Source organism: Zingiber officinale, chromosome 11B (assembly GCF_018446385.1).
Source record: "Zingiber officinale cultivar Zhangliang chromosome 11B, Zo_v1.1, whole genome shotgun sequence".
In the NCBI taxonomy this organism is placed as follows: domain Eukaryota; kingdom Viridiplantae; phylum Streptophyta; class Magnoliopsida; order Zingiberales; family Zingiberaceae; genus Zingiber; species Zingiber officinale.
The window spans coordinates 17,521,159-17,593,247 of record NC_056007.1 but is presented as its reverse complement, the minus strand read 5'-3'; the positions used below and the strand labels follow the sequence as shown (position 1 = coordinate 17,593,247).

At 37.9% G+C, this 72,089-nt stretch overlaps 1 protein-coding gene and 1 long non-coding RNA gene across 3 annotated transcripts; both read right to left on the bottom strand.

Annotated features, from left to right (window-relative positions):
* Positions 1–34,852: 34,852 nt before the first annotated feature.
* On the bottom strand, positions 34,853–44,995 carry LOC122035073. 2 transcript variants are annotated; one of them, XR_006126881.1, is made up of 3 exons: positions 44,730–44,995; positions 42,783–42,899; positions 34,853–35,116 (listed from the first exon to the last, which is right to left on the bottom strand). It is a non-coding gene; the product is annotated as an uncharacterized LOC122035073 (long non-coding RNA). The 2 variants fall into 2 exon arrangements; XR_006126880.1 differs by lacking the exon at positions 34,853–35,116 and having other exon boundaries at positions 42,694–42,899.
* A 7,079-nt stretch (positions 44,996–52,074) lies between these two features.
* On the bottom strand, positions 52,075–55,208 carry LOC122033379 (pentatricopeptide repeat-containing protein At1g05750, chloroplastic-like). The gene has a single exon (XM_042592385.1). The coding sequence runs from the start codon at positions 54,792–54,794 to the stop codon at positions 53,274–53,276; it is 1,521 nt and encodes a 506-aa protein (XP_042448319.1). The 5' UTR covers positions 54,795–55,208; the 3' UTR covers positions 52,075–53,273.
* Between the last annotated feature and the right edge of the window lie 16,881 nt (positions 55,209–72,089).

Sequence of the window (72,089 nt, the reverse complement as noted above, 5' to 3'; positions counted from 1 at the left end):
ATCGGATCAGACTAATTTCATACCACTAGTGGCCAAGGAAGAGATAGCTGAATCTGAGTTTGAATTCGAGATAGCAACAGTCAAGGGGGAGAATCCTATCATGGATCTAAAAGGTAAAATTGTAAATTTAAATTTTAAATTTCACATAACTTGTTTTAAGTGTAGGGAGAGAGGGCACCACAAAAACCAGTGCCCTACTCATACGATTCAGATGGCACAACCGGAGGAGAAGGAGAAATCGATGTCAGGAGCCCGGAAAGGGAAGGGCATATTGAATGCTTCAAGTGCAAATGGATGGGTCACTACAAAAGTCAATGCCCAGAAAGAAGACCCAAGAATCAAGGGGGAGAAATCAAGGTTAGTAAATTTACACATATCGATACTCTAACTAATCCTAGTTGCTCTAGTTTGGATTTCTATCAAAAATTAGATACACATGCTAATAATGCAATGAATTAAGTTGATTTAAATCTAAATAAGAATAACTCAAAATTATTTAATAAAAATAAGAAATTAACTTTTAGAAAGTTAGTAAAATAAAATAATATTTTAAAAGATAAAATTGATAAATTAGAAAATATTTTTAATAACTTAACCAATTCACAAAATCTAGACTTAGGTTATAAGTCTAAGGTAAAACTTAAACTCTATAAACCAAGGTATAATCAAGTGATTTTTAATTATAAAACTAATCAACAAACCATAAATTAATAACTTAAACTTAAAACTCAACTTAAAAAGTTAACTTAAACTTGTAACCTAAAATTAACCAATAATTGCTTGACTTGGTTGATCCATACATAATTACCATGACCATGCATATGCTAATAAATGTCATTCATGATTACTAATTGCTTAGAATGGATAGATAAGGACTTAGACTTGATCGACACTTGTTTAGTTAGACCAAGGATTCTCAAAATGAAAATTAAATATTTAATTTTTTTAAAAGGCTTTGTCTAGAAGTGGTTATTGCAACTAATATCAAAGAAGGTCTAGTACCTCGCCACAGTTTGGAAGCCACTTATTGAAATGAATGTTTAATTGACTAACTGTCAAATCTTAGTCTAACTCAAATATAAATTAATCCTTAAATTTGAATTTAAATTAAAGATTAAATTAACCATCTCATAAAACTCATAAGATTCTCTGATTGAAAATCTAGAAAGGGTGAGATGGATTTAGGTTTAAATTGAGAATTAGTCTAACCCAATTCAAACCGTTCAAATTCAAAATTAATTTTAAAATCTTAATTAATTTTAAAAATGTTAATTAATTTCAAAAATTTAATGAATTTCGAAACTTTAATTAATTTCAAAATGTTAATTAATTTAAAATTTTTAATTAATTTTGAAACTTTAATTAATTTTAAAATCGTAATTAATATTCAAATTTTAAATTAATTCAGACTAAAATATCTTTCAAATTTTGTTTTTAAGACTAAAATTTAAGTTTAATCTTAACTATTTTCAAAATCCAAGCTTAAATATTTTCAAAATTCAATCTTAAATATTCTAAAATTTAAAATTCAGAGATAATGTTCTGAAACTCAAAATCAACTTTAAAATTAAATTAACTTCATCTCACATAAATTCATAAGCTTAACATGTTTGACAACTTAGAAAGGGTGAGATAGAAAATCAGGAAAATAAATGATTATGTTAAATATGTCCTTAATTTTTTTTCTTGGACATGTCCTTGATTTTTTTTTTGTTTGGACTCTAGGATTTTTACACTTAAATAAGTTACCTAAATTTTTTGAGGGGGGGCATTAATCAAGGGGGAGAAAAAGGGAGTTAACTTATTTTCAAATGTCAAAGTATTTTTCAAAAGGAAGTTAAGTTTTTCTTTGATTTAACTATTTTTGAAAGTTTAACTATTTTTAAAAAATAACCTTAAATTTTTTTAAACAAGTTTAAATAGTTTTTGGAAATTTTTTTTTTGAAAAGGTTTATTTTAAGTTTTTATGAAATCTTTTCAAAAAGCTTAAATAAGTTTTCTGTGGAATCTTTCACTTAACTAAGTTTGTTTGAATTTTTTTTAAAAAGATAAGTACTTGACAAAGTGTCTTTCAAATCTAAGAATTTAGCTAAGCTTTTAAGGAAAAAGCTAATTTTTTTTTCAAAGCCTTTAATTATAATTTCAAAGATACTAAATCTTTAAAATGATATCTTTCAAAAATGAAATATTTTCAAAAGTTAAGTTCTTCTTCAAGACTTTTACAAAAATGTTATGTACTTTCAAAACATAATTTTTTTGAAATTATTTTTAACTCTCCTCTTTTAAAAAGTTTGTCAGTACAAAATTCTACTATCTCAAAGTCAAAGTCTGTCTCAAAGAATTTAAAAAACTATAAATTTGAAATTAAGTGTTTTCCTCTTTAAATTGTTTTTGATATATGTCAAAGAGAGAGAGAATATTCAAAAATTAAGGAAGAGAGAAAGTTAAAGGATTAAGGGAGAGCTAAGTTAATTCTTTTCTTTATGAAGGAATTTCTTAAAGAATATTCAAAAGTTAAGGAGGAGAGAAAGTTAAGGGATTAAGGGGGAGCTAAGTTAATTCTTTTCTTTATGAATGAATCTCTTAACTTTTGCTATATGTACCATTTTGGCTATGTGATGCTATATGTTTTACTTAACTTTTGAATCAAGTTGTCATAATCAAAAAGGAGGAACATTATTAGTGCAGAGAGCATCAGACAATCGAACTTGAGTTTTGATTATGACAAAAGATTCAAAAGTTCAGATTTCTTGTAATCTAACAAGTGTGATTAAACTTGCGGGAAAGTCCTAAGTGTACTTAGGAAAAAGTCCTAGTGGATTCTAGGTAGGTGAAAATCCTAAGGGAAGGTAACCTTAGGTCCTAGGGGGAGGTAACCCTAAGTTATGGAAAGTCCTAGCTGCGGTTAGACAACGAAGTCTTGGTCTGAAGGACTAGATAGAGTCTTGGTAGGTCGAGGACATTAGGCAAAATCCTAGAGTCGAGGACTCTAGGTGAAAATCCTGGGGGTCACGGACACCAAGTGAAAGACTGAATAAGTAGGGGATCGAACGTCCAGCGAAAAAGTCTTGAAGTTTCGAATGCTAAGAAAAAGTCATGAAGTCTCATATGCTAAGCAAAAGTCCAAATCGTATAGAGGACCGGTTTGAAAAAAGGTAAACTCTCCTTAGAGGAGCAAGTGACGATTGTTGACCTCCGTAAGTGTACAGATATGTCGTAAGTAATAATAAAAGATATCGAATCCATAGGGACTGGAATAAGCACTAAAGATGTCTCAACGTGAGTTAGCTAAACAACAAATCAATTGATTTACAGAATCTAAGTGTAACTATGAAAAGTAAACAAAGAAATGAAAGAATAAGAAATAAGAATAAGGGCAATGGTAAAGGTATGTTCTAGGAGTTTTGGTTTCTTTGTAATGTTATTCAATGTAATGATCTACCAAATCTTATTCCTCAATTTCTCATCATTTGTAGAAGGTTGTCGGTTTCCTCTTGCAATAGACAACCAACCTAGGACTGAAATATATCTGAACGTGATCAATTAGAAATGAATCTATGTTGTCCTTACATGGGCTTGTCTATCACGTGCACCCCTTGAAAAATCAACATAGAATTCATTACTTCTCAACCACATCAAGACATAATACATAAACACATACAATCTATCCTACCCTCTTGAAATACCTAATTTCCCCTTCAAGATTACCCCTCAAACGTTCTTACACGGGCATGTTCCTGTCATGAACGTCTCTCGAAAAATCGAATGAGGGATTACCTCTACAAGATCCACAAGATATTCAAACATTCAATCAATCATGGTAATTAAGCCCTAATCACAACAATCCACACAAGAAAGAATAGATACAAACAGAGCAAAATCATATAAATAGGAATTAGGCAAATCCACAAGAGTTTTACATCAAATCATCCATTACAAATACTCCCTCCATCCTAGAATAAGAGATCTAATCCATGGAACAAGGAAAGAATTCCAAAGATAAGGAAAAGACAAGCATCTTGATCCTCAAATCCAAGAAAGAAAGGGAAGAAAAGCTTATCTACGATAAAGAGTCGTCTTCGGATCCAATCCTCCTTCCTCGGAGTCGAAACATTGAAGATCCGCCCTAGATTCGTTGGAAATCCCTCCAAGAAGGTGGAGGAACGCCCAAATCTTGAATTCCTCCCAAAAGGGAGAAGATCCCTTTTCAAATCTTGAAGGAGGCTTTATGTAGAGGTGAGGTTCGGGCACCACACGGCCCCGAGGCACGGCCGTGTGAGGTTCACACGGCCTGCTCCATTTCCCTCTCTTCCTACTTCACACGACCATGACATGCACCTTCCATGACCCCCCTTGCACGACCGTGTGTGATACATGGCCGTGACATGCACCTTCCATGACCCCCCTTGCATGACCGTGTAGATCTATACGACCTGGACTGCTTCTGCCTCTGGAAACCTGGCACGGTCGTGTGGTGTACATGGCCAGAGCCCTCTTGCTCACTGGAAACCCTGCACGGTCGTGTGGTGTACACAGCCAGGGCCTTCTTGGTCTCTGGAAATCTCACATGGTCGTGTGGTGTACTCGACCCGGCTCCATTTGGCTTCAAATCTTGGCACGACTGTGTGAGGTTCACATGGCCATGGCCACTTCCTTTTCTGCTGCAGCTACATGGCCTGGGCAACCCCCCATGGCAGGGCCGTGTGAGGTACAAGAATGATGTCTTCCTCCTTTGCTCCGCTTGCAGATTTGGCGTTGAACATGAAACCTTCACCAAATTTGACTCCTGTGTACAGAAAATGTACAAAAGTAGATCTCCGAACAAAAAGAGTAAATATGTTAAAAGGAAAGCTGGAAGTATGAAAATACGTAGACAAAGCATGTGCAAAGTATGTGAATGTGCGTCAAAACATGCTAAACAAGTGTATACAATCTACGCACATCAAGGATGCATTCCCCGAAGAGGGAATAGTAGGCGTCGGTCTGACCTAAAGTTTCAGGAAAACTCAAAGTTAGGATCAGACAGTCTGAAGGTTATCAAAACTTATCTTTACATGTTATTATTCTAACTTTATTTTGTAGATAACTAACATTTTGCAGGTTAAATTTTGCAACCTTAGTCGATCGACCAAATCTCTAAATCGGTCGATCAAATCCTAGAGATTAGATAAGCTTATGGCTTAGTTTTGACCAAGGATCGGTCAACTTAACGTCGAGTTCAGTCGACCAATTAGTGGATAAGAAGAGGGTTGATCGCGCCAGGTTGATCGGACCAGATAAGCTAAGGAGCAATGGAGGATCGGTTGATCGAACGATAGGATTGATTGACTGAATGAAGACTCATCTGAAGTGGCAGAATCTGGATGGAAAGAAAAACTAATTCAGGCATGATCAGTTGACTGCAGATCTGGGGGATCGATCGACCGATCAAAGTTGAGTCAAACCTGATCCCGTGATGGATCTGGATCAAGCTCTATAAAATACTAAAAAAATAATAATTAAATAATAAGGTTATTTGAGGACATAATCTTATTAGAATTTTTAGAAATTTTTGAGGAATTTTTCGAAGCTCGTATGGCGTATGTTATGGGGATGTATTTGTAGGCTTGGGAAGAACCTGTTTGGAATACCCAAAAGTGAGAGTTTATTGAGGAATTAACCTTAGGTTTAATTAAAGATACCTAAGGTAATTTTTCTTTGATTTTATTTTCCTTATTTCCTTTTTTTCCTCCCGTGCCCTAACCTCACCCGCGCCTTCCTCCCTCACCCGACGCTGTCTCCGCCTCCCCTCTCTCGCGCGCGACGCCAAGCCACCCGACCTCTCCTCCTTCCCTATTCATCGCCGACCTTTCCTGAGCCCCTCACGACTTCTTCTCTCTCGCGAGGCAGAGCCACCGCCGACCCTCTCCCTTCTCCATCGCGACTTTGTTTCCTCTCCACCCGATCCCTCTTCGTCGCCGGCACAACTCCATCCCGCCCTTCACTGGAGCCACCACCAGTCAGTCACCATTTTCCCTTTCCAACCCATGCCATAGCTTCTTATCGTAGCCACGACCATTCACTCTCATGAGCCTCAATCGCCCGATGACTGCCCGACTGCTAACACCACCACCTGAACGTACTGGCGACACTTGATCCGGCCATTGACGGTGTAGAGCCACTATCACCCCCTTCTTCCTCTTGCGATTTTCATAGTTGCATCCTCATTGTCGATTATCCTTTTGGGCCATGAGCTAGAGGCCGCAAGCTCCACATTGTCGTCGACCTCTCCTCCGCTACGTCTCATTGATGGTGTTGATCTGTTGCCTCTCTTCTTGGCCTTGGCGCGACACCACATCAACCACCATTTGAGTGAGAGTCACCGATCGCCATGAGTTGCTGCTGGAGCAATGAACAACCACTAGAGAAGAAGAGGAAACAATGGGTAACGAATCCCTTAACCTAATCTTTGTTGGTCTATAATCTATGTTGATTTAGGGTTGTTTGATTTGGAGGGCAGCACCTACACCTAGCTCCGGTCATCGTTGTGACACCATTGTCTTATCGGATCTGAGGGGGGGGGGAGTTTTACTCCTATTGCTACGGCGATTGGATTTCTTTGTCAAGCGGTGAATCGAATTTGGGTAAGTTGAGAAGGTAAATTTTATATATGAACTAGATTTGATTTTTAGTTGTGAAATGGTTAGAGTGTTCTAATTCTATTTATTTATGGTCTGTTGCTTGAGTGGATTTCGGTTTGAGTGTGATTATCATGTGGATAGATTGTCATTGAGGAGTACATAATTGTTAATAGAATCATTAGGTTGATATCATGACTAGTGGTGAGTAGTTGGCATTGCTCTATGTTTAGTTTAAACATTTGGATTGTGGAATGATTAGTGATATGAGTTGGTTAATTGGGTGATGATGGTGATTGGTTAATTGATTATAGAAATTGATTATGTTGCATTGGATGGATTAATGGATGGATTTGTGTGAGTTTTGGATATATGCATGTATAAAGCCAATCTAATTAGGTTGTGGAATGATTATAGTTAATTAAGGAGACTAAACCTAATTTAAGAGGTTAAACTAGCTTAACTCTGATTTTGGTGGTTAATCGAGGATCATATTCAATTTGTAGTTACCCTAGATAGGTTTAAAGATTTGATTTAGCTATTTAATTTATATATAATTAGCTAAATCTATATGTCATGGATTTGCAGGACTTTAATTTGAGACGAGCGTCTCAATGTGGAGATAGTCAGGATAAACTATATAAAGGCGGGTACCTTTGACTTATCTCTTTAGATATTGTCATTCTGATATGCTTAGTAGGTTATAACTAGTAGTAATGGTTATGTTTATATCTGCTTGGTATGCCACTACTTGATACCCGTAGTTTGCCCTTATTATTATCTATTGTGTATTCATGCTTATGTTCTCTTATTTCTTGCCATGTATACCTAGGTTTATTTCTTTGCATGTGTACCTATGTTTATTTTCTGGCATGTGTACCTAGATTTATTACTTGGCATATGTACCTAGCTTTATTACCTGTCATGTGTACCTAGGTTTATTTCTTTGTATGTGTACCTAGGTTTATTTTCTGGCATATGTACCTAGATCATTGTTATGAACTTGGTTTCCTTTTGGTACACATTAAGGGAAGGTTGGTATTTTCAGGATTTATATGCTTAGTGTCATTCACCATTTTGCATGATTGCATGCTGAGCGATTGCCGGCTCCATTATTGTTGAGCACATCGCCAGTTACATGGATCTATACACACAACCACTCATGAGTTAGTGGTATATCAGGTAGGGTGTGTGGTAGTTTGCTCTGTCAGTGCTTCGCTGGTCCACTCATGGGTAGTGTGACACAGCGTGGTAGCACGACAGGGATCCCTCCTCTGGATTGTCTCAGGGAGATGAGAGCATTGAGCTCCCCCACTTATGATTTGGGGTAGAAGGTTAGGTGTACTCCGATAGCATCCTGTCCACTCGGTCACTCAGAAGTAGTGATAGCAGACTGCACAGTTCTCATAGCTCTACCCATTCGGTCTCACTATCGTGTGTGAGATGGCTGACTAGCGTCAAGGGTGACCATGTCATTTTTGCATCATATGTATGAATTACATTTATTGTTTGTGCTTGTTGCATTATGTATATTGTATTTTGGTAGTTGCATATGATTGACATGCATACAGGATACATGATGCATTTGGTTTAACGACCTTGCATCTATTGGTGTGGTTCCCACCCTTATGTCATGATAGGAGACTCCGGTGAGTACAGTTCTTCTCCCCTTGTCCAGTTTTGCATTTCATGTTATTAGGTAGGAGACTATACTCTATGATTATTACTGGTAGCTATTTCTTACAATGCATGTTAGATTGGTACCCGTTGAGTTGTTGAACTCACCTCGTTGCATTATTCCTATTACAGGTAGATGATTAAGCAATTGCTTGGAGGTATCCTGTCTGTCGGTCCCTCATCACATCAGAAGACGATTTTACTTTGCTTTTGATTTCTTATATATATATTTTTTGATGTTTTAGCATTGTATTGGTGTTTAGCCATGCGACTATTTTCCCATTAATTTTGGTGTTGTATTTGTGTTTAAGTCGTGCCGAGACGCATTGAGTTGTTTTGGTTGTATGGGCTTTTCGTTTATTTTTCGTTGTATTTTTAGTACAACCGAGTGGGTTATTTTATATATAACTGCGTGGTTGTGTTTGTAGTACAGCCATGTGGGATGTTTAATATATATATAACTGCGTGGTTGTGTATATTCCAGCCGTGTGTGCTGATGTATTTGTTTGTGATGTATTCATGTTTCAGATTGTCACTGATACATGGGAGATGTTGCCGGATTTTATTTTGGTAGGGACTCCTTTAGGGCGTGACAGGCTCAACTTGGCTATAAAAGGAGGTCTCGACCCAACACTTTAGAACAACGATTTCTAAGCATCTTCAGCTTCTGCACACTGCTCTGAAAAGATCTCTACGACGCTGTAACTTTACTCCAACGACAACTACACAAAAGATCCATCTTTCCAGGTCATTGGTATTATTTTTGTTAAGTTACTTGTATTCAAAGTGTAGTCATTCTTGTAACTTTCTGAATCTATAGTGGTTTCCTAATGAAAGCGATCAACGATCGCGGGCCTTGGAGTAGGAGTCGTCACAGGCTCCAAACCAAGTAAATCCTACTTGTGTTTGCGATTGTGTTTTCTATTTTCCACTGTGTTTCATTATGTGCTTTACGAAAAATGAAAAATAGTCATGAGTGCTATTCAACCCCACCCGCCTCCTCCTTTAGCACGTCTCAATCCGACACTTCTTGATCATTTAAGAAAAGCTTGATACTTCTCTATACTAGGCATGTTCTCACGATACAATTAAGTGCAGATTTTAGTAGGGATAAGGCCAAGACAACATCTAGAACAAGGTAATATGCCTTTTAATCTTAGTTATTCCTTTAGTTCTTTCCCACCTTTCTTGACCGCTTTGTGGTAGTCTACTTGGATGATGTTTTAGTGTATACCACAACTCTTTAATATTATGCGCAATATATCAAGCAAATCTTCCAAGTGCTTTGTAGGAATGAGTTGTATGTGAAGTGGGAGAAATGCTCATTTGTCCAACAAGAGGTGGAGTTTGTTGTCCATAGATTCTACAGTGGGAACTTCAACAACCAAGGTTACAAAGATAAAATTAATTCCTAATTTAGTAAACTATTATCTATGTTTTATCAAGTGTTATTTCTACTAAAGTTGTAGTCAACACCCTTGACTCGACTAAACTCCTCAAGAAGGATCACTCATGGCAATGGACATAGAATTTGAAGTATTGCTTGAGTATAGCAAGCCATTTGAGGTACACACTTATGACTCAGAGTTTGCTATGGGTGTACTTATGCAATAGGGACATCCTATTACCTATGCAAGGAAAAAGTTAAACCACACTAAGATGCGCTCAACGATGTAGAAGGAAATGATAACAGTCATATATATTGCTTGCAAGCAATGCAACATTACTTGTAATGGGGTTCATACTGTCGGTGCAGGGTATACTAATAATCTGATTTTAATATATGACAAATATGTTAAAGTTAGATGTGTTATTTGTCTAACTACTTTGCCAAGTGTGCAGGAATTGATGAGTCTGGAGGACCAGACATCAGGATGAAATCCAGCTAGGTCTGTGGGACTGAATAGCTGGTGTGAAGTTCAGATAGGTCAACGGGCCAACCTGATATCTGGCAGGAAGTCTAGTAGACAACCAACAGAAGTCTAATTGGGTTTGCAGACCTGACAACTAGTATGAAGACCTAGTGGGTCAAGAGGTTAGTCACACCTACTCTAAGTTGGTAAGTAACGATAAGTCACTGGAGAAGAGTGACTCAGTGATCACTGGAGAAAAGTGACTCAGTGAGGACACGTCCTGGTTGAGGGACAGTAGATGTTGGTCCAATTTAGGACAATTTCGAATCCCTAAACTAAGACCTTGACTTGATCCTGATCTCGAGGAGGCAAATTCTAATTAATACTCAGTATTATTGTGCTAACACTTGTCTTGCAGGTTATTATTTGGTTTATTAGACTACCTCAGGTGAACAGTACCCGAGGTGCCTTCTAAGGGATGGAAGACACCTTCAATTACTGAAGGTGCCTTAGCACTGTTCATAGAAGGCGCCTTTAGTTCTTTGAAGGTGCCTTCCACGAGATAAATTTTGGACCTCGTCTTAGATAAGGCGCAGCGAAGTCAAGATAGAGTTTGTCATATTGAAGGCGCCTTTAATGGCTATGGAAGGTGCCTTCCACACCCTTTATAATGGGGACTCGACCAAGCTTCAATATACAAGACTCATACAATCATCTGCGCTTCCGATTGGACTTCCGAATGCTCTAGCTTCCTGCTACAACACCGCTACGACACTGCCACTCTCATCTACTGCTAAGAAGCCACCTAAACATCGAGCTTGAACCAACCAACTTCAGAAAAAGTGTTTAGTAACTTTAAATTCTGTACTTAATTTTTATAAAATGACAAGTGTAGTGTTTTACACTTGTTTTCACTTTCTCTGTACTCGATTCTCTCTTCCAGTGATTCTAAAAGAGATATTTTAGTGAATTACCCAGCTATAGGTCTGCGAGACCTGGGTCTTAGAGTAGGAATAGTCGAAGGCTCCGAACCAAATAAACCGACCGTGTTTGATTCAGAATTCTTACTTGTATTCTTTTTATTTCTGTGTCTTCCACTGCAGTATACTTTTCAAAATCAAAAAGAATAATTTCTCAAAACCACGTAATTCACCCCCCCCCCTCTCACGTGCGACTCGATCCAATAAGTGGTATCAGAGCAGGTTCTACTCTGAATTGGTGCAACCACCAATTAAGCCAAGGGAAATTGTTTTACTTTTGGATTTTAGTTTTTTTCGCATTCTATTTGAATTGATAAAAGTTTATCTATTCAAATAACTCATTTTCATTCAATTTTTTTTTTTATCAAAATTGGTGCAACACCACTCGAGTTTCTCGATATATTTTTTTTCTCAAACTCTGCTAATCCAAGACCGAGTCTTGGTACCTTCTTCAAGTTTTCTATTTCAAATCTAAATGGCTCAAAACGAAGGATACAACACTGCCCATTGGCCCACATAAAAATGCAAAAGAGTTATGGGACAAACTTATAGAACTACACAAAGGAACCAACGACGCAAAGGTAACAAAAAGAGACTTATTCTTAAATAAATTATTTAACATCAAAATGAAGGAAGGTGAGACTGTCAATCAGCTACACTCGAGGATAAAGGATATTCTTAATGGACTTCATACAATTGGCCACTAGATGGAGAATCGAGATCTTATAAGGTACGCTCTAAACGTATTTCCTCGAAATGCACTATGGGCATCCATCGTGGATGCCTATAAGGTCCCAAGGAATTTATCCAAATTGAAATTAGATGAACTTTTCTGTGAATTAGAGCTACACGAACATACTAACGTCAAACCCAAGAAAGGTATTACAAACATCAAATGAAAAACCAGAACCAAACCAGAACCTGAAGTTGAGTCTGACCAAGACTTAGACAATGAAGAACACCCGATGAACCTGGTAAGAAAGATGTTCACCGGGAGAAAGAAGAACTTCACAAAAAAAAGACCGGCAGAAGATCAATTCCAGCAACAACAAGGCAAATGTCACATGTTTTGGATGCAACAAGAAGGGGCATTACAAGAATGACTGCCCAAATCTCAAGAAATAGAAAGCCCTCAAAGCAATGTGGGATTAATCATCTGCAGATGAATCAGATAGAGATAAACCAGAACACACCAACTACCTCGCACTAATGGCAGATGGACCAGGATCGGAAAGTGAATTGGAAGACAGGTCCGAACCCTTATTGAGCCATAAGTCCACACTCATTTCTGAAGGTTTTGATGAGGTACAATCTACTTTAAGAATTTTTTTTAAAATAATTGCATCTTTACATAAGAAATTGACCTTGTTTGAAGATCAAATAAATGAACTAAATTTAGAAAATAAAATACTTAACGAACAATTAAAATCAATCTCAATGACCGAACTGATTCAAGCTAAAACTCCAACTCAAGTTGTAAAACTTGAAGAGGAGAATTTTAGTTTGAAAGGAGAAGTAGTTGAACTAAAACAACTACTAGAAAAATTCACAACTTGATCAAACTACCTAAATATGATACTTGGATCACAAAGAGCTATATATAACAAGTCTGGACTTGGATATGAGTCTAGCTCAACTAATAAAATATTTATATCTCTAATCACTCAAAATAAAAATCAAACTAAGGCCTGGGTTCCAAAAGCGTGTCCAACCACGCAAGTAGACTAAACCAATACTATGTACCAAAAATTAATATTCACTACATGAATCAAAATAAATCAAACAACTCACTCTCAATCCCAAAAATTAAAATTTTAAAACAAAAGAATAAAATCAAATCAAATAAACCTAAATAAAATAAAAATAAAAATAAAATTAACCTAAACTCAAACTATAACTAAGTCTATTATAACTTAAAACAAATCAACACAAACCTAAAACTTAAAAGGTCAATAATTCAGGGGGAGGCTCCAAATTAACTGGCGCCTCCAAAATAACAGTTTAGCCGATTGGGTAATTAGGATTAGGTCAAAAGGGACAAAAGTTTAATTTGAAAAACAGCACTGGAGAAGTTTTGGATGATAGTAGGTTAAGGAAACTCTATCTATGCATGTCTAGGAAGATATGACTTTGACCTAGTGTATTTAGCTTAGTAGAAGTAACTGAAGCTACCCCTTACCAATTCTAGTTGGTTAGACCAAAGTTTTGTCATTAAGTTCAGTGGATAGGACTATTTGGAAAACCTCAAAGGCGTGGTTACTCTAATGAGGTCCATGTGACTCACCACAACTTAGAATTTTATCCAAATAATGTCTATTTGTTGAACTCAAAGCTAAACTTGAATCTAGCACAAAGTTAAACCAAATCTTGAAATTCAACTAAACTCATCTCATAAAATAATAGGATTCCCTAATTGAAAAAGTAGATCGGGTGAGATGATTAAGAATTCAAAATTAAATCAAAATTTAAAATTAAATTAAGATTCAAAAGTAAATCAAAATTTAAAATTAAATTAAAATAAACTAAAATTAAAAACTTAAATTAAACTAAAATTAAATTTAAATTTAAGACTTAAATTAAACTAAAATTAAATTTAAATTTAAAACTTAAATCAAAACTAAAATTAAAATTAAAACTTAAATTAAAACACAAAAAAAAGTGGCCCATCGAGTCACCTCCGAGTCAATCGGAGGTGCCCTCACAATGGCGGGATATTTCCCGCCCCAACCCATTGAAGGCGCCTTTAGTTGGTTGAAGGCGCCTTCCATAACACCTTGAAGGTGTCTTCGATGAGGCTGGAGGCGCCTTCAATACTAATTTTTCCAATGAACAGAGCAGCGCTCTATTCACAACTTTGGCCGTGAGAAGGCACCTTCTACCGCCAATCTTCACTACTTCTTCATCTTTTCCCCTCCAAAACTTTGATTATGCCTCCTCAGTACACCCTAACTCAACTACATAGCTACTTTTTGTTATTTATTTGTTGTTATATGAATGATATACATATATAAATTATTTTAGGAAACGACGATATGTTAACCCTAGATCTAACAATACCCCATCTAGTGATGCTAGGTTTCCCTCTGAGTGACTTAGGTTATATTTCCTTAAGCATACATATGTTGCATTAAAATCTAGATTCCTGAGTAAGATTTTCTTTACCCAGTATTGCGTACCTATCATAGAGATTATTGGTTACTACCAGTTAAATAGGCTAGTTTACTACAGCCATATAGTAAATCTAGACCTGTGTGCATAGTTTTATAACAATCTAGTTAAGGTTGATGACCTGACCAATTCCACTAGAGTTGGTGGGAAGGGCTTTTAGTTCTCCCCTACTCTATTGTATAGCTTAGGACTTAGGAGATTTGCTTGTCCATTTTTGTGCTACCCTAGTAGGAATTTGCCATTTGGCGAATCCTACTCTCATATTATATTAGATACTATCTACATGTATTTTTTAGGGAGGAGAGTGTAACGACCCAATTTTCTCCATTAGGAGTTCTAAAAGTTCTTAAAAATATTTGAAAATATTTTAGAAATATTCTAGAGATTTTTAGAAATTTTTAGAGTATTTTTACGTAATTTTTGGAGGTCGTTTGGTATTTTTACTAAATGAAGGAAGTTTCGACAAAAAATGTCCAAGCCGAGGCTCGAACCGGCAACCCCTGACCCAAGCAAAACCTAACTAACCAACTGGGCTAGCAGTTGTTACTTAATCAGATAAGGGTCGAAATTGTACTTAAGTCGTAGTTAGGAAATCGAAATTAATTAAAATGAAAAAGGGCGCTACGGGGGAATCGAACCAGCGACGGTTTGATTTGATCAAACGCGGCTGACCAGGTGATCCAACGGGAATTTCATAATAAGAAGGAAGCAAAATAGTCTTAAGCTATAACAGAAGTATTAGGTTATAAAAGAGGAGAACTTAGGGCTTGATTGAGAAACCGCAACCTAAATTCCTTCTCTTCTTCTCTCGCGCGGCGTTCCTGTGCCCAGGCGAAAACGAAGCTGAGCCTAGGGCTTTATCTCCGGCAGCCGGCGAGGACCTTTCCCGTGAGATCTTCACGTTCTCAAGACCCCTTCAGCGAGGAGAAGGTGTAGACGCAAGAGATCGCCGAGATTTGGAGCTCACCCGAACCCTAGAAGCACTAGAAGGTTCCTCCTTCGGCTGTGAGTCAAGGAAACGAAGGTAAGTCGCTTACTCACCTGCGGTAAGAGGGGTTCCGGATCTGGTTCTCTTGAAATGCGATGTATATCGTAAATTTTGATCTTGAGATTTTTGCCGTGTGCTTCAATGAAAGGAAATAGGGTTTGCTTGTTTGTTTGTTTGTTTAGTTTATAGTTTGCTTGCTTCGGATTTTTTCTGTTCTTGGCAGTGAGCATGAGAAACAATGCAGATTTTGGGTTCCAGTAGCAATTCCCTTTGTTTCTGCCGTGTATTAACAGTGGTCCTTTAGGGCTGCTATATTTTCAGTAGAGCAATATATAGAAATTCAAGTTGTGAATCAGTTTTGTAAAGGTTTATGTTTTAAGCTTTCAGCAAGTTTAATTTAGTGTTAACAACAAGTTTAAATTTGAATTGTGCCACAAAAAGGGGCATGATTAGAGGAGCTTACTGTCAGTCATGCTGTGCAGTCTTCATATATTTTTGTTTACAGTGCACGAGTAGTTATTTTCCTGCTGTTTAGACCTTCATATGTTATGAATCTACACGAGCAGATTTTTCTGTTCTTTCCTTGCTTGGAGATGCACAGGAATAGATTTCTAATTTTGTTTCCCTTCTGCTTTTAGATGTGGATGAGCAGAAATAGCATACATATATACATGTAGGAACTTTGTTTTGGTTGTCCTCTTCTTTGCTGCCATGTGTAGGAATAGGCCTTTTAACGAGCATGCAGTAGAGTGGTTTTGTGCTGTTGGCATTTCCATTGCTTAGTTTTGATATAGATCCTTCCTTATTAGTTTTTATGCATGCAGATTTCAAGTTTATGTAGCTCCAATGAGTAGGAACAGCTATGTCAGTTCACGTTGCAGTTTTGGGTTTCCTTTGCATTATAACAAATCTAAACAACTTTCATTTTTGCATGCTTAAAGATTTCAGAATTGTTTTCCTTTGTTTTAAATCCGTAGTAGCATGTTTGAAGAAGTTAGATATGCTTTCTTTTGATTTGTCTCTGATATAGCATGCTTATAGAAGTCAGATTTTCTTTCCTTTGATTTAATTCTGTTGTAGCATGCCTATATTCTTTTTAAGAGTTTAAGAAAAATATAAGAAAGATAAAGAAAAGAAAGAAAAAGGCCAAGGCCTTAAGTAGATCCCAAAGTCAAGACTTTAGGGATTTTGGCACACAAGGTGCTAAAGAAAATGCCGAGACATTATATAGAAATATTAAAAGATAACAAGTATTTTACTTTTATCAGTGGCACTGTGCTGGACTCTCAGTTGTCCTTGGGTTGGGCTCCCATAGTCGTCCCTAGTTTTAGATAACCTAGTAGTAACAGCATGGCTGACGGTCGACGACCCGAGGGTCGCCAAATGGGCCGCCGAATGGGTCGGGTCGTTACAAAAGTAAAAGCACAGTTGCCGGGCCCAAGAGAAGTTGATTATTATTTTGAAGTATTATAAGTATAAGTTTTTGAACAAGTAAAGCAAGTTTTACATAAGTATAAAGTATTAAAGAATAAATTTTAAACAAGTGAATTAAAGAATAAGTTTAGAACAGATGAATTAAGTTTCACTTTGTTTTAAAATCAGCAAGTTGAGTTTTCTTTTATGCTAGCATGTTATTTAGATTAGCTTACTGTTCTTTGCTATTTTCTGAGCATGAGCAGCTTTACATGTTTAGCATTTCAGCATGTCTTGTTCTTTTATTAGTAGATGTGCATGAGTAGTCTTCAGTAAGTAATCAGTTAGATCATGTTATGGATGTATGTACATGCATATCGAGATTTTGTGAGTTAGATAGCGCTTACTAAGCATTTTGCTTATAGTTTGCATTTCCTCTTACTGCAGATAAAGGAAGGCGACAAGGTGGCGCAGATGATGTGTGATGCCAGGACTATGGAAGTCTTGGGATAAGAAAGGAGTCCCTTTAGTCTTCTTTCCTTAATTTTAGTTTCCGAATTTTAGTTATTGTAACCATTTGAGTTGTATTTTAAGTTCATGTCATTTGAGATTATTCTGTTTAGATTGCATGTAAGATGAGTTCAGTTTAATAAGTAGATATTTGTGTGTTTGATACTTATTTAACTGCGTGGGTGTTTGATAAATGTTCCAGCCGCCTGTGGCTAATGTTGTAACGCCCGCCCTCCCTGCTAACCCTAAGGGACGGGGCTACGATACTCTACGTACATACTACAGCGGAAGACTTAAAAACATTTTCTTAGTTTAAATAAAACCGAACTACACTAATATGGTTTCCATAACATGATAACAAGATAAATAAAAACATAACATCAAGTCACCCATATAGTACTACAATTTACGAAACCAAAGCGTAATTCTTAAAAGGTTCTTTAAGCAGGTTCTTATTTGGTTGCCTAGCCACCACCACACACATCTCCTTGCCTCTCCTGCTGCTCCTTTAGCTCATCCATCTTTTTCCTTTATCTGTGGTACAAGGAAAGTAAGCTATGAGCACTCATGGCTCAGTAAGTTCCTTTCCTACTCACTAAAACCAAAAATCATCACATAATCAAAGAATGTCTCAACATAACATAATCTCAACTAGTCATGGCATAACATATCATACTCTTTAAGCATATCATGCAACATAGCAACATCATAACTAGTCATGTCATATTATCTCTTAAAGCATAGCATGAAACATAACATAATCATATCTAATCATGGCATATCATAGTATCATCTTAAGGTAGCGAAGCATATCAAGTTCTTAAAGCATAGCATGAAACATAACCTAAGCATATCTAATCATAGTATCATCATAAGGTGACATGGCATATCAAGCTCTTAAGGCATAGCATGAAACATAACATAATCATATCTAATCATGGCATATCATAAATCATAGCATCATCACAACATGATCATAAATTATATGCAATATGATTTTGAAAACATGTATCCGAAAAAACATGTGTATGTCTCATGATCTTTAAAACCATTTCTTCTTACATACATATACTTGAACATAATATCAATATATTTCAGGGCCCCGGCTTAGTACCACATACATACATAATGCGCGCATCCTAAGTAGATCCAAGGTAGCTAGTCTTGAACCTACTAGGAAACTAGGCCCGTAGCTCGACCTAGGGGCACGTATGGAGCCCACCCTTTACTAGGCCCGTAATTCGACCTAGGGGCGCATAAGGAGCCCACCCTTTTGGTACAAGCCATTCAAAGTAAAATACATGTCATACTTATACATATCATACATCATACAAGCATGCATCACTTAGGCATACATCATATAAAAGTATACATCACTTAGGCATACATCATGTCATAAAAGTATGCATCACTTAGGCATACATCATGTCATAAAAAGTATGCATCACTTAGGCATACATCATGTCATAAAAGCATGCATATTTTAGGCACATAGCATATCATCAAAGCATGCACATTTCTATCCACATAGCATATCATAAAAGCTTGCATATTCTAAGCATATAGTATATCATCAAGCATGCATATTCTAAGCACATAACATATCATCAAAGCATTCATATTTCTAAACACATATCATATCATAAAAACATGCATATTCTAAGCATATAGCATATCATCAAGCATGCATATTCTAAGCACATAACACATCATCAAAGCATGCATATTTCTAAACACATATCATATCATAAGAAAAATATAAATCACAAGCATACATATTTAAGCATAAGGGTGTATCATGTGATTATACTATCATAAGAAACATGGTAACATAGTTAACTTGAGTTCTAAGCTTCCTAAACCCTTGGGTTCCTATCATGGCCGAACCCCCTTAGGTCTCAATTTAGGTAAAAACAACCTCCAAGCATGTGAAACCTAAATTATCATTACATGAATTTCATAGGAAGCATTATAAGTATGATTTACTTGGTTTCTAAGTTCTCCAAGTCCTTAAACTCATGTGGCTAAACCCTATCAGTATATAAACAAGGTCCCAAATGTCATGAAAGCATGGAAACCTTAAATCATATTTATAGCATTTTTTTTCAAGTAACATAGTAAGCATATTGAGCTACTTCCTAAATCCTTCAAGCCCTTAACATATGTCATAGTCAAACTTTTAACAAGTGTCCATTAGGGCTAAAAACAAACATACAAGCATGTGAACTTGAACTAACATCATGTATAAATTCATAACAAAATATTATACAACATGTATGGCCGAAACTTACCCTAGCCTCAATTAGGTCATTAAACAACATATAGCATGGGAACTTTGTCTTTCTACTTATCATATTCCATGTAAAGTGACATAAGCATATTTAATTCTTGTTATAGGGTTTCTAGGGCATCTATTCCTTCATGGCCGAAACATACAATGGTCCATTTAGGTCATCGAAAAAATTATACAAGCATGTGACACAATCAACACATTATCCTATTTTCATAAGAAGCACTTTTAACACATTTGGTTTCATTTCTAAGGCCTCTAGGTCTTTTAAACCCTACTTGGCCGAAACTCAACAGTATATAAACTTGCTTCAAATAGCCTAAAAGCATAAGAAATCATACAAGTTTCATAGCATGTATAAAGACAAGCATAATAAACATACATGTGAATTGTGTCTTAGGCTTCCTAGGTTTCTTTCCCTTTTTCTTTTATTTTTCCTCATGGCCGAAACCTACCATTCTTTAAACTAGGTTTTAAGTGGCCTAAAGCATGAAAAACCTAAGTAAGTTTCATGGCAAAAATTACTAAGAACATCATATACAAAGTTGGTTCATAAACAAGCTAGGACCCTTGTGATCTTACATGTCATATATCATGTAACTAATTTTCCTATACTCAATTTAAACATAAGAACATTAAACAACTTTCATATCATAATATCACAGAGGTCTTGAGCATATTAGAATTTTGTTTAAGCTTTTCTAAACTATCCATCTTATCATGGCCGAAAATCTAAAATAAGAGTTCATGAATTTCTAGCAATGTTCAACATGCAATTCTTTAAGAAAACTCTATATTCTATCATACAAACATGGTTACTTAAATTTAAAGGTCTTCCTAACCCTAAGCCATTTTCTTGGCCGAAACATATAAATGGATTTCTTTTGGTTCCAAGTAACTTTTAAGCAAGAAAACCAATAAAAGATCCTTAATAGTTCATGGAGAGAATCTTGCATTAGTTTGGTTACACAATATTTTCCCTAACCTCTTTAAAATATTTTTGGCCGAAATTCTAGGGTTAGGTACTCCTCTGATCAAGCATCATTTAGGTATAAAAACATGAAGAAAATCCTTCCTACATAGCATAGAAAAATATCATGAAATAAAGACTTGTTTAAACCTTCCTAGATTTGAAAACCCTTTCTTTGGCCGAATTTTCCTTAAATTCTTTCCTAGGTTTTCTAATCCTTATAAAATCCGAAAATCACATAAAAAAGCCTTGTACCACAGGTGAGGGGAAGCTTACATCCTTTTCGCTTGTGGATCTAAGGTATGGTGATGGAAGAAGTAGCCTCTTCTTCTAATTCCTTTCCCTTGATTCCCTTGCTAAGTCCTCCTTGTATCTTAGGCTTTCTTAAGGGAAAAACCTTGGCTTTGGGGCCGAAGATGGAGGAGAGGGGACTGATGGTTTCGGTGAGGGAGAGGAAGAATGAGAGAAAATGAGAGAAAAATAAACTTCTCTTTTCTTGCTCCCTTTTATGTTAAGGGGGAAGAGGTAGCAAGATTGATTTTTGCTTTCCTTCTCCCTTAACCCATTTTCTATTTTTCTTGTATTTATTTTATTTTCTAATTTATTCTCACCATTCATGATGAAATAAGGGGGATTGAATCCTCTTAATTCCCTCTTTAAATTTTCGGGAAAAGTAAAGAGGAAGAGGGAGAGAAAGGGAGGAAGGCAAGTTGCCTTTCTCTTGCTCTTTTCTTGTCTTCTTTTGGCTAGCTTTTACTCTCACTCTTATCATGAATTTCCCTCCTTTGATATCAACATCTTCTCTCTATCCCAATTGGTTTCTACTAATTAATTCTATAAATAATATAAGAGGTCCAAGGTTCAATCCTTGACCTTCACTTCTTTTTATTTCATTTTATTTTCTTTTTGCTTCAACTCACTTCCTATTATTTTTCTAAGGCAAAATCCCACATTCATATATTTATCTTACAAGCTTAGTGGGTATTACAGTACCCCATACCTCATAAAAAGTTCATTCTCGATCTTTAAAATAGTTACATCAGGTGGCACTGAACTTTCGGCTGAGTGCATCTGCCACTTTGTTCACCTTCCCTGGGTGATAAAGAATCTCGCAGTCGTAATCTTTAACTAACTCGAGTCATCGACGTTGCCTCATATTTAGGTCTTTTTGCATGAAGAAATATTTCAGACTCTGATGGTCGGTATAAATCTTACACTGAGCTCCATATAAATAATGTCTCCATATTTTGAGAGCGAAGACCACGGCTGCTAGTTCTAAGTCGTGAATGGGATAATTCTTCTCATGTTCTTTAAGTTGTCTTGAAGCGTAGGCAATAACTTTGCCATCTTGCATGAGTACAGCTCCAAGTCCTGTGATGGAAGCATCGCTGTACATATCGAAGCCTTTGTTGGTTTCCGGAAGAGTAAGAATCGGAGCACTGGTCAGCCTTTTTAATTCCGCAAAACTCTCCTCGCAAGCTTCTGTCCATTCATACTTTGTATTTTTCTTGGTGAGGGCTGTCATAGGGGTTGCGATTTTGGAGAAATTCTCTACAAATTTCCTGTAATAACCTGCTAGTCCGAGAAAACTCCTGACTTCGCTGGCATTCTTTGGTCGATTCTAGCTATTCACAGCTTCGATTTTACTTGGATCCACCATAACTCCATCTTTGGAGATGACATGACCTAGAAATATTACCCGGTCAAGCCAAAACTCGCATTTGAAGAATTTTGCATATAGTTGTTTCTCTTGAAGGATCTGTAGTACAGTATTCAGGTGTTCGGCATGTTCTTCTGGAGTTCTCGAGTAGATAAGTATATCATCAATGAAGACGATTACAAATTTATCAAGATATGCTGTAAATACTCGATTCATTAGGTCCATAAATACTGCAGGAGCGTTGGTTACTCCGAAAGGCATAACTATGAACTCATAGTGTCCATATCGGGTTCGAAATGCCGTTTTTGGTATATCATCTGGTTTCACCTTCACTTGATGATAACCGGATCGTAGATCTATCTTTGAGAAAACAGTCGCACCCTTCAGTTGATCGAACAGGTCATCGATCCGCGGGAGTGGGTACCGATTCTTGATCGTCACATTATTCAGCGCTCGGTAGTCTATACACATTCGCATAGACCCATCCTTCTTCTTTACGAATAGTACTGGAGCTCCCCATGGAGAGTGACTAGGACGAATAAGTCCCTTGTCGAGTAATTCAGATAACTGTTCCTGAAGTTCCTTTAATTCAGCCGGAGCCATACGATAAGGTGCTTTTGAAATCGGCTGAGTAATCAATTCGATTCCGAATTCTATCTCTCTGTCAGGGGCCAACCCTGGTAGTTCATCAGGAAATACTTTTGGATAGTTGCATACTACTCTGACGTCTTCTAACTTCGGGTCTTTGACTTGATTGGTATCAACCACGTGTGCTAGAAATCCCATACATCCTTTATCTAACATCTTTTGTGCTTTAATAGATGACAATAACTTCTCCGTTCCTTTTGATTCCCCGTAAAATTCAAACTCTGGTTCATTTTCGGGTCGGAAAATCACTTTTCTTTTGCGGCACTCGATTGAAGCGCCGTACTTGCTAAGGAAATCCATGCCCAAAATTATGTCATAATCCTGCATATCAAGTACTATCAGATTGCAGTAGAGTTCTCTGTTTGCGATCCGAATGAGTACTGCTTGCAGCATGTGGTCCGATGGCATAATCTCCCCGGATGGTAAGGTTGTTAAGAATGTGTCCTCTAGAGTTCGGAGTGGTAAATCTAGCTTCTTCATAAAAGGTGTTGAGACGAACGAGTGTGTTGCCCCGGTATCAAATAATACTACAGCATACTGATTGTAAATAAGTAGCTGACCTGTGACAACAGTAGAGGCGTTCGCCACGTCTTCCTGGGTAAGTGAGTAGATTCTGGCATTGGTCATAGTGGGAGGGGCCTCCAATCTTCCTTGGCTGATTGAAGTCCCTTCTATGGCAGCTTGCATCTGGTGGAGCTGTGCGGGGGCACTCCTGTTCTGGAAGTTCTGCGAAGGTGGTGCCTGAGGCTGAGTAGGGAAATCTCTTATCAAATGACCTTCCTTTCCACAATTGTAGCACTTTCTGGTGCTCAGAAGACATACTCCAGAATGCATCTTCCCACATGTAGCACACTGAGGGTACTTGGTCTGCTTATTGGCCGGACCACCTTTTGGTTTATTCCACTGTTTCCTCTTTCCCCCTAAGTTTCCTTTCTAGTCGGTTCTGGTATTATGCGATTTTTGTCCTCCGGTCAGTGCTTGGTTGTTGCCCTTGTTCATTGCTTCCTGATAGTGCTCGGTAATCAGGGCACTGCTGACTAGCTCCTCTGCAGTCTGCGGTCTATTAACTCCGCCGGCTACGTTCAGAGCTATCTCGGGTCGGAGCATCTTTTTCAGTTTGGACCAGTTCTGGGCACAGTCGGGCTAGGCGGTTGAACCTCTTAATGGCTTCATTAACTGACAGATCACCTTGCCGGAACTCAGTAAACTCGTCATAGTGCTTGTTGGTCACTCGCATATGGAAGAATTCCTCTAAGAACTCTGTCTCAAAATCTGTCCACTGCATTTGGTTTATTTGTCTTTTCGCCTTTACTCTGTCCCACCACATCCGGGCATCTCCGGTAAGACAGAACGACGCGCATTTGACCTTCTCGTGTTCAGGCCAATCCAATAATTCCATTATGTTCTCCACGGTTTTGAGCCAGGCTTGCGCATCCCATGGTTCACAGTTTCCCGAGAATGCTTCCGGCTTAAGCCTTTGCCACTGAATCAGATAGGCCTCTTGCGGCTGTAGGCACAACAGGTAGTGGATTCACCGGTGGGGTGACTGGGTTGCCTTGCTGACCCATAAAGGTAGTGATCAGCTGCTGTTGCTCTGCGATCTGATGCTGGAGGTCTGCGACTACCTGTGTCAGATCTGGTGGAGTCACTGTTCCTCCGGTTCGGGCATTGCGTGTCCTAACCATGTTTATCTAAATAAGGACAAACAGACTAGTATAAGTGGTTATCATTTTTAGCCAATCTAACCTATTGTTTTGTTTCTATCTATTTGTTCTGGTATTATTCCTAACCTACCAATATGTAATCCTAATCTAATTTATAACTAAAAGTATAGGATAAAACATCAAACATAAGCAAGTAGAATATGAAACTAAAGCATAAACAACATAAGGAAAAATAAGGAATATAATGACAAACAATGTAACATAAGGAAATAAAGCATAAGCAATGTAGTAAAGAAAATGAAGCATAGGCAATATAACAAGAAAGAAAAAAAATAAAGCATAAGTCATATAATCATGAAAATTAAGCATAAACATGTAACAAGAAAATTAAACATAAGCATATAACAAGTAAATTTAGCAAAAACTTTCTTACTTGGAGCGGCAGGTAGGAGGCTTGATGTGTGTGTAGTGAGCTGGCAATAACTTGGCTCTGATACCAACCTGTAACGCCCGCCCTCCCTGCTAACCCTAAAGGACGGGGCTACGATACTCTACGTACATACTACAGTGGAAGACTTAAAAACATTTTCTTAGTTTAAATAAAACCGAACTACACTAATATGGTTTCCATAACATGATAACAAGATAAATAAAAACATAACATCAAGTCACCCATATAGTACTACAATTTACGAAACCAAAGCGTAATTCTTAAAAGGTTCTTTAAGCAAGTTCTTATTTGGTTGTCTAGCCACCGCCACACACATCTCCTTGCCTCTCCTGCTGCTCCTTTAGCTCATCCAGCTTTTTTCCTTTATCTGTGGTACAAGGAAAGTAAGCTATGAGCACTCATGGCTCAATAAGTTCCTTTCCTACTCACTAAAACCAAAAATCATCACATAATCAAAGAATGTCTCAACATAACATAATTTCAACTAGTCATGGCATAACATATCATACTCTTTAAGCATATCATGCAACATAACAACATCATAACTAGTCATGGCATATTATCTCTTAAAGCATAGCATGAAACATAACATAATCATATCTAATCATGGCATATCATAGTATCATCTTAAGGTAGCATAGCATATCAAGTTCTTAAAGCATAGCATGAAACATAACCTAAGCATATCTAATCATGGCATATCATAGTATCATCATAAGGTGACATGGCATATCAAGCTCTTAAGGCATAGCATGAAACATAACATAATCATATCTAATCATGGCATATCATAAATCATAGCATCATCACAACATGATCATAAATTATATGCAATATGATTTTGAAAACATGTATCCGAAAAAACATGTGTATGTCTCATGATCTTTAAAACCATTTCTTCTTACATACATATACTTGAACATAATATCAACATATTTCAGGGCCCCGGCTTAGTACCACATACATACATAATGCGCGCATCCTAAGTAGATCCAAGGTAGCTAGTCTTGAACCTACTAGGAAACTAGGCCCGTAGCTCGACCTAGGGGCACGTAAGGAGTAGACCTGACCACGGTTCGGAACCGACGGTTCGACGGTTCGGAACCGCCGGTTCGACGGTTCCAGGCAGGTCGACCCTTAACCTTAACCGCCCAAGACGGTTACGGTTCACGGTTCAGAACCGCCGGTTCACGGTTCGGTTCACGGTTCGTCACGGTTCGTCACGGTTCAAGATTAATATGTTAATAAAAATTAAAAATTAAAAATTAAACATTAAACATTAAAAATTAGAAATTAAAATTTATTAAAAAAAGGGCTTGCACTTATTTAAGTTGCCTACGTATCCCTTTAGGGGAATCAAAGCCCACGTAGTTCTTTTACATTTTTATCCTTTTACATTTTCATTCACTTCCATTTCCTGTTCCTGTCGTATTTGTTCCTTCAGTATCAAAATCTTCAACTTCGTCATCTGAAAGTTGCATTCCTTGGATTCTTTTCTCCGCTCTGTCCAATCGTCCAGTAATGCTTGGGCTTCCAATGAGTCGAGAGACAAAGATCGTCGTTCATCTAATATGTTGCCACAGGAACGTCTGCTCCACAACAACAATTGACACTCGACAAGCTAAAATTTCTTTGCGATCACGAGAGAACGGAAAGCTTTGAGCCTTCTGTGACCACCACTTTAAGATATCGAGTTTTCGCTATCCGCTTCATTAAAATCAAAAGAAGTCGTAAAATAATTCTCAAGTTCCTGTGTGGAACTTGAGGATCCCCGTGACGTTTTGTCCGTTCTTTTAATAAGAGTTGTGCTTTTGTAAGTTTTAAATTACTACTAGTAGTTTGTTGAATTTCGAAATATTAATTTGTGTTCCATATTTTGCATAATATTGATTATAAATATCATATAAATAAATTCTAACATTATATATAATATTAATTGGATCAGGGGAAGAAGAATCTTTAATTGGAATTAAAGCATCATAATATAAAGTTAACATTTCTTGTAAAACTTCTAATTTAAATCTAGGATCTAAAGCAAATGCAATTAAATAAATTTCAGGAATTAAATAAAAATATTTTTCCCATTTAGTTTTCATAGCTAAGATGCAAGGAGATAAAGATTCATTATTAATATGTTCATTTAAAACTAATACTATATTAGAAAAATTTTCTAAAACTAATTGAGCAGTGGGATAATAAACACCGGAAAGTTGTTCGGTTGCATCATTAAATACTTTTAAAATTTCACAAATACTACTACAAATATTCCATTGTTGTGAAAATAAATATATATTAGCATTAGTGTTTTGTGCAAAAAATGAACATAATAATTATTTATATTGAAATGAATCTTGTAATAATTGGTATGTTGAATTCCAACGTGTTGGTACATCACGTGGAAATTTTTAGGTCTCATTCCATTAATTTTACAAAACCTACCCCATTGTTTCATTATAGATGGATGAGACCATAAATAAGAAATTGCAATTCTAATTGGTTTAATATAACTTTCTAAAATTTTTAAACCATCTTGAACACATAAATTTAAAACATGGCATACACAACGAATATGAAAAATAAACCTCCAATAATAGGTTGACAAACAAATTTTAGATCATCTATACAAGCGGTATTAGAACTAGCATTATCTAATGATATTGAAAATATTTTATGAGTTAAACCATATTCTTCTAAAATTAAACATAATAATTGTGCGATATTATGAGCATTATGTGATTCATCAAAAACTCTATAAGCTAATAATCTTTTTTGGAGATTCCAAGAGTTATCGATCCAATGGCAAGTCACACCCATATACGAATGTGTTTGCCAATGATCACTCCAAATATCGGAACATAAAGAAACTTTATTATCTAATTTACTAAATTCATCAATTAAATTCTTTTTTCCTTGTTTTACTAATTTTTTAATTGTACGAGTAAGTGTAGTCCTAGGAACACGTTTAGCACATGGATTAAGAGATTCTTTACAAAAATCTTCAAATGTGCATTTAGATCCAAAACTAAAAGAAAGATGTTCTACGGAAATAAATTTAGCAAATGATTCTCTTAATTTATTATCCGAATATAAAAATAAACCGGAATCGGTACTACCGCTAGTTGAAGAAAATCTTGATAATTGTGTTTGAGAACGGTCGAGTCCATATTCCGTCGGGTGCTTCGTTTCTACATGTCGTTTCAACGACCCATAGCCGCCGCCGGCTTGGAATTTGTAGGAAGCATTGCAGTGCTTACATTTTGCACGCATTTCTCCCGACGGAAGAGTGACCTTCTCAAAATGTTTAGTAAAAATAGAAGATTTTAGAGGAGGAAGTTCCCGAACCTTAGAAGTAATTGCATCGGTACTTCCTTGTGTGTCGGGTGTCGGATTCGGAAGATGCTCGATCTCATCATCGGTGGATTGAATGTTGGGTCCCTCCTCCCGCGGATTCATTATTTGCTTTCCCTTCCGAGCTCGAGATGATGCACCTCCGCGGCCTCCTTCCATTGTAATTGAAAACGAAAGCGTGTAGAGATTAGAGAATACGAAAATGAGATTAAGAGTAGAGAAGATGTGTGAAAAATGATGAAATAAGCTCTCTATTTATAGAGTTTTGATAGTAACAGACACTAAATCATAGTCATTGATCAAAAAACGGTCAAATGATCCTAACCGTTGAAAAAAAATACTTAAAAAACCCTCCCAACGGCTACGAACCGCCGGTTAACCGGCGGTTCCAACGGCTATGAACCGCCGGTTAACCGGCGGTTCAAGCCGTTTAAAAAAAAATATTTGCGGTTGAACCGCCGGTTCAACCCGCCGGTTAACCGGCGGTTCGCCGGTTTTACATCCAATGAACCGGAACTTGCTGGGCCGGTTCCGGTTCGACCCGGCGAACCGGGTCAACGGGCAACCGGCCCGTTGACCCGGTTACGGGCCCGGGCCGGGTCCGGGCCAGACCCGGCCCGGGCCGGGTCCGGGCCAGACCCGGCCCGGGGTCGGGTCTAGTAAGGAGCCCACCCTTTACTAGGCCCGTAATTCGACCTAGGGGCGCATAAGGAGCCCACCCTTTTGGTACAAGCCATTCAAAGTAAAATACATGTCATACTTATACATATCATACATCATACAAGCATGCATCACTTAGGCATACATCATATAAAAGTATGCATCACTTAGGCATACATCATGTCATAAAAGTATGCATCACTTAGGCATACATCATATAAAAGTATGCATCACTTAGACATACATCATGTCATAAAAGTATGCATCACTTAGGCATACATCATGTCATAAAAAGTATGCATCACTTAGGCATACATCATGTCATAAAAGCATGCATATTTTAGGCACATAGCATATCATCAAAGCATGCACATTTCTATCCACATAGCATATCATAAAAGCATGCATATTCTAAGCATATAGTATATCGTCAAGCATGCATATTCTAAGCACATAACATATCATCAAAGCATGCATATTTCTAAACACATATCATATCATAAAAACATGCATATTCTAAGCATATAGCATATCATCAAGCATGCATATTCTAAGCACATAACACATCATCAAAGCATGCATATTTCTAAACACATATCATATCATAAGAAAAATATAAATCACAAGCATACATATTTAAGCATAAGGGTGTATCATGTGATTATACTATCATAAGAAACATGGTAACATAGTTAACTTGAGTTCTAAGCTTCCTAAACCCTTGGGTTCCTATCATGGCCGAACCCCCTTAGATCTCAATTTAGGTAAAAACAACCTCCAAGCATGTGAAACCTAAATTATCATTACATGAATTTCATAGGAAGCATTATAAGTATGATTTACTTGGTTTCTAAGTTCTCCAAGTCCTTAAACTCATGTGGCCGAACCCTATCAGTATATAAACAAGGTCCCAAATGTCATGAAAGCATGGAAACCTTAAATCATATTTATAGCATTTTTTTTCAAGTAACATAGTTAGTATATTGAGCTAGTTCCTAAATCCTTCAAGCCCTTAACATATGTCATAGTCAAACTTTTAACAAGTGTTCATTAGGGCTAAAAACAAACATACAAGCATGTGAACTTGAACTAACATCATGTATAAATTCATAACAAAATATTATACAACATGTATGGCCGAAACTTACCCTAGCCTCAATTAGGTCATTAAACAACATATAGCATGGGAACTTTGTCTTTTTACTTATCATATTCCATGTAAAGTGACATAAGCATATTTAATTCTTGTTCTAGGGTTTCTAGGGCATCTATTCCTTCATGGCCAAAACATACAATGGTCCATTTAGGTCATGGAAAAAATTATACAAGCATGTGACACAATCAACACATTATCCTATTTTCATAAGAAGCACTTTTAACACATTTGGTTTCATTTCTAAGGCCTCTAGGTCTTTTAAACCCTACTTGGCCGAAATTCAACAGTATATAAACTTGCTTCAAATAGCCTAAAAGCATAAGAAATCATACAAGTTTCATAGCATGTATAAAGACAAGCATAATAAACATACATGTGAATTGTGTCTTAAGCTTCCTAGGTTTCTTTCCCTTTTTCTTTTATTTTTCCTCATGGCCGAAACCTACCATTCTTTAAACTAGGTTTTAAGTGGCCTAAAGCATGGAAAACCTAAGTAAGTTTCATGGCAAAAATTACTAAGAACATCATATACAAAGTTGGTTCATAAACAAGCTAGGACCCTTGTGATCTTACATGTCATATATCATGTAACTAATTTTCCTATACTCAATTTAAACATAAGAACATTAAACAACTTTCATATCATAATATCACAGAGGTCTTGAGCATATTAGAATTTTGTTTAAGCTTTTCTAAACTATCCATCTTATCATGGCCGAAAATCTAAAATAAGAGTTCATGAATTTCTAGCAATGTTCAACATGCAATTCTTTAAGAAAACTCTATATTCTATCATACAAACATGGTTACTTAAATTTAAAGGTCTTCCTAACCCTAAGCCATTTTCTTGGCCGAAACATATAAATGGATTTCTTTTGGTTCCAAGTAACTTTTAAGCAAGAAAACCAATAAAAGATCCTTAATAGTTCATGGAGAGAATCTTGCATTAGTTTGGTTACACAATATTTTCCCTAACCTCTTTAAAATATTTTTGACCGAAATTCTAGGGTTAGGTACTCCTCTGATCAAGCATTATTTAGGTATAAAAATATGAAGAAAATCCTTCCTACATAGCATAGAAAAAATATCATGAAATAAGGACTTGTTTAAACCTTCCTAGATTTGAAAACCCTTTCTTTGGCCGAATTTTCCTTAAATTCTTTCCTAGGTTTTCTAATCCTTATAAAATCCGAAAATCACATAAAAAAGCCTTGTACCACAGGTGAGGGGAAGCTTACATCCTTTTCGCTTGTGGATCTAAGGTATGGTGATGGAAGAAGTAGCCTCTTCTTCTAATTCCTTTCCCTTGATTCCCTTGCTAAGTCCTCCTTGTATCTTAGGCTTTCTTAAGGGAAAAACCTTGGCTTTGGGGCCGAAGATGGAGGAGAGGGGACTGATGGTTTCGGTGAGGGAGAGGAAGAATGAGAGAAAATGAGAGAAAAATAAACTTCTCTTTTCTTGCTCCCTTTTATGTTAAGGGGGAAGAGGTAGCAAGATTGATTTTTGCTTTCCTTCTCCCTTAACCCATTTTCTATTTTTATTTTATGTATTTTATTTTCTAATTTATTCTCACCATTCATGATGAAATAAGGGGGATTGAATCCTCTTAATTCCCTCTTTAAATTTTTGGCAAAAGTAAAGAGGAAGAGGGAGAGAAAGGGAGGAAGGCAAGTTGTCTTTCTCTTGCTCTTTTCTTGTCTTCTTTTGGCTAGCTTTTACTCTCACCCTTATCATGAATTTCCCTCCTTTGCTATCAACATCTTATCTCTATCCCAATTGGTTTCTACTAATTAATTCTATGAATAATATAAGAGGTCCAAGGTTCAATCCTTGACCTTCACTTCTTTTTATTTCATTTTATTTTCTTTTTTGCTTCAACTCACTTCCTATTATTTTTCTAAGGCAAAATCCCACATTCATATATTTATCTTACAAGCTTAGTGGGTATTACAGATGTATACTATGCTTGTATCTTGGTTTATGGTCACCGGTACAAGGGAGATTCTGCCGAAATTTTTCGGTAGGATTTCCATGTGATTTTTAATCATACTAGTTAAGTAGAGTTAGTAGTTAAGTAACGGTCATTCTTAGAGTGTAGTAGTAGTCAGAAGGGTGGTCGTTACAAAGAGACTTCCTACAATGATTGACTTTAGGTCACTCTCTCTTAGGGTCCGGGACTATATTCTATATCGAGTTCTAACTACCTGTATTCTATCAATCACATCTCGCGATGTTGCGATGATGCGGCCTTATAATTCATTTTTCCTATATGCATTATGCCAGTGCCTTGACATCGACATTGCATTACACATATTCCACAATGTCATTCATGTATCCGGTCTTATCATTAGGTTGTAGGTTCACATGTCATACTATCATATTTTGACATATATATTCTCAACCATAAGGGTAGATATGACGCAGGGTACGACCACTTCCCTTAGCACATATGACAAGATTGGCCAGCGTCAATTTGCATTAGTGCATATAGACATCACTACTTAGGGGGACTAGCCTGGAAAGAAGGACCACAACTAGATATACCAGGCGAGGCCAAGGATAATTTTCCACCCATCATTCCCGACGAGGGAGAGGAGATGCCAGTATTCATGGCCGAGGAGCTCTTCGGATATCACCTAACTCTGACCCAACCCTAGACCTCGACACAATCCTCCACCTAACTATCCATCGAGGAGTGATTAGTACGACTTGAGGAGTCCTCCGCACAGCTCCGGAAGTCAATCTCGGACAGATTTAGCACTCTTCGGGGAGAGATGACCACTGGTTTCTCCTTGCTCCAGGAGGAGATGACCATCGAACTACAGCAGATCATTTGAGCCTTGTGAGTATCTGAGCGGTCTCCACCCCCTCTAGCTGATGATAACCATACTTGATCATATTAGGACACTAATATTAAGAAAAATTTCTTTACTTTTATTTTTCTAAAAATTTCCAATTTCTTATATTTTTAAAAATTAATTTTAGCCATAGACTAGATCAAAACCATAGAAATCATGTTCCTATAGAACTAGGATTGAGAATCTCACAAACACATTAGGACTCTGTTGATTGTGTATTCAAAAACCTAGAATGACCTGAGATTAATAAGCAAATTGTCTGGGCTTATGATGCTTATATCAGTGCATCGACACAAATCTGAGTGAGAAATATCAAATTATAGTGATCAAGTTAAGTAATACATCTTAGTCATAACTAGATATATATACTTAACTTGACTAATCAAATGAACACTGGTATCTTTTGATAGTTAGTTAGTAACTAGCGGTTAGATATTTAAGGATAATTTCTAGAAAAATATTTTCCTTAAATAATATCAGGTTCAGGGGGAGAATATTGTGAAAAATACTTTCAAATTTTTTCCTCTTCTTGATATTTTTAAAAAAATATATTCTATTTTCAAAATGAATTTACTTAAATGGTTTGAAGTTTTTTTTCTTTCATAAGTTGTTTTGAAAAATTCACTTTCAAAGGTTGCACTAAAAATGAAGCTTTGAAAAAAATTTTACCTTTGAAAAGTAAGTTCAAAATTTTCCTTGAAAAATGGATTTCAAAATCTTCTACAAGTTTATCTTTGCTAAATGTTTTTGAACAATTTAATCTTCAAATATTTTGAAAAATACTTTGGAAATTATTTTATCATTTTGAAAATTAGTTTGGGAATTCTCTTCTTATCCTTTGAAATTTTTACTTAGTAATCTATTTAAAGACTTATTTTGGAATGTTTACCTAAAATCTTGTTTGAAAGCATTTGTCTTAGAAACTTCATTTCCTCTTTAACACTACTTCAAAAATACTTGTTAAATTGTTTTATTTTAAAGTACTTTGAAAATTCTTGTCTTAGAAAATTTTTCTTTCAAATTACTTTGAAAATTTCAGAAAAAATTTCTTTAAAATTACTTTGTAAATATTTACTTTTCTCAAAATATTTAATCCTTCCTCAAATAAACCTGAATTTTTACCTTTGTAAAGTTTTATTTTAAAACATTACATGCAAAAACTTCTTACAGAAGATAAGTACTTTCTATTTGAAATAGTTGGTTTTTAAACACCTATTTTCAAAATTAAGTTTGCAAAGCCCCTTTTTTATACTAAACCCTTAATTATTTATGTTGCATGCATTTATTTTTTTGATGTATGCTAAAAAGGGAGGATAGTAGGTTAGGTTAGAAAAGCTAACTCATCACTATTAAACATTTCATGCTTAATGCTTATTTGCATTTATTTTTCTAACTTTAACCCAGGTTATCATTACATCAAAAAGGGGGAGATTGTTAGTGCAAGTTTCACTAATAATCTGGTTTTGATGTATGACAAATAGGTTAAAGTTAAATGTGTTATTTGTCTAACTACTTTGTCAAGTGTGCAGGAATTGATAAGTCTGGGGACCAGATACCATACTAAAATCCAGCTAGATCTGCGGGACTGGATAGCTATTGTGAAGTCCAGATAGGTCAACAGGCCGACCTGATATCTGACAGGAAGTCTAGTGGACAACCAGCAGAAATCTAGTTGGGTTTGCAGACCTGACAACTGGCATGAAGACTTAGTAGGTCAAGAGGCTAGTTGTAACGACCACCCTTCTTACTATACTATACTACTCTCTAAGGATGACTGTTACTTAACTACTAACTCTACTCAACCGGTATGAACGAAACCACGAGGAGTCCTTACCGAAAAATTTCGACAAAATCACCCCTGTACCGGTGACCATAAACTGAGATAAATAAAATATATACTTCAGCCACAGGCGGCTGGAGCATGTATCAACACCCATGCAGTTTAATAAGAGTCAAAAACTATAATATCTACTTATTACATAGAACCTCATCACAACATGCAATCTAAAACATGAATAAACTCAATAAAACATGGAATATAAAATACAATCTCAAATGACATCAACCATAAAGTACAACTCAATTACTTCATATCCACTAGACACGAAAACTCAAAACTTCCCAATTCTCTCCCACAATCCTGGCATCACACACCATCCGCACCACCTTGTCGCCTTCCTTACTAAATCTTTTCCTTTCCTTTATCTACAGTAAGAGGAAATGCAATCTATAAGTAAAATTTGCTTAGTAAGCGCTATCTAACTCACAAAAACACGAATATGCATGTATACAAGAAGAACTAGAAACTGTATGCTCTAAAAGAAAATAAAGCATAAACATAGCTGCTCATGTTAATCTAATAGCAAAGAAAAGCTAAGAAATCTACTCATGTAATTCTAATAGCTAATCATGCTATACAAGGATAAAACTGCATGCTGGAAGATAAAGCTAATCATGCTAAATAACTAATCAGGAAACAAACAAAACTAATACTGCATGCTTCGAATTAAAAGAAGCTAAACTTGCTGACTCTAAGCATAAATGGAGCTTGTTCCATTTGTTTCAAAACTTATACTTTATTACTTTAAAATAATAATCAACTTCTCTTGGGGCCCAGGCTTAGTACCAATGCGCGCTCCCTAATAGGGACTGTGGTAGCTAGTCATCAGTCCTATGAGGGCAAAGACCTTGGTCTTACCAGGGCCAAGACCTTGGAATTGGTCACCTGGATTTGTTTAACGACAACCTTGGAAGTCGGATACTAGCCTTGCTTTAAAATAAAATACATGTTATCTTTTTATGTTCTTATAATAAAATGCCTTGGCATTTCTTTGAGCACTTGGCGTGCTACTGATCCCAATACTTAAAATTTAGGGATCCTATCAAGACCTTGGTCTTTTCTTACTTATAACTTCTCATAAATCCCTAAAAGGATTTAATAGAACACTATATGTACATATAAATTCTAGAGTTACATAGAACGAGTTCAATTAGTTAAGACTTGCTGTGAAAATAAGGAATTGCATCTAACTGTACATGATGTCCAATAACAAAGAAATCTAAGATTTGCATACTTTAAAATAGACCATTCAAGCTCACTGATTTGCAAGGGAAATAAAATTACAAAGCTAAAAGAGAAGGCCGATTGTCCATGCTTAATAATCTTTGCAAAAGAACTAAACTGAAATGCTAACCTAAAGCTATTCATACTCATTAATTCCAAACCATCCTAATGCTGTACAGGAAGAAAATCCGAAAGCAAGGAAACAAAGCACACTAGCTGTTCAAACTAAAAACCTACTGAAACTAAAATCCTTGCAAACATGTTCACAACATAAAGCAACAGAATTTTTCAAGCATGCTTCAAAACTCGAACAGAAACTCAAAATCGAAACTAAACAGCATGTTCAAGAAGTGCCTACATAACTCAGAATAAGGGAACTAAATCTGTAGGCTCAAATTCAAGGTTGTGCAAGCTTATTATAAAGGGTTGTTCTTGCCTATTAAGGAAGCAAAACTCCTCTGCACACTCAAGGAAAATAGGGCTGTTCATTTTCATTAACGCTAGAAAGTCTAAAGTCTCAATGCACAACATATGGGCTGGACAATCTAGACCACATGCCTAGTTTATACAATTTATTTCATTCCTTTGAGGTCCTTGGCAGTGAGCTTCATACAACATTCTTTACAGCATACTAGATAAGGAAAAAAAACCTAGATATGAAACCATAACTCACGACAGCCAACCCTAAGCAATAATCTGATTCTATACAGCCTTCCAAAAACAAAGGAAGGATTCAAAAACTCTTAGTAAACTCAAATTTCTGTACAGCATTCATGCAAGGAAGAAAACCAAACCCGAAACCTCAATTCACGGCAGCAACCCCATCACCATATCTTTCATAGAATAATTCGAAAACAAGAATAAGCAAAGTCCAAAATCTAATCCAATCAAAAACCCCTCCCATCTTCCTTAACAACTCACGGCAACAACTCAAGGACACCCTCCTAGCGGCATATATCAAAGAAAACAACAAGAAGAAGCAAGAATTTGAGAGCTACCCTTACCGCAGGTGAGTAAGTGACTTACCCTTCGTGTTCTTGGACTCACAGCCGAAGAGGGAGATCTAGGGTTTCGGAGAGATGAAGATCTCGGCGGCTTCTTTGCGTTTCCGAGCTCCTCTCGTCGAGGTGGTCACGCACGGGAGAAGACCGGCTGGAAAACAGTGCTCGTCAACCGCCGGAGACGTGCCCTAGGTCATCTTCGTTTCCGCCCGAGAGAGAGCCACGTCGCGCGTGCGTGAGAGGAGAAGAGGGTTTCGGGCAAGGAGAGGAAAAGAAATAACTTAACCCTCTTAAACCTAGGTATTTCAGTTTTAATTATAACTTAAATACTTTTTGGTTCGAGTTTCACTAAGAAACCCGCAGCTGGTCTGTTGGTTAAATGAACCTCTACTTAACTCGAGGTCCATGGTTCGAATCTCGGCTTGGGCGTTTTTTGTCAAAACTTCTTTCGTTTAGTAAAAATACCAAACGACCTCCAAAAATTGCATAAAAATACTCTAAAAATTCCTAAAAATCTCTAGAATATTTTAAAAGCATTTCCAAATATTTTTAAGGACATTTAGAACTTGAAATAGGGAAAGTTAGGTTGTTACAGTCCCCCATACCTTATAAAAAGTTCGTCCTCGAACTTAGAATAACTCTGGATATTTCTGTCTCATACTGTCCTCACGCTTCCAAGTGACCTCCTCGTGTTTCTGGTTCTGCCAGATGACCTTCACTACTGGCACTTCTTTGTTTCTTAGTCTCTTGACTGCTCTGTCCACTATCTGTGTAGGTCTGCTCTCGTAGCTAAGATCCTCTTGGATTTGCACTGACTGAGGCTGAATCACTTGGCTAGGGTCGTAAATACACTTCTTTAGCATAGAGATATGAAATACATTATGTATTGCTGACATGTCCTATGGTAAGTCTAGCTTGTAAGCTACTTTCCCAATCCTTTCTGTGATCAGGTAAGGTCCTACATAACGAGACTTGCCAAATCTCATCACTCCCTTCATCGGAGCAACCTTGAAAAAGACTGAATCCCCTACTTGGAATTCAAGTGGCCTACGGCGTGTGTCAGCATAACTCTTCTGTCTACTCTGGGCAGTCTCAATTCTTTGTCTGATCTTCTGAATAGCCTGAGTAGTCTCATCTATCAGCTCTGTCTGAATGCCCAGTTCCAGTTCCATTTCTTTTCTTTCACCTGCTTCTTGCCAGCAAATGGGTGATCTGCACTTCCTGCCATACAACGCCTCATAAGGTGTCATCTTGATGGTGGCCTGATAGCTATTGCTGTAGGCAAACTCAGCTAAGCATAGATACTTGCACCAACTTCCCTTAAAATCTAGTGCACAAGCTCTAAGCAAATCTTCAAGAATCTGATTTACTCGCTCTGTCTGTCCATCAGTCTGAGGATGGAATGTTGTGCTGAACTTGAGTTTGGTGCCTAGTGCATTCTGAACACACTCCCAAAAGTGTGAGGTGAAGCATCCATCTCTATCAGAAACAATAGATTTAGGAACTCCGTGAAGTCTGATCACCTCCTTAACATATAACTGTGCCAACTGCTCTATAGAGTGGGATACCTTGATGGCTAGGAAATGGGCAGATTTGGTCAATTTGTCCACTATCACCCATATCGTATCATATCCATTTGTGGTTCTTGGGAGACCTGTTATGAAGTCCATGGATATGTCTTCCCACTTCCACTCTGGGATTGGGAGAGGCTGTAGAACTCCCCCTGGTCTCTGGTGTTCTGCTTTGACCCTTTGACATGTCAGGCAAGTACTGACATATTTAGCTACATCTCTTTTGAGTCCAGACCACCAGAACCTCTGTTTCACGTCTTGGTACATCTTGGTAGAACCAGGATACATGGAGTAAGGTGCACTATGAGTTTCCTCGAAAATTTTCTTTCTCAGCTCTTCATCATTGGTGACACAAAGGCGGCTCCCCTGATAAAGAATCTCACTGTCTGATACTCGAAACTCTAAATTTTCTTCTTTCTGTATCCCTTGCTAGATCTTCTGGATATCTGGATCTTCACTTTGCTTTCTCTATATATCCTCAAGGAAGGTAGACTCTAAGGTCAATGCAGAGAGTTGCCTATAAATAACTTCAAGTCTGAAATATGACAACTCCTTCTGTAGTGGTAGGGCTAATGATGACAAAGACATCAGGGATGCACTGGATTTTCTGCTTAGTGCATCTGCCACTTTATTATATTTGCCTGGGTGGTAGAGGATTTCACAGTCATAGTCTTTGACCAACTCTAGCCACCTGCGCTGTCTCATGTTTAAGTTTTTCTGAGTAAAGAAATACTTCAAACTCTGATGGTCTGTGAAGATTCTGCACTGAACTCCATACAAGTGGTGTCGCTAGAGTTTCAGTGCAAAGACCACAGCTACCAGCTCAAGATCCTGAGTGGGGTAGTTCTTTTTGTAGTCTTTGAGTTGCCTGGAAGCATAAGCTATAACTTTTCCTTCTTACATGAGAACAACTCCTAGGCCCATCTTAGAAGCATCACTGTAGATGTCAAAACTCTTGTCACTTTCTGGGACTGTCAGAATAGGAGCACTGGTCAGTCTCTTCTTTAGCTCTTGGAAACTCTGCTCACATTTGTCTGACCATTCAAACTTCCTATTCTTCCTGGTGAGGGCTGTTAGTGGAGAGGTTATCCTGGAAAAGTCCTCCACAAATTTTCTGTAGTATCCGGCTAAACCAAGGAAGCTTCTGATCTCCCTGGCATTGTTGGGTCTACTCCAGTTGTTGACCGCTTCTATTTTGGCTGAATCCACTTGGATACCTTCTTTAGAAATTATGTGACCTAGAAACGCCACCTGATCTAACTAGAACTCACACTTTGAGAACTTAGCATATAGCTGCTTTTGCTGAAGGGTCTGCAATACTATCCTCAAGTGTGTGTCATGCTCCTCTGAGGTTCTGGAATAGACTAGAATGTCGTCGATGAACACAATGACAAACTTGTCAAGGTATTCTCTGAACACTCTGTTCATCAGGTCCATGAAGACTGCAGGTGCATTAGTCACACCAAAAGGCATGACTACAAACTCATAGTGTCCGTATCTGGTCTTGAAAGCTGTTCTGGGTATATCACTTTCCTTCACTTTCAACTGATGGTACCCAGAGCGCGGGTCTATTTTTGAGAATACTGTTGCCCCTCTCAACTGATCAAATAAGTCATCGATCCTGGGAAGGGGGTACTTGTTCTTGATTGTCACTTGATTCAGAGCTCTATAATCTATGCACATCCGCATAGATCCGTCTTTCTTCTTGACAAATAACACAGGAGCTCCCCATGGTGAATGACTAGGACGGATGAAGCCTTTGTCAAGCAGCTCCTGAAGTTGTTCTTGTAACTCTTTCGGCTCTGCTGGAGACATGCAGTATGGAGCTTTTAAAATTGGACCGGTACCAGGAACCAGTTCAATCTCAAACTCCACTTCTCTGTTGGGAGGTAGTCCAAGTAGCTCTTCTGGGAATACCTCTGGATACTCACAAACTACCCGAACTTCCTCCTGCTTGGGTCCTTCTTGTTCTTCTGTACTCACAATATGCGCAAGAAAACCAGCACACCCTTTAGCTAACATCTAGTGAGCTGTGAGAGAAGAGAGGAATTTCTGGGTCTTCCTCTTTGGTACTCCCGTGAACTCATAGGATGGTTCACCTTCTGGACTAAAGATCACTTTCCTTCTGCGGCAGTCCACTGAAGCACTGTACTTGCTGAGGAAATCCATACCCAAAATGATATTGAAATCCTGCATGGCGAGGACTACCAGATCTACACATAGCTCACGGTCTGAAATTCTGACTGGTACAACCCGAAGCCACTGGTTAGATTCCATGACTTCCCCAGAAGGTAGGGTCGTCAGGAACTTGGAGTTCATACTTTCTGTAGGTACCTATAATTCTTTGGCAAAGGGTACTGATACAAAAGAATGGGTCACCCCAGTGTCAAATAGTGCAGTAGTTATATGCTGAAAAATAACTACTTGACCTGTTATGACCGTGGAGGCACTAGCAGCTTCCTCTTTAGTGAGGGAGAATACTCTGGCACTGGCTGGAACTGGTGGGGCTTCCAACCTTCCTTGACTGAGCTGAGGTCCTTCCAGAGTTGCAGGCATATAATGTAGCTGAGGTTTGCCTCCATATTGTATTGGCTGTGGCTGAGGTGCTTTGAACTTGTTAGGACATTCTTTCGCCATGTGTCCTTCCTGACCACAGGAATAACATCCAGTCTTACCCAAAAGATAGGCTCCTGGATGTGTTCTCCCACATTTAGGACAGGGAGGGAACTTGGTCTGCTTATTTGCTGGTCCTCCTTTCTAGTTACCTCCTGAGTTCCACTGCTTTCTTTTACTACCCTTGCCTTTCCAGTTCTGCTTATTTGCCTGAGGTTTCTGACTCCCAACTGTTTTTTCTTCAATCTTGACTGGCTTTAGCGACTAATGCTCTGCTAACCAGCTCTTCGCCAGTCTGGGGCTGGTGAGTTCCACTACTCACATTAAGTGCTATCACTGGCCTCAGCATCCTGTGCATCAGTCTGACTCGTTCCTTCTCCATGCTTACTAGCTCTGGGCAGAGACGAGCTAGCTTATTGAATTTCTTTACTGCTTCTTCCACTGACAGGTCACCTTGTCTGAATTCTATGAACTCCTCATAGTGATTATTGGTGATCCGCTGGCGGAAGAATTCTTCATAAAATTATGCTTCAAAGTCAACCCAGCTCATCTGATTGACTGCTCTCTTGCTTTTAACTCTCTCTCACCACATATGAGCATCTCCAGATAGGCAGAATGAGGCACACTTGACCTTCTCGACTTCTGGCCAGTCAAGAAGCTCCATGGTGCTCTCCAATGTCTTGAACCAAGCCTGAGCATCCCAGGGCTCAGTCGTGCCTGAGAAACTCTTTGGCTTCAGTTTCAGCCACTGTATCAGGTATGTTTCTTGTCTTCTAGGTGCTATGGGGACTTCCAGGGCGGCTGGTGGAACCTTAGTCACCCCTGGAGTCTCCACATTGATAGTTGGAGGAGTGGGAGGGATTGGCTGCTGATTCGCCATCAGATTGACGATCACTTGTTGTTGCTCTGCTACTTGTCTCTGGAGTTGCGCAACGACTTCAGAGAGATTTGGTTCAGCTGTTCTGGGCTCTTCATTCTCTTGAGCTCTATCTTCAGTACGAGCGGTACGAGGACGTCCTCTTCTTGACATCTAATTATGTAACAAGAGAAAAATTAAAATCGTCTCTATTCTTCCAGACATATATATATATATAAAAGAGAACAAAAACTTCTATCTTACTTAAGCACCTATGAGCAAATACTCTATACTGCAAATGATAAGGAAAAACATAAAAGGAAAACTTAAATACTTTCTTACTTGAAGACGGCAAGGTTGGTGCTGATGTGTGATGCTGGAGAATGGGGACTGCTCTGATACCAACTGTAATGACCACCCTTCTAACTATACTATACTACTCTCTAAGGATGACCGTTACTTAACTACTAACTCTACTCAACCGGTATGAACGAAACCATGAGGAGTCCTTACCAAAAAATTTCGGCAAAGTCTACCCTGTACCGGTGACCATAAACTGAGATACATAAAATATATACTTCAGCCACAGGCGGCTGGAACATGTATCAACACCCATGCAGTTTAATAAGAGTCAAAAACTATAATATCTACTTATTACATAGAACCTCATCACAGCATGCAATCTAAAACGTGAATAAACTCAATAAAACATGGAATATAAAATATAATCTCAAATGACATCAACCATAAAGTACAACTGAATTACTTCATATCCACTAGACACGAAAACTCAAACTTCCCAATTCTCTCCCACAGTCCTGGCATCACACACCATCCGCACCACCTTGTCGCCTTCCTTACTAAATCTTTTCCTTTCCTTTATCTGCAGTAAGAGGAAATGTAATCTATAAGCAAAATTTGCTTAGTAAGTGTTATCTAACTCACAAAAACATGAATATGCATGTATACAAGAAGAACTAGAAACTGTATGCTCTAAAAGAAAATAAAGCATAAACATATCTGCTCATGTTAATCTAATAGCAAAGAAAAGCTAAGAAATCTACTCATGTAATTCTAATAGCTAATCATGCTATACAAGGATAAAACTGCATGCTGGAAGATAAAGCTAATCATGCTAAATAACTAATCAGGAAACAAACAAAACTAATACTACATGCTTCGAATTAAAAGAAGATAAACTTACTGACTCTAAGCATAAATGGAGCTTATTTCATTTGTTTAAAAACTTATACTTTATTACTTTAAAATAATAATCAACTTCTCTTGGGGCCCAGGCTTAGTACCAATGCGCGCTCCCTAATAGGGACTGTGGTAGCTAGTCATCAGTCCTACGAGGGCAAAGACCTTAGTCTTACCAGGGCCAAGACCTTGGAATTGGTCATCTGAATTTGTTTAACGACAACCTTGGAAGTCGGGTACTAGCCTTGCTTTAAAATAAAATACTTGTTATCTTTTTATATTCTTATAATAAAATTCCATGGCATTTCTTTGAGCACTTGGCGTGCTACTGATCCCAATACTTAAAATTTAGGGATCCTATCAAGACCTTGGTCTTTTCTTACTTATAACTTCTCATAAATCCCTAAAAGGATTTAATAGAATACTATATGTACATATAAATTCTAGAGTTACATAGAACGAGTTCAATTCGTTAAGACTTGCTGTGAAAATAAGGAATTGCATCTAATTGTACATGTTGTCCAATAACAAAGAAATCTAAGATTTGCATACTTTAAAATAGACCATTCAAGCTCAGTGATTTGCAAGGGAAATAAAACTACAAAGCTAAAAGAGAAGGTCGGTTGTCCATGCTTAATAATCATTGCAAAAGAACTAAACTGAAATGCTGACCTAAAGCCATTCATACTCATTAATTCCAAACCATCCTAATGTTGTACAGGAAGAAAATACGAAAGCAAGGAAACAAAGCACACTAGTTGTTCAAACTAAAAACCTGCTAAAACTAAAATCCTTGCAAACATGTTCACAACATAAAGCAACATAATTTTTCAAGCATGCTTCAAAACTCGAACAGAAACTCAAAACCGAAACTAAACATCATGTTCAAGGTTGTGCAAGCTTATTATAAAGGGAAGTTCTTGCCTATTAAGGAAGCAAAACTCCTCTGCACACTCAAGGAAAACAGGGCTATTTATTTCATTAACGCTAGAAAGTCTAGAGTCTCAATGCACAACATATGGGCTGGACAATCTAGACCACATGCCTAGTTTATACAATTTATTTCATTCCTTTGAGGTCCTTGGCAGTGAGCTTCATACAACATTCTTTACAGCATACTAGATAAGGAAAAAAAACCCAAATATGAAACCTTAACTCACGGCAGCCAACCCTAAGCAATAATCTGATTCTATACAGCCTTCCAAAAACAAAGGAAGGATTCAAAAACTCTTAGTAAACTCAAATTTCTGTACAACCTTCATGCAAGGAAGAAAACCAAGCCCAAAACCTCAATTCACGGCAGCAAACCCATCACCATATCTTTCACAGAATAATTCAAAAACAAGAATAAGCAAAGTCTAAAATCTAATCCAATCAAATACTCCTCCCATCTTCCTTAACAACTCACAGCAGCAACTCAAGGACACCCTCCTAGCGGCATATATCAAAGAAAACAACAAGAAGAAGCAAGAATTCGAGAGCTACCCTTACCGCAGGTGAGTAAGCGACTTACCCTTCGTGTTCTTGGACTCACAGCCGAAGAGGGAGATCTAGGGTTTCGGAGAGATGAAGTCTCGGTAGCTTCTTTGCGTTTCTGAGCTCCTCTCATCGAGGTGTTCATGCACGGGTGAAGACCGGCCGGAAAACGGTGCTTGTCGACCGCCGGAGACGTGCCCTAGGTCGTCTTCGTTTCCGCCCGAGAGAGAGCCGCGCCGCGCTTGCGTGAGAGGAAAAGAGGGTTTCGGGCAAGGAAAGGAAAAGAAATAACTTAACCCTCTTAAACCTAGGTATTTCGGTTTTAATTATAACTTAAATACTATTTGGTTCGAGTTTCACTAAGAAACCCGCGGCTGGTCTATTGGTTAAATGAACCTCTACTTAACTCGAGGTCCACGGTTTGAATCTCGATTTGGAAGTTTTTTTTCAAAACTTTTTTCGTTTAGTAAAAATACCAAACGATCTCAAAAAATTGCATAAAAATATTCTAAAAATTCCTAAAAATCTCTAGAATATTTTAAAAGCATTTCCAAATATTTTTAAGGACATTTAGAACTCAAAATAGGGAATGTTGGGTCGTTACACTAGTCACACATACTGTAAGTTGGTAAGTTAAGGTAAATTACTAGAGAAGAGTGACTCGGTGAGGATGCGTCCCAGTTAAGAGATAATAGGCGTCGGTCTCGTTTATGATCATTTTGGATCCCTAAAGTGAGACTTTGACTAGATCCTGGTCTTGGAGGGACACAGTCTAATTACTACTCAGTATTATTATGCTAACACTTGTCTTGCAGGTTATTATTTGGTTTATTGGACTAACACGCTTTCCAGGGCAATAAGAACACAAAAAGCCTAGGTGAACAGTACCTGAGGCACCTTCCAAGGGATGGAAGAGCCTTTAATCACTGAAGGCGTCTTAGCACTGTTCATAGAAGGCACCTTCAGTTCATTGAAGGCGCCTTCCACGACATAAATTTTGGACCTCATCATAGATAAGGCACAGTGAAGTCGGGATAGAGTTTGTCACATTGAAGGTACCTTCAATGGTTATGGAAGGCGCCTTTCACATCCTTTATAAGGGGGACTCGACCAAGCATCAATATACAACACTCATATGATCATCTATGCTTCCGATTGGACTTCCAAATACTTTGGCTTCCTGCTATAACTCCACTGCGACGCTCTAAGCTCAATCCAACCAACTTCAGAAAAAGTGTGGTAACTTTAAATTCTGTAGTTAATTTTTGCAAAATGACAAGTGTATTGTGTTACACTTGTTCTAACTTTCTCTGTACTCGATTCCCTCTTCCAGCGGTTCCGAAAGAGGTATTTTAGTGAATTATCCATGGATAGGTCTACGGGACCTAGGTCTTGGAATAGGAGTCGTTGAAGACTCCGAATCAAATAAATCAACCGTGTCTGATTTTGAATTCTTACTTGTCTTTTTTTTTATTTCTGTGTCTTCCGCTGCGTATACTATACTTTTCAAAATTGAAAAAAAAAATGAATTTTTTAAAACCATGTGGTTCACCTCCTTTCTCACGTGTGACTTGATCCAACACATGCTTCATCCTTAGAGACAATATTGAGTATCGGTTATCCACCATGGGATTTTTCGGATAGGAAGTTTCTTGCAAAGGTATTTTCATGGATCCTCAAAAAAGAGAAGCTATTACAAGTTAGGAAGTTAGAGCACTCACGTGTGTCTAGGGTTGCTTAGCTATCTTTTTGGTCTCACGCATCAAGGAAGCACTAGTGGTGATCAACACCTCAAATTCTAAAATAGTGAATGAGATTCAGGACTAAAAGATCAATTTTCAAAGACATAAATAAGACTCCCTGATTTTGAGGAAGATTGTTTGTTCTCAAGACACACTCAATGAAGATGACCTACAAAGAGAAACACATTGATCATGATTCATGGGTCATTTGGGAGATACTGGTATGTATCAAGACCTAAACTGATCCTACTAGTAGAATAGTAGGAAGAAGGATATTGCGGACTTTGTAGTTAGAACTTGGTGTGTCAACAAGTGAAGGCAGAATATCAAAGTGATGCAGTGGAAGTGTAGTGGGCCCATAACCCAAAAAAAAGTGTTAGAGACTAGCAAACTTACTTCGGAAGATTTTGTACCTAAATGGAAAAAAGGGAACGTAGTATAGTAGACTTCGGAAGGTGCATAATTTGATTTGCGTGATCGTTGAGAGATTAACCAAATTCATCCATTTCCTACTGACCTGCTAGACTAACTCCTTAGATCACTTGGTGGAGTTTCCAATAGTCATGTGCACAGAAATTTATTTTTGGTGCAGTATTTCAGACAGACGGATAAAGAGCACCATTCACTAACTAGAGGACTTACTTCGAGCATGCAAGATGAACATCAAAGGCTGCTAGAAGATCATTTACACCTAGTGGATTTTACCCACAACGATTAGCTAGATAGTAATGTGGGAGTAGCAGAAGCATGGTAAGGTCATAACCCACAAAACGACGATTATCTACTTTAGCAGTAGATCAGGTAGTGTATAAGAGATCCTAAACCATTATAGACAATTTTGAAATACTAGAATGGACTAGTATAGGGATGTACTACTTAGTTGTTACCTTAGATGAGGATACCTTAGTATTACAATTGGGTTGTAAAGTTAGGGACCAAATTTTTATTAATATGAGAGAATATAATATACCAAAAATATATATAATGATTAAAATTTGACATAAATAAATTTATTCAGGAAAGATATAAGAATATAATTAATAATTAATAAGAAAATAAATTTATAGAATTTATTAGAATTTTATGGATTTTTTTAGAATTTATTATGAATTTTTGGATATTTTATGAGGATAAATAGATAGGGCTTAGAAAAATCTATTTAGAATATCCATTTAAGCGAGGACTTGATTAAATATAAAAGCTAGATTATCCAATCAAAATAGTTTGATTTCTCCTCCTTCGTTTCTCGCTTGCGCACCCCGCTATTCACCGTGTAACCGCCACAGCGCCACTCCCTCTTTCCCCGTCAACCGTGAGAAGTGTTAGTTGCTAACCTTCTTTGTTCTCCTCACTATCACCGCCGACTTCTACCACAGAGAAGCCTCTCAAGTAATTCCAACGCTAGCGATTGTTGCCATTGGCCACTATCCGCAACTCGCGAGCTTCCATCCGCACGAGCAACAGATGCCAACACCGCCTTCTACCCCTTCTTGCTCTTCTCTTCATTCTTCACGATGTGAGATAACCTTCTCTCTTGTCATTGCATATGTGTCCGCGCCATCTCGTGCAAACAACAACCAACGGCCCACTAGACCCTGCTGTCGCTACCTCCTCCTATCCACCAGTGCCGCCTCGATGTGACTGAACCATGACCACCGTCGCCAGACTCTACCACCATCTGATGCCCATCTGAGAGGAAGAGTGATGCCAACCGTGAAGGTAAAAGGAAATTATGATTATTAGTTCATTTAATAGTGTTTAGTTTAATTAAATAGTTACGTTAATTAATCAATTAATAATTGGATGAAGTTATTAGTTGATTAGTAGTTTGATTAATAAATAATTATTTAAGGTTAATCGGTTAATTGATTTTAAACATTTAATCAATTAATTAAAATGATAATTGGTTAATTGAATAACTAATTAAGATGATTAATTAAGTAATTAATCAGTTTAAGAATTAATAGATTAATTGATTTCTTAGTCAGTTATATAATTGATTAGATATCGAGTTGACCAACTTATTAATGGAAAGTTAATGAAATTACTAATCAGATAGATTGATAAACTAAATTGACTTTATTATTATTAGGATTACACTAGTTCTTAGTTTTATTTCCTATCCTGTACGTGTAGATTCAAGCTCGAGGCAAACATTAGATTGAAGGCAGTTAGAATGATCTACAATGAGGTGGATAGTTCCTCCTTTGACCTCTTTAGATCTTGAACTCAGTGCATAATTTTATTATTTTCATTGATTGTGTAGTTATTTTTACCTTGATATCTACTCTATATTACTTCTTGAGCTTGACCTTTTATTGCTTGATCTTATATTTTGATATATATGCAGTCTCCTTTGTTTTTGTACATGTATTATTTGAGTATGTATGATATTACTAGACCATAATATAATTATAGATTGATACTCGTGCGTTTACAGCATATCTAGTTATATACTTAGGCTTGTGTATACTTACGCGAGTATATATATGTCAACAAGATTATACCTATCTATACATGATATATATCATATCTAGCAGAGTGGTAGAGTATTCCAAGAATTATCTTCTTTGGACTGGCATTCATAACTACTTGATTCTGAACTCGTAGGTTAAGGGTATTCATGATAATACCAAGAAGTTAGATAAGATATTATAACTAGATGACTAAGATTCCCTTGATTGTGATTATTACTATTGTACTTGTTATTGTTGTACTTAGATACATGTTGTTAGACTTGTTACATATTGCATTCCTATGCATTTGAACTGCCCATTAGACTGGATAGTAGTATTAAGCTATCGCACATAGTCCGTAGCTAGATAGCTGAATACCCTACTAAAACCCTTGTTGGTTGTTTGGGCTTTTGACTATATGCTGGTGAGACCATACCATAGTGTAACTAGCAGAGTTTACTCTGGGATATGATTGTTACTACTTACCTATTATTATTGGTTTGTTAACTTATATGTCTTGACTATCTACATAATCATCTATGGTAACATGTTTACCCATAGTCCATAGTTAGATAGCTACATATATAACCTGTATACCCACAAGACCATCCGTGGTAAAGCGTTCTCCCGTAAATAGTGACTGTTTACATACCCTAACTGTCCACGGGACCATCCTTGTTAAAGATTCTCATGTGGTCAATGGGTGAGGAGCTAGATAGCTACCTCATCTTGTCCGCCCACGAGACCATCTGTGGTAGAACGTTCTCTCGTGGATAGTGATTATTTATATACCCTGACTGTCCATGAGATACATTCGTGGTAGTATGCTGTTGGACGTAGCTAGGACTTGTTAGATGATTGATATATGCTAGTTGTATATTTGTTTGTGAAGGATTTGGATGTACTTTACTCTCGTTTTACTGGCTATACCTGATTGAGCAGGTTAGCAGATGGTTGTGTAGTTGTGTATGCTTGTGTTAGTAGTTGATTATATTGACACTCTTACTTTTGTAGTAAGTATTTTATCTGAAATTATATTTCTTTTGATCTCCTTATAGTAGTTTCATGCACTGTCTGTCTTATACTCATTGAGTATTTTGTACTCACTAGCCCTCATGTTTGTTTGACTTCCAGGTTAGCAGGTAGAAGATGTGTTGTGTAACGTAGAGGTTATGGCTGCTAGTCTCACTCGAATTTAAATTTCTATTCAAGTTATTTGGGTTATTTTTCGCTGCTTGTTTTTACAATTTTCTTTCTGTATCAATTTTGAGTTTTGTTAAAATAATATGACTTTTAGCTTGTTTAGTTAGTATGTTCACATGTTCATAGATGCATATACGCATCAGCTTTTATATGTTCAGTGATTTTATATCGCTTTGGTGTTTGAATTGATTTTAATTTATTTGGTATCAATTATTTCTTATATTGTCATTAAGGGATATCATCCGATTTGACGGACAAGTATACCCTCAGAATATGACAAGATCTATTGGATTACTGCAGGATTCAGCTTGACCTTTGCTCCATTAAATTTTGTTTTCTGAATGACAATTGCAATTCCACCTTAGGAGACCTATGGCTGATGTTGATGGCATGGTCAAAATCTTAAAATTGATATCAAGGTGCTCCAGTATCAGGAGAAAAAAAAAACATGACACACCAATTCAATGGAATCAATTGCAACATGCTTGTGCCAACCTTTCTTGGGCAGTGATAAGTAAATACTGAGCTAGGTATTGTGATGTCATTTGGAGTTCACTTCTCCATGAGTTCATGTTTCATGAATAGAAAATCTGTTCTGTGAAATATGTCAAGGCAGCAAACTGTTGAAAGATTGATTATAGGGCTGCTGTTGATATTTGTGCCAATGCTTTTGTTAAACCTGATCTCTGTGGCTGCTGAGAAACAAGGGAGAAGTTGACCATCTTCCCCATTAGTTTGAATGTTGAACAAGGGAGAAGTTGATCATGCGTCTAACGCCTGTGTACCTGCATGTACCTCCCTCCATATCCGTGGGATCGGCACTAGGAGGACCGTTAATGTAGCGGATCTACATTTGAATGTTGAATAAGAGGATTTTTTGAATGAAATGTCAGAATTTAATCAATGATATATGCAACTTTCAGAATTTGACAGGATCTCAAAGTTCTGAAATTTTGGTCAAATGCTCAGTTGGTCTTTGAATTCCTGATACAAGAAGTGGAATGAATTCTCTGATTCTAAAATGGGATGAAATACTAACTTGACACTTATTGCATAAGGCTCAGAATTCTGAAATTCTTCCTTTGCAAACCTGTTCCTGTCCCTGTCCAATTCAGTGTTGATCAGTACTCTCTCCTTTGCAAAACTCTTCACGCAACGAACTTTTAGTTTCCTAGATGATGAACCTTCTAAATTCCTTGAATCTGGTATGAAGGCAGAAGTTAGGAACCTGATTCTGGAAGGAAAAAAACCAACTGTGAATTCAGGATAGCAGAACCTGTGGAGCATGTTGTTCCTTACCAGTAAACAACTTGAGTGGAGCCCCTGCATTTGATCTGGTTCTCTACTGATGTATTGTGAGTGCAATTCAAGTTGGCAAAAGGGAAGTGTTACCAGAAAGAAAATGAATGGAAAAAAAAAAAAAAGAGAACGGGAATCTGCACTTAATGTATTAGCTCTCTTAGGTTGCGTGCCCAAGTGATTGTTACAAGATATTGATCATTGAGAATCTGAATGAAAACATTTGCTGGCTCATTGATGTATGTTGAAAACTTTCCTCAACCCCTTTGAAGGTTCAATTCTTGAAAACCCCAGGAAATAGGGCTGTGATCAGTTTGGAAATCAGGAGGCTGAAATCTGAATCAGTGAGTTAGGTTGAGTTGTAAATCTGGAAGTTAAGTGTTAGAATTTGTTAGTTAAGTGCCTAACATTGGAGAAGATTCAAAACCTTCTTACCAATGAAGTGAACTTGATTAACAAGGGAGACAATGTGATACCTGGACGTGGAAAAGCAGGGTAATGCATTACAGATTACAGAAAAAAAAAACTGCAATTCTGATTAGTGACAACCTCAAAATAAAGTTCTATTCTTCAAATGTCATTTGGTGTTATCCTCTCAATTTTCCCTGTGATTCAAAACCTATCAAACTCAAGAATCTGAATTCTGAAACTTTCAGAATTCTGGAATTAGGCTCTGAAACGATTCAATGCAGGAATTCAATTTTTCTGAATATGGTATGAAGTTGATGTAAGATTTGAATTTGGACTTCTGAAATCAGAATTGGAATGCCTGAGGATTAGTTACCAACAGAAACACATTCAGAAATCAAATTCATGCAGAATTCGATAGCACCAAATCAATCATCATGTGGCCCTCAAATTCAGCAAGATCAGAATGGTATGGCTGCATGCATTAACACTCTTAATTGAAGTTACTTGATGAAATTTGTATCTCTAATTTGAATCCGGAAGATGGCTAAATTCAGAAAGGAGAGAAAAAGGAAGTTTCCTGAATTCTTAAAGATGAATTCAGAATTCAGCCCCAATTCTGAAATTCTTTGGAGTTATTTTCTAAGTTTCAGAAATGACTGATCTTGTTTCAAATGTATGCCAATTTGGAAGGATGTGTGCAAAGCTATACGAGGGGAATGTTTTCAGATTGGAACAAAAACATTGGATTCAGTTTATAACAAAAATAAGGAAGTGGAGCTGAGAAGAGATGAGCTTTGTATAGAATTGGAGAAGAATGCTGCTAACAGCACAACAGGAGCTATGTCAGGGATCAATTCAGTTATCTTTTGCCATCAAGTTTTTGAAACCTTGTTAACCTTGAATCCTAATTTGAATTCCTGAACAGCACTCTTGAAGCTCTAAACCTGATTTCTGAAATGCTAGAACTTGTGGCATCTTCAATGCTTTAAGCTCCTACCAGATCTGAATCTCTGATTTCAAAAATTGTCAAGAAGAGAAGGGCATTATTTCACAGTAAGGTAGTTGTCCATGTTGGTTCAAAGGCAAGAGTGTACAAGGTTGATGATGAAGTATATTAGAAGACATTCTTGGGTGTGCAACACTGAGTTAATTCATCAGGTTTACAAAAGGCTCGCATAAGGCATATATTACAAAAGGCTCAATTTGGGTTTAAATATTTTCCCTCGCAACAATACCATATGAATGAGACCCTTTTATGAAGCTATTCTAGTTGGGCAGGCCATGGAATCACACCAAACAACCTGACTGACTTACATCTTAGCTCAACCAAACTCCAAAATAGAACTCTTCCAATTCAAGCAGCCTGATGAGTTGCAAAAGTTATGATGCCTCTGACGAGTTGCAAAACTCCCACCAAACTTTCTATGTTGCTCTGATACATAAACCACAAGCAAAATTTCGTGAAATTAATCAGTCATCTGTAAGAACTTTAGTACTCTTTTGGTTATAACTACAGATTTCCATCTCACAGTGAAGAAGGTTTAGCATGGCATAAATGTTATCAAATTGAGGGTGGCTTTTATCTCCAGCTACAAACTCATGGATTTCACAATCTATCTCAATGTTGCTGAAACCAGGTGTCTTCTTCACTCCGATAGCCTTCATCATGTTCCGGATTTCACTGGCTCCATCCCACCACCCAAATGCAGCATAAGTATTTGAGAGAAGAATGTAATTCGAATCACATTCTGGATCCAACTGCAGCATGTATTTTGTTACCCTCTCCGCCAATTCGATGTGACCGTACACCCTGCAAGCACCAAGAAGCGAGCAGAAGATCACTTCATTTGGCTGGAATGGCATGCTCTCAACAACACTCATCGCTTCCTCAAGCCTCCCTGCTCGACTGAGCAAATCTACCAAACAACCATAATGCTCAACTGTCGGTTGTAAACTGTAACTCTTCTTCAACGTCTCATAAAACATGAGGCCTTCATCCACCAAACCAGCATGGCTACAAGCAGTAAGCAGCCCTGTAAAACTGACTCCATCAGGCTCGAATCCTTTCCTCTGCATCAATTCAAAATGCTCAATAGCCTCACGGCTACGACCATTCACCGCAAAACAGACAATCATTGAATTCCATGAGACAAGGGTTCTATCCAATATTCTTTCAAACACTTGGTGTGCAAAATCTACGCAGCCGCACTTGGAGTACATGTCAATGAGGGAATTGGCCAGCCTAATATTACCTGACAAACCATGGTTCTTGATGTAGCGATGAATCCAGAGGGCGTGATTCAGAGCTCCCAAACCAGTGCAAGCTGCAATGACCGCAAGGATTGTCACATAATCTGCGTCAATCTGGTGGAGCTGCATTGCTCGGAAGTAATCCAATGCCTCCTCGAGCAGATCATTTTTGACGCATCCATTGATAACCACGGTCCAAGAAACCTTATCTTTCTCTGGCATTCTGTCAAACAACGACAACGCACTGCCAACCTTGTTGTTGCGCATATACCCTGCGATCATGGTGTTGAACGAAACTGAGTTCCGCACAGGCATTCGGTCGAACACCTCACGCGCGATGTGTGGGTTACCGCACTTGGCGTACATATTCGTGAGGGCAGTGCCGAAGAAAGCTCCTCGGAGGAGGCCACGGCGGCGCTTTAGGGCCTGAGCATGTATGGCGAGACCGAGAGAGAGGGCAAAGGGTGAAGAGGGGAAGTCGGCGCAGGCGGAGACGAGGGCGACAAGTGTGACGTAATTAGGCTCGACGCCGGCGGAAAGCATGGCGCCGAAGGTGTGGGAAGCGTCGAGGAGGCATCCGCGGCGGGCATGGCGAGCCATGGCTGAGGTCCATGAGACCAGATCCCGAGGGGAAGAGTTATGGATAGGAGGGAGGGAGGAGGAGGCGGTGGGAGAGAGAGGGAGGCGGAGGTGAGTAGGAGAGGGAGGCAGCGGAAGCGGAGTCACAAAATGAGCAGCCATCGAGGAAGAGTTCCTCGGTAGTGGTGGCTGAGCGAGTGGAGATCTCCAATCGGCTGAGAACTCCGGTGGATAGAAATGCCGGCGGCAACCCGTCTCCCAATCGGGAGAGGGCTGTGGAGCGGAGAAGATGGCTCCCGAATCCGGGAGGGAACTCTGGTGGTGGCTGCCCGAAGAAGACTCGGATCCGAGTCTCTAAACGGAAACGAACCGGCGACAATGGTGAGGATGAGATGAGATCCGGCGGCGGCAGTGAAAAGGGATATGAGATGGGATCCGGCGGCGGCAGTGAAAAGGGAGATGAGATGAGATCCGGCAGGGGCGGCGACAGTGGTGAGGAATCCCGTGCGGAAATAGTGGCCGGGCGGCGGTGATGAGGAGAAGAAACCGCCTGCCAGTGAATGGATGAGAAAGGAGAAGGGCGGCGCCGTATTCCTTAAAATTTAAATTTGATAAATAATCATTCTTTAAATTTTTTTAAACATGAAATATTTATCCTAAAAATAAAATAATATTTTTTTTCAATTTCTCTTTTTTCATTTATTTTTTTCATCTTTCTTCTTCTATTCATTTCATAAATATAATAATAAAAAAATAAAAAATAAATAAAATAATAAAAAATTAAAGATAATAAAAATTTTAGAATAATTGATATAGTATGTAGTAAAAAATGATTATCTAAATTTAAATAAAATGAGTTATTTATCCTAAATTTTAGATATAAAGATAGGGAATTTGATGTGGTTGCTCTTACTATGAATTTCTTATTGATTTCGGGTTGATAGGTTTAAGATCCGAATCCATTAGGGATTCAAGTGGATCCGGATTTGAGTTGCATCATGGAGTTGGATTTGGTAGAAAGTGGGCTTTTGGATTAGGCCATTAGGAGGTGAAGAGCAAGAGGGCTTTTGAGATATGATCCATTATGAGGTGAATTAACAAGTGAAACCTTGATTGGGTTAGAGGAACCCTACTCTTTATTGAACCAAGCTTTATTTAATTTTAATCTCATCCAATTGAACCGAACTAAGATGAACTAGATCTCCCAATCTTGAACATGTAGGATCAAGGCACATGAGGAGAAAGAGGTGTGAATTACATGTATTTTAAAAATAGGGTCTTTGTAGAAATTTAAAATAAAGTGTAGTGGAAAATAGAGATTGAACAAGTAATAAAAGAAACAAACAAAGAGATAAAATACAAGCAGTTTACTTGATTCGTAGCCTTCGACAAATCATACTCTAAGACCTTTAATCCCTTAGACCGTGTCGACAGGCAATCCACTATAAACCTCTTTCGGAACCTCCGTAAGAGAAAATCAAATACAAGTACGAAAAATGGAAAAGTATAGCAGTCTATAGTTTCCTTTTGCAAGTATGAAAGATATACAAGAATATTAAATCATTACCGACACTGTAGAAATGTAGAATCTGAATGGGCTCGTGTATTAGTGTCGATCTGCAGACAGCGTTCGGATGTCTCGAAGTAGTAGCGCAGCAGCAGAGCGTAGTCGAAGCAACAGAAGAGTCATTGAAGCTCGTAATTAAGTTGTATAGCTTCTACTGGCCGAACAACTCTTTTATTGAGCATTGAGGGTGCCTCCAACTTCATCCAAGGCACCTCCTGTTGGTCCCTTTGGAGGTCGGCAAGAGGGGAGGGGTGAATTGTCCTGAAAAAATAAATCTAATCTTTTTCGGATTTTCAACTAAATAACAAACACTTGTAATAAAAAAAATAGAGACTAATTTAAAAAAACAGACACAGGGGATTTATTGTTGGGGCAATTTTCCTAGGTCAAGTTTGACCAGTTTGACTAAGCTTGAGTTGAGTCAAGCTTGAGTCGGGATTTGAGTTTTGATGTTTGACAATATAAGAAGATTGCTGGAGCAATTGTCCGGTTATGGAGATGGTCAAAGAGTTGACCAAGTTGATGAGAATACAAGTCAAGTAGGTCAAGGTTAACAGAAGACTTGACTGGGAAAGCCCTAACTCGATGTTAGGCATTAGGAAAGTCCTAGTGAGGAGCTAGGCAGGAGAAAGTCCTGGTGAGGAGCCAGGCAACGGGAAGTCCTAGTGAGGAGCTAGGCAAGAGAAAGTCCTGGTGAGGAACTAGGCAAGTGGAAAGTCCTGGTGAGGAGCCAGGCAATTGGGAAGTCTTGGTGAGGAGCGAGACAACGGAAAGTCAAAGTGTGATCTTGGCAAAGGTTGTAAGTTCAAGCATGTGGTCTTGGCAAGGTAAGTCCTAGTGTGACTTGGCAAGGAGAACGCGATAACTAGGATGAGGCCGAAAGAAGCTCTTGAAGGCAAGGCGTGACGGATGGGGAGATATCCGAGGGACGCAAGGCTGATGGAGGAGGCTAGAAGGCTAGTTTGAGGTTGGTCGAGTGTGGTGGTATAATCCGACAACTAGGATGAGGCCGAAGGAAGCTCCTGAAGGCAAGGCGTGAAAGATGGAAGATATCTGAGGGACGCAAGGCTGATGGAGGAGGCTAGAAGGCTACTTCGAGGTTGGTCGGGTATGGTCGGATGCTAGGCATAATGTACCAACAGGTCATGGATTGGCCGGATGTTGGTTTTTGGGGGCTTTGGACTTGATTGGGCAAGTCCACAGGAGCTAGATCGATCAACTGATCGATTGACTCATTCCCAACCGATCGGTTGATCGATTGGGAGAGCACCCACGACAAACGGTTCTCCCAATCAATCCATGGATCGATTAGGAGCTTTTGCCGATCACACAGAAAGCCTCCCAATTGATCGGTCGATCGATTGGGAGCCTCCAATCGATCGACTGATCGATTAGGAGGTTGGATTTTCTTGCAATATCTCTGGAAATCGCACGAAACACAGTGAATCGATTGGGCAATCGATTCAGGGGATTTCCAGAGAGCACAGAGGCGCTCTGGATCGATCGGTCGATCGATCCAAAGCCTCCCCAATCGATTGGGAGTAATCCAATCGATTGGGATTCGACCGTTGGCGCAGATAAAGGCATTAGCGTGCGATTTCTTCGGTAGAACTTCATTCCTTTCTACACGAGCTTGCAAGGGTGATTTCCACAGCTCTCCCCGCCAGTCTTGAAGATTCTTGGAGGCACGCCCAAGTCAAGAGGCGAGTTAGACAAGAAGAAGAAGCTAGGGTTTTATTGTATAAAATCTTGTAAGAGTTATTTGTATTTGGCTTCCTTCTTGTTTATTGTTGTATTGTGAGCTTGTAATGTTTCTCTGCCTTCAGTAGTTACCGTAAAGGAGGGTTTTCATAGTGGAGGGTGTGTGAATGTGTGGATCCTTGGACTAGTCACCTCTTCTTGAGGTGGATATCAAGTAAATCTACGTGTTACCGTTGTAGTGTGTTGTTTCTTGTATTTTCCGCAGCACATCATCACAAGAAGCAAACCGAGGCAAGCGCGACAAAATACTATTCACCCCCTTCTAGCGAGCACATCGGTCCCAACATTTACTTGGTTTGCAATCAGAAGATTGCTAATCCAAGACGAATACGGCACACTATCTGATGATCTCCTTCGGGCGGAGTAGCCTCTTTACAACGTTAACAGCACAGACAGAAAAGTAAAGTGCAGAGAAACTGATTACAAGTGAAGTAAATAAACTATGCAAATCAGTACTATATTTATAGCACTGTTCGGGGCGCCCCGAAGGGTTCCGGGCGCCCTAGGGGGATAAAACTTTATCTCCCAACGTTCAGATTGAGTCAAACCTCGATCTGGTCAAAATCCACTTCCGGGCGCCCGGAATGGTTCCGGGCGCCCGGACCACTTAAGTCAATCCAGTTGACTTTTTGTGGTACAGTTCCACTGCTCCGGTTCAGCTCATCTCGGTCCGGGTCTTCTGTTCCTGTAACGACCCGCCTTCTACTAACTAGGTTGTAAGGCCGATCGTCACATTATGTGTGCTAACTATTCCTTGACCATCATTAAATCTAAATGTGGAAGCTGTACTAATTAAAATTTTGCTAAACTATTGTCATTTCCTTATTCTACATGTGTTAAGGGGTGTAATCTAAGCTATTCATGTCGTTACTAACTCCCCTTATGGTCAAGGAACTTAACTAAGGGTTTCTAGCTACTATCAGGCCTCCCAATCGATCCACAGATCGATTGGAATGGTCAAGTCGATCCGGAGATCGATTTAGCAGGCTATTGTATCTGGGATGTGGGTTGGATCGATCCAGTGATCGATCCATCACGCTATTGTGCTTGGGACGATATTCTGGGTCGATCGGCTGATCGATCCAGACTGTCCAATCGATCCAGTGATCGATCCCAGAGCCTTCTGTCACGAGAGAATTCGCTGGATCGATCGGCTGATCGATCCAGAGGCCTACTGTTCGCGAGACAAGTTGGCCAATCGATCCTTCGATCGATTGGAAACTCCCGAATCGATCAGCTGATCGATTCGGGTTTCTGATTTCGTGCCAAAGGTCTGATTTCAGCACTTGTTCGTGCCAAAATTTCTTATAATCATTCTAAACTCAATCAAAACATTATGATATCACACAAATACTATTCTAAGCATGATAGGGTGCATGATCAACCAATTCATAGCAATTAACAAACTAAGGTGCAGAATAATAAAATGCAAAAAGGTTCTAATGTTTAAAACAAGTTTGCTGAAATTCCCTAAGATTTCTATTCCAAGTTCCATCCACACACATCCTCATCGCATTGCCCTCCAGCCTCCGCTAGTCCATCTTTCCTTTACCTTTATCTGCAGTATAAGGAAAAATGTATCTGTAAGCTTTCGCTTAGTAAGAAACCATCTACCTCACAAAACATGCATTCGATGCAATATGCTTTTAAAACATGCTATTTGAAAAATGTACTGATTAGACTGAAATATGGCATGCTATCATACATAGAAATCAAAGCTAGTCATGGCATACTATCATCTAACATGTGTAACAAAAGCTGAACGTGAACACCAAAGCATGGCATACAAAGCTAACCATAAACTATCATGTGTATCAATAAAGAAGAACTGAACTGAACATAAACTGAGCTAGACTGGAGCTGAATTCAAACTTAACTAACATAACTAATCTTTGTGAGTTTTGAAAAGCTAATAATGTAATAGATTAAAGTACATAATCATACTGCTAGTGGGCCCGGCAACTGTACATGCTATGCGCGCATCCTTAACTAGACCCGGGGTTGCAAATCCCGAATTTAGTAAGGTTTACTAGGTTATCTAAACCTAGGGACCGATTATGGGAGCCTAGCCCAATGGATATCTAATCCTGTACAGTGCCCCTACTGGAAGTAAAATACTGGATCATAGCTAATTAATTTACCTTACTTTTACTAGGTTATCTGAACCTAGAGGCGACTGTGGGTGCCCACCCATTGGACCGTAGTCCCATATATGCTGTGGCAAGGCTAACTAAACTATTTAAATGCTTCTATTACATTTACTGAGCCATTAAAATGCCTAAGTTGCATTTTTCTGTGCTAAATAATTTAATCGAACACTTAGTATGCACTAATTCGCATCCTTGTGCCGAAATTCTACATACTACTAAACTAAAACATGGAATTCACACGGAAGCTACTTATACTGCAGGTGAGGGGTTTCTTACCTCGTGCGCTAGTTTTCTTACGAATCTAGTCGCTAGTTTTCCGGTGGGAACGATCTTCTCGACGATCCTCTCACGTCTACGTGTTCTTCTCGCGGAGGGGAACGTCCTCGTGTCGGAGTCATCGCCGGAAGGTGCTCCTAGAGCCCTTAGGCTTGGTGCGCCGAGAGAGGAAGAGGAGGGAGAGGAGTCGGCGGAAACTAGGGTGAGGAAAGAAAAGTCACGTTCCAAAAGAAAAATAACTCTTCACTTAATTCCTCCCTATTTATATTAAGTGGGTAATTTCAGCCCAACTCTAATATAAATTTAATTGCCTCCCTTTCCTTTCAGCACAGCCCTGCTGGGTTCAACTGGTTACTAAAATTATCCATAAACCATAGGTCTCGGGTTCAATTCCCGCTTAGGTCGTTTTCGTTTCTATTTGTTTTTGCTACATCCGCTACTCTAAAAATTCTGTAAAAATATCCTAAAATTCCAGAAAAATCATAGAATATTTCTAAAATAGTTTTGAGAATTTTCGGGCGTTACAGTTCCGGCTCCGCTAGCTTGGGTGATCTCGGCCATCCGGAATAGGCCTCACCCGAACCCAAGTTTCGGCCTTCTCCACGAGCAGCCTTCCTTCCCGGTTTCTCGTCCCTCGTGTTGGAGAGTATACTAAAAGCCTAGCTTTTGTAACATTTATTTTTGAAATAAAAGAATCACATTGGTCAATATCTACATTTATTTGTTAAATGTAATTGTTCAATTAATTTATATAGTAGATAACATGGAGTGTGGTGTCACACTCAGAAGATCATGTTGTCGGTTCTCTATAAATTATAAACAGTTGCTCACGACTAAGATGGAAAGGAACAAACCATCAGAATAGTCGTAGTGTAATTAAGTATTAGTTTATCTTGACTAATAAATTATACTGATACACTTTAAGTGTATTGAGTAGGACCATTTAGCTAAGTTCTTTTTGTACTGACTTAGTAAAAGAACTAGACGTTAGTTATTATGAAGTGTGTGCTCTTAATCCTAATATAATAACAAGCACATATATTTAATATTTATTTCTTTGACTTATCAAAGGGTGAGGTTTAGCTCGATAAATCAATATGCCCGATAAGTTGGGAAATGATATTACTTATAGTGTATGTTGTTCATTATAGAAGGAATCTGTGTCCTAGTTATCTAGGTTGAGAATGTCCCCAAGAGGAGCTCATAAGGATTGCCATGTTAAACCCTGCAGGTGGACTTAGTCTGACATGACAATGAAGTTGAGTGGTACTACTCTTGGAGCTAGATATTAATTAAGTGAGTTGTCAGTAACTTACTTAATTAGTGGACATTCGTAATCTTAAACACAGGGAGACTAACACACTCATGATAAGAAGGAGCTCATAATGTAATTTGGGATTGGTGTGGTAGTGCGATAATAACTCTCTAGTGGAATGAGTTATTATCGATGAACTTGAGTTGTGCGTTCGGGGCGAACACGGGATACTCAAGCTCATCGGAAGGTCAAAACTAATTTCTCCTCTAGGTCCCTGTCGTAGCCTCATTATAGCCTCAAGTCCATCCAAATGTAAGGTTCTTCTTGGTATCCAAGAAGGGGGCTGGACCATTGCTTGGTGACCAAGCAATGGCCGACCACATCCTCTTATAGGGGTCGATCCTATTGCTTGGTGACCAAGCTTGTAGGGGCCGACCAAGATTAATTCAAATAGGAGGGGTGTTTTGAATTTTTAAAATCTTCTCTTTGTAGAAAACTATAAGTTTTAAAAGAGAGATTTTAATTTTAAAAAACTTTCCTTATTTGAATTAGGCCACATGTTTTAATAGAGAGTTTTAAAAGTTTTAAAACTTTCCTTTTTTAACCATCCTCATGGTTTAAGAAAAAAAAAGGAAGATAACTTTTAAAATTAAAATCTTCTATCATCATGTTAAAAAAGGAAATTTTATAAGAAAAGTTTTAAATTTTAAAACATGGTTTTAATTTTTAGAACTTTCCTTTTTTAACTCCTACTTTAAGAAAGAGAGCTTGTAAAATTTTATAAGAATTTTTCTTATAAAATTTTGTTAAAAATAAAAATTCTTTTCCTCTTATAGGGGTCGGCCACCCTTGCTTGGTGCCTAAGCAAGGTGGCCGACCATGTTTAAAAAAAATAAAATCATCATCAATTAATTTTGGTGATTGATTCAATCAAGAGGAAAGAAAAGGAAAATTAAAAAGGAAAAGGAAAAACTCTTGGAAGATTTTAATTTTTGTAAAAATTCTTCCCTTATTTGCCTTGGGCAAGTAATATAAAAGAAGGGGTGAGGGGGCTTCATGTGATACAATTCTTATTCTCTTGCTTGGAGATCATCAAGTGGTCGGCCCTCCCTCTCTTCTCTCTTTTCCCTTTTGCTCTCTTCTCTTTCGTGGTGTTGGTGGCCGGATTTTAGAAGAAGAGGATGAAGCTTTTGGGTGGTGTTCATCTTGGAGAATCGTCGCCCACGCGACGTCCAAGGCGAGGCGAGGAATACGGCAGAAGATCTCGAGGTTCTTAGCTTACAAAGAGAAGGTATAACTAGTAATTTTCTTCCGCATCATATTAGTTATTTTCTTTGTAAGAATTTTAAATACAAGAGGTAATTAGATCTAGTTTATCGAATTTATTTTTCGAGTTTGTGTTTTCTTCTTTTTTGAATTTGTGATTCTATTTTTCTTTTTGGTTAACCTAGAGTTATTTAAGGAAATTAAATATTAGCTTTCCTTAAAAGGCTTTACCTAGGCGGTGGTGGTTGCTCCCATATCCAAGAAGGTCATGTGCCTTGCCATGCAGTCCTGGAAGCCAATTTTGAAAATTAATATTTAATGAAATTAATAACATAGGTGGATTTGAATCAATAGTGTTAAGTTCCTCTTGTGATTCAAATCTAAACCATTAAGAACAGATAAGTTAAATTTGGAATCAATGTTGTTAAGTTCCGTCTGCGATTCCTAATTTAACTTCTAAAGAACACAATAGGTTATTTAAGGAAAGGTTCGACACTTGTACAAAATTTTTATACAGTGGAACCGGTACGTTTTCCTAGGATTAAACAACAATTGGTATCAGAGCTAGGGTTTGCCTCTGTGTATTTTTAGAATTCAAATAGGTTATGCACATGTCATACATAATTTAGGCAGGATAATAGTAGGATGTGCTAACTCTTTGGTTACAGACTCTAACTATTATGGCTTCTTGATGTTGTGTGTGATTGGACCCTTGGACATGTCAAGGGCATTATTTTGTGTGCATGATTGTATGTATAAAATACAGCAGGAGCTGTATTATTTTTAGAATTTTATTTTCGATCTAGAATACATGTACATTCCCTCGTGGAATATAAGATCGATATATGTAAAATTCTATTTTTATCACGGATCAGATTCTTGCGAGGCGTGGTACTTTCGGAGCACCAGAGGCGCAGCGGAATAAGAAGAAAGATGGATGCGACGACTCGACCCGATAGCGGTGGCTAAAGATGGCAGCAGCTAGGGTTGGAACACATGGAGGACAGTAACAGAAAAGGTCATAATAGTTGGAAAATAATTTCCATATTTATTGTTTTTATTTACTGTGATGTGTTTGTATGCATATGATGTATGCTAGGATAGTTTAAAATTCCTCATTTTAAATAACTATGTGGGAGAGGGATTTATTTTAATAAATTTCACAGTCTCCATTACTGGTTTGTAAGTGACGTAAACAAACTTGCGCGTTGGCTCTGAGTGCCTTCCTCCATATCGAATGAGTTTGTTTGCGGATCACTAGATCAAACTTCCATTTCAGATGACTATAGGAAACTAATTAAGAGTGTGTGATCTTCCCCATCGGAAGGGGCACAATCTTATTAATGGGCTTAGTGTCAAGTAATGGTATACACTTAGGCACGTCTAATAGTATCCTCCCCATCGGAGTCACTGTTATTATTTGTGTGACTGAAGGAAACCAACTATTAATTTTATTTATCAAAAAGTTAGGTTGACAAGATAATAAAATTAATGGGTTACACCCTCCTTTTACAAATGTTGAATTTGTATACGTCCACACTATCGTGGCATACAAAATTCACGGTGTTTTAAGGTGTTAGTTAATTTAAAATAGTATTGTTTGAGGAATCAATATTATTCTAAATTTAGAGTCCTGACCAAAGTTATTTTTGTGATTCTTAGGATCACTTTCAACCCACTAGCCATTATACTGAAAGAGAACAAACTTACTGGACCCAATTACATAGATTGGAAAAGAAACCTGGACATTGTCCTTACTGCTGAAAGCTATAAGTTTGTACTGACTGAGGCTTGCCCTGATGCACCTGACGGTGACTCTTCCCCAGAGGAGATTGAGTATCATAAGAAATGGGTAAAAACTGATGAGATGACGCGGTGTTACATTTTGGCATCAATGTCAAATATATTGCAACATCAGCATCAAGATTTACCAACAGCTTATGATATAATGAACAATCTCAAAGAACTCTTTAGGCACCAGAGTCGGACTGCTAGGCAAGAGGCAATGAGAAAACTTATGACAGCCGCCATGTCTGAGGGGACACCCGTAAGGGATCATATCCTCAAAATGATGGCTTATCTGAATGAAATACAAGTCCTTGGAGGAGAAATCGATGGGGAAACCCAGGTCGATATAATTCTCCAAACGCTACCCAGAAGTTTTGAGCAGTTCCGCCTGAACTATAATATGAACAAAAGAGAGTATACGTTGGCGGAACTTCTGACAGAACTACAGGTAGCAGAAGGTATATTTCGTCAAAGTTCTCAGATTCACTAAGCTGAAAATGGTTCCACTTCTAAGCCGAAAGGCAAGAAGAAGAAGAAACAGGTCTTTTCAGCGAAGAGAGTGAATAAACCTCAGGGACAAAAAGATGGAATGAAGAAGTCGAAAGGCAAGTGCTTCATTTACAAGCAGACAGGGCATTGGAAGGCGGACTGCCCTCGTAGGAATCAGAACAATAAAGGTATATCTCATACTCTAGTTGTTGAAACATGTTTAGCGGTGTTATCTACCAACACCTGGTGTGTAGATACGGGAGCCACTGATCATGTCTGTAATTCCTTGCAGGGGTTCCAGGAAACCCAACGACTATCTGAAGGAGAGATTACCGTCTACATGGGCAATGCTACTAAGGTGGCGGCTGTTGTAGTGGGAGACGTCTACTTATCATTTGATAGGAATAGAAATTTGATTTTAAGAAATTGTCTTTATGTACCCAGTTTTAGAAAGAATTTAATTTCAGTTTCTAAACTGTATTTGGATGGATATTCTGTTTCCTTTAGTAACAATATCATTATAAAGAGAAATAAGGTGATTATCTATTCTGGTGCATTGGTTGACAATTTATACACTTTAAATCCAATTTCTCCCACAAAGTAAAATATGGAAATTAATAACACATCTTCTAACTCTAATAAGAGAAAAGAACATTCGAAAATGAACCAAACGTATCTTTGGCATCTAAGGCTTGGATATATTAACTTAAGTAGGATTCAAAGGCTTGTAGCCGATGGACTCTTGGGTTCATTAGAGTTGGAAAACTTTCCAACATGTGAATCTTGCTTGGAAGGTAAAATGACCAAGAGTTCTTTTAAGGCCAAGGGGTATAGAGCCAAAGAAGCGTTAGAATTGGTTCATTCTGATTTGTGTGGTCCTATGTCTATCCAGGCTAGAGGTGGTTTTGAATATTTTGTCTCTTTTATAGACGATTATTCAAGATATGGATACATTTACTTGATGCGCCGCAAGTCTGAGTGCTTTGATAAGTTCAAAGAGTACAAGGCTGATGTGGAGAAACGTCTAGGTAAAAGTATCAAGACACTACAGTCTGATCGTGGTGGCGAATACCTCTTAGGAGAGTTTAGGAATTACTTATCAGAGGCCGGGATTCAATCCCAATTGTCTGCATCTGGTACACCCCAATAGAATGGTGTGGCAGAATGAAGGAATAGGACTCTTATGGAGATGGTTAGATCGATGATGAGTTATTCAGAATTACTAAATTCATTTTGGGGATACGCTCTGGAAATGGCAGTGCACATTCTGAACTTAGTACCTTCTAATTCAGTATCTTCTACTCCCACAGAATTGTGGAATGGGCGCAAGCCCAGTCTAAGACATATTCAGATTTAGGGTAGTCCAGCACATGTGCTGAAACCAGATGCTGATAAGTTAGAATCTCGTACAGAAGTTCGTGTGTTTGTGGGTTATCCCAGAGGAACGAAAGGTGATTTATTTTATAGCTCTAAAGACCAGAAGGTCATTATTAGCACCAATGCCCAGTTTTTAGAAGAAGACTATATAATGGATCACAAGCCCAGTAGCAAAATTGTTCTAGAAGAACTTAGAAAGGACATGTCTACTTCAGTACCAACAGTACAAGATAAAGTACCACAAGAGACTGCAACACGTGTCACACATGATACACAACCACAGACGGTGCCTCGTCGTAGTGGGAGGGTTGTAAGGCAACCTGAGAGATTCATGTTTTTGGGAGAGTCTTCGAACTTGATCCCGGGTAAACATGAACCTGATCCCCGGACATATGATGAAGCACTCCAAGATATAGATGCAATATCTTGACAAAAGGCAATGAATTCTGAAATAGAGTCTATGTACTCTAATAAGGTTTGGGAGCTTGTAGAACCACCTGATGGTGTAAAAACCGTTGGATGCAAGTGGATCTACAAAAAGAAAAGAGGGACAGATGGGAAGGTAGAAACCTTCAAAGCAAGGCTTGTTGCGAAAGGGTATACTCAGAAAGAGGGAATCTACTATGAGGAGACTTTTTCGCCGGTAGCCATGCTTAAGTCTATCCGGATACTCTTGTCCATTGCCGCTCATATGGATTATGAGATTTGGCAAATGGATGTCATGATAGCTTTCCTTAACGGAAGTCTTGAAGAAAACATCCATATGAAGCAACCAGAAGGGTTCATTAAAAAGGCAAAGAGTATCTAGTGTGCAAGCTTAATCGGTCCATTTACGGACTGAAGCAAGCTTCAAGATCTTGGAACATCCGGTTTAACGAAGTAATCCAGTCATATGGATTTATTTAGTGTCCGGATGAGTCTTATGTATACAAGAAGTGTAACGAAAACGTGGTGGTATTTCTTGTACTATACGTAGATGATATTTTGTTAATTGGCAACAATGCCAAGGTATTATCGGACGTAAGGGTATGGTTGTCCAAATAATTTGATATGAAGGACTTAGGAGAATGTGCACACATTCTTGGGATCAAAGTTATAAGGGATCGCAAGAAAAGAATGTTGTGTCTATCTCAAGCTTCATATATAGATACGGTCCTTGCTCGTTTTAGCATGCAGAACTCCAAGAAAGGTTTCTTACCTTTTAGGCATGGAGTAGCCTTATCTAAAGAGATGTCTCTGAAGACATCAAAGGAGATGGTGGAAACGAAGGCAGTCCCTTATGCTTCGGCTGTAGGAAGTCGTATGTATGCAATGCTGTGTCCGAGACCTGATATCTGTTTTGTCGTGGGCATGGTCAGCAAATATCAAAGTAACCCTGGACAAGGACATTGGACTGCTGTAAAGCATATATTGAAGTACCTTAGAAGGACTAGAGATTATATGCTAGTTTACCAAGCAGACGATTTTCTCCCTGTGGGTTACACGGATTCGGACTTCCAAACCATGGAAGCTGAGTATATGGCAGCCTCTGAGGCAGCCAAAGAAGTTGTATGGCTCAGGAACTTTCTAATGGACTTAGATATGATTCTTGGTTTGCCCAAGATCATCACAATTTATTGTGATAATAGAGGTGCAGTTGCAAACTCGAAGGAACCACGAGCTCATAAGGCAAGTAAACATATAGAGTGCAAGTACCACCTGATATGAGATATCGTCAAGCGAGGAGAAGTTGTCGTCGCCAAGATTACATCAGCAGATAACCTGGCAGATCCTTTCACAAAGGCCCTTCCGGCGAAAGCTTTTGATCGGCATGTGGAGGGGATGAGAATCAGATGTATGACAATAGATATGGCAGCTTAGACTTTTAGTATAAGTGGGAGATTGTTGGAGTGTATACTAAAAGCCTAACTTTTGTAAACATTTATTTTTGAAATAAAAGAATCACATTGGTCAATATCTACATTTATTTGTTAAATGTAATTGTTCAATTAATTTATATAGTAGATAACATGGAGTGTGGTGTCACACTCAGAAGATCATATTGTCGGTTCTCTATAAATTATAAATAGTTGCTCACGACTAAGATGGAAAGGAACAAACCATCAGAATAGTCGTAGTGTAATTAAGTATTAGTTTATCTTGACTAATAAATTACACTGATACACTTTAAGTGTATTGAGTAGGACCATTTAGCTAAGTTCTTTTTGTACTGACTTAGTAAAAGAACTAGACCTTAGTTATTATGGAAGTGTGTGCTCTTAATCCTAATATAATAACAAGCACATATATTTAATATTTATTTCTTTGACTTATCAAAGGGTGAGATTTAGCTCGATAAATCAATATGCCCGATAAGTTGGGAAATGATATTACTTATAGTGTGTGTTGTTGATTATAGAAGGAATCTGTGTCCTAGTTATCTAGGTTGAGAATGCCCCCAAGAGGAGCTCATAAGGATTGTCATGTTAAACTTTGCAGGTGGACTTAGTCCGACATGACAATGAAGTTGAGTTGTACTACTCTTGGAGCTAGATATTAATTAAGTGAGTTGTCAGTAACTTACTTAATTAGTGGATATTCGTAATCTTAAACACAGGGAGACTAACACACTCATGATAAGAAGGAGCCCATAATGTAATTTGGGATTGGTGTAGTAGTGCGATAATAACTCTCTAGTGGAATGAGTTATTATCGATGAACTTAAGTTGTGTGTTCGGGGCGAACACGGGATACTCAAGCTCATCGAAAGGCCAAAACTAATTTCTCCTCTAGGTCCCTGTCGTAGCCTTATTATAGCCTCAAGTCCATCCAAATGTAAGGCTCTTCTTGGTGTCCAAGAAGGGGGCCGGACCATTGCTTGGTGACCAAGCAATGGCCGGCCACATCCTCTTATAGGGGTCGGCCCTATTGCTTGGTGACCAAGCTTATAGGGGCCGGCCAAGATTAATTCAAATAGGAGGGGTGTTTTGAATTTTTTAAATCTTCTCTTTGTAGAAAAATATAAGTTTTAAAAGAGAGATTTTAATTTTAAAAAACTTTCCTTATTTGAATTAGGCCACATGTTTTAATAGAGAGTTTTAAAAGTTTTAAAACTTTCCTTTTTTAACCATCCTCATGGTTTAAGAAAAAAAAAGAAGATAAATTTTAAAATTAAAATTTTCTATCATCATGTTAAAAAAGAAATTTTATAAAAGAAGTTTTATATTTTAAAACATGATTTTAATTTTTAGAACTTTCTTTTTTTTTTAACTCCTACTTTAAGAAAGAGAGCTTGTAAAATTTTATAAGAATTTTTCTTGTAAAATTTTATTAAAAATAAAAATTCTTTTCCTCTTATAGGGGCCGGCCACCCTTGCTTGGTGCCTAAGCAAGGTGGCCGGCCATGTTTAAAAAAATAAAATCATCATCAATTAATTTTGGTGATTGATTCAATCAAGAGGAAAGAAAACGAAAATTAAAAGGGAAAAGGAAAAACTCTTGACAGATTTTAATTTTTGTAAAAATTCTTCCCTTATTTGCCTTGGGAAAGTAATATAAAAGAAGGGGTGAGGGGGCTTCATGTGATACAATTCTTATTCTCTTGCTGGGAGATCATCAAGTGGTCGGCCCTCCCTCTCTTCTCTCTTTTCCCTTTTGCTCTCTTCTCTTTGGTGGTGTTGGTGGCCGGATTTTAGAAGAAGAGGAGGAAGCTTTTGGGTGGTGTTCATCTTGGAGGATCGTCGCCCACGCGACGTCCAAGGCGAGGCGAGGAATACGGCAGAAGATCTCGAGGTTCTTAGCTTACAAAGAGAAGGTATAACTAGTAATTTTCTTCCGCATCATACTAGTTATTTTGTTTGTAAGAATTTTAAATACAAGAGGCAATTAGATCTAGTTTATCGAATTTATTTTTTGAGTTTGTATTTTCTTCTTTTTCGAATTTGTGATTCGATTGTTCTTTTTGGTTAACCTAGAGTTATTTAAGGAAATTAAATATTAGCTTTCCTTAAAAGACTTTGCCTAGGCGGTGGTGGTTGCTCCCATATCCAAGAAGGTCATGTGCCTCGCCATGCAGTCCTGGAAACCAATTTTGGAAATTAATATTTAATGAAATTAATAACATAGGTGGATTTGAATCAATAGTGTTAAGTTCCGCTTGCGATTCAAATCTAAACCATTAAGAACAGATAAGTTAAATTTGGAATCAATGATGTTAAATTCCGTCTGCGATTCCTAATTTAACTTCTAAAGAACACAATAGGTTATTTAAGGAAAGGTTCGACACTTGTACAAAATTTTTGTACAGTGGAACCGGTACATTTTCCTAGGATTAACCAACACCTCGAACGTCGCATACGTTCTTCTCGTCCACCGGTGTACTCTTCCGTGGTCACCTCGTCCCTCGGACGCACTGAGCCCGTCGATTCTCTCCCCGTGCCATCCTTCTCGTTAGCCGCGTCTTCCGCTCGACTTCCTGTGTTCCTAAGCTCTTGCACACTTAGACACAAGGGTTAGACAAAGCAGTACCTAAGTTAACTTGTTTGATCACATTAAAACTCTTTGGGGTTCCAACAATCTCCCCCTTTTGATGTGAGCAACCCAAGTTAAGCTAGGGTAAACATATGCAATAAAAATAATTAATTTGCAAATAAGTCCAAAAGATTTTTCAATTTAAAGAATGTATACCTCCCCCTAAACTTAACATTCTTCTCCCCCTTTGATCACATAAAAATGGGGTTCCTTTTAACAAGTTTAAGGTAAATTCTAACTTAAAAGAAATTTCGAAGTGTTTGACAAACATAATTTTTAAGTTTCAAATTAAAAAATTAAGTTTCAAACATAAGTCAAAATTTAGAAGAAATTTTCATAAGTAAAAAAATATTTTTGATATTGTTTTCTAGAACAAATTAAATAACTCTTTTAAAACATTAAGTGATTTAAATTAATGCTTTTTCAGTCAGTCAATTAAACTTTTCATTTCGATACTTGGCTTCCAGGCAGTGGCGAGGCACTAGGCCTTCTTGGTTATTGGAGCAACAACCACTTTCTAAACAAACCGCATAAGGAAATTACATGTTTAATTCTCTTGCTGAAAATGCTAAGTCTAATTTTAATTTTTAAATTAAGCAAGTTTTTGGAACCCAATAGAGGTTGCTTCCTACAGGGTTAATCAAGTGTTTTCTAGGTACATAGGCTTTTGTTATTTTTCTGATTTGACTTTGGTGAAACCTATAGTACCAGTTTAGTCCTCTATAATTTTTAAAACCAGAAATATTTGAACAGGTAGAGTTTTTCAATCTTTCTATTTCTTCTTTTAATTTTTCATTTTCAAGTTTAATCTTATCAAAATCCTCTAATAGACATGATTTAGCTAAAGTTCCTTTTATTTCTAAGTTTTCATTTTTTAATTCAGTATTTTTACCTTTTAATTTGTACATAGACTTAGTCATAGCCTTAATACCAAAATAAAGCTGATCAGGAGGTAAGAGACATACCTCACTTACCATATCAGATTTGAAGCCTGACTCTCCCCCTACTTCGTTGCATTC

Excerpts from the sequence above, each read along its gene's own strand:
- LOC122033379 (XM_042592385.1), bottom strand. The coding sequence starts at position 54,794 with ATGGCTGCTCATTTTGTGACTCCGCTTCCGCTGCCTCCCTCTCCTACT.